Genomic DNA, 72,089 nt, shown 5'->3' on the forward strand with positions numbered 1-72,089 from the left:
AATTCCTCATCTTTATGAAAGAAAGTCTCTCTTGGTCACAGATTACAAGCCACTGACGTCATTGTTCACCACTTCCAAGCCACTTCCGCCACGCACAACACAAACTGCAACGCTGGTTTTAGATATTGTCAAATTTCCAGCATGAAATCTACACAGCCCGGATGCCAAACATGCCAATGCAGACATTATTTCTTGTTTATCAGTTGGTAATGATACGGAATTTGATGCATCTGAAGACTGTTGTTTCCATATTGATTTGCAGGACCATGAAACTCTCGAAGGAGTCCCCATCGATCATTGCAGGATTGCTCAGTTGGCCACATACTATCAGACCTGTTTGCAATCCAGTGTTTCAGCGATGCTTTACATTTCGGCGAGGTTTGGCTGTACAACAGGGTGTCACTGTACTTCACTCTGATAGTGGTCAGTCATGTGAGATAGTTCCACAGTCGCCACAGAAGGAAGTTCATCATCTTTTGCCTCAAGGCTCCTGGAGCATAGTGCATACAAAGGAACACGCCCGACGTAATTCTAGATGGGTCAGAAAGGACTGACGGATTGAACAGCTGGTTATCAGGCATGTGCAGAGCAGCCAGCCGCTGTGACGGAGCGGTTCTAGGCGCTTCAGTCCGGAACCGCGCGCCTGCTACGGTCGCAGGTTCGAATCTTGCCTCGGGCATGGATGTGTGTGATGTCCTTAGGTTAGTTAGGTTTAAGTAGTTCTAAATCTAGGGGACTGATGACCTCAGATGTTAAGTCCCATAGTGCTTAGAGCCATTTGAAACATGTGCGAAAACATCAAGCTGCTCCCTTCAAAGATTATTCCGCTGGACCAAGACCAGCGCCCACTGCTGCACCTGCACATTAATTTGCGGGTCCAGTTTGGAACACCCACTCGCTAATTGTTGTGCACACGTACAGCAAATTCCCACTTATGGTGCCGATGCAGTCGGCTACAATCACAAATATCGTCAAAACTGTCACATGTATTGAAGGTCTTCCAGAAAATGGCCCACCGTTCATGTCAGCGCACTTCAGGCAATTTTGTAATGCCAGAGACATTTCATCGTGTGACAAGTGTATCGTTCCACCCACAATCTAAGGGAGAAGCAGAATGCTTTGTGTGAATATTTAAGCAGCAAATGGACACATGGGAGTCAGCTTCGGTGATTTTTCTGTCCCCACATCATTGCCAGCCACGTAACAGCAAGTCGCCTGTGGAAATGTTTCATTGGCGCCAACACAGGACACAGTTCCATCTGCTGCATCCACATCAGCAGTCGGTCCTTCCTCTGTGTCACACTAGATTTAATGGACATCATCATGTCTTTTTCAGAGTCTTCGGCAGAAACATGTGCAGGGAATGGGCGTCGGCATTCCAGTCTTCGACCACTCTCTTTATTTTGTACAAGCTACGTTCAGGTTGCACACATGGCATCAGAATCAGATCTGCTCCTGTCGGCTGTGTTATCCTGCCGCAGATTTCTCGTTTTCAGACACAGAGCCCTATGGCATCTGGCAGCCCTACCTGCCTTCGCCTCCCTCGGATTATGCGGTGCCGATGATGGTCGGTGAGCGCACGGACGTCGATACGTCGCCGCAGACGCCATCACAGAGACAGCAGCCCTTGGTGCGGAGGTCTGGTTCTCTACGCCCTGCTGCTTTTCCGCGCGCCGCCGAGGACCCAGCAGTCGCCGTTGCAGCATCCCCAGTTAGCCTCCACCCCTGGGATCCCTGGGCACCGGTGTGCACTTTATGCCCAGTTTCTCAACCAGTATTCACGTACATTCGCACGGCTAAGCGCGCAAGAGCTGCTTTCGTAGCTCCAGCTTCTGTCTGCTCGGTAACACTTCCGTCTGCCCCCCACCCGCTGTTGTTAACAGCGAAGGTGGCGCACAATGACGATTTGGGGATCTACGAACATTACGAACATCCTTAAGGCTGGCATTACTCACTTCAGTACTGTGATATACGTCTGCGTGTACTCAGCCTCTCTCTCAATGATTACAAGTACGAGGGTAATCCCAAAAGTAAGGTCTCCTATTTTTTATAAGTAAATAGACCTGTTTATTTGCACAATGGTTTACAACAGTTTACAGCTTGAGCATTCAGCTATTTTTAGACATAGTCACCATTTCTGTCGATGCATTTTTGTAGACGCTGTGGCAGTTTTTGTATGCCTATGTCATACCAGCTCGCCGCCATGCTGTTCAGAAAGTTATGAACCTCTTCTTTCACCTCGTAGTCGGAGCTGAACGGCTTTCCGGCCAACTATTATTTTAACCTAGGGAACAGGTGATAGTTACTGGGCGCCATGTCTGGACTACAGGGTGCATGGGTGATTATGTTCCGCTGAAACTCTTGCAGGAGATCAATGGTTTGCCGAGCGATGTGTGGGCGAGAGTTGTCATAGAGAATGTGTACGCTCTTGCTCAACATTCCTCTTCTTCGGTTCTGAATTGCCCGTTTGAGTTTTTTCGGAATCTCACAGTACCTGTCAGCGTTAATTGTGGTTCCAGTGGGCATAAATTCGACCAACAATACCCCTTTCCGATCCCAAAAACTGTTGTCATGACTTTACCGGCACCCTGTGTTTGTTTCTATTTCCGCGGCTTTGGCGAAGAAGGATGCCGCCACTGGCGTGATTGTTGCTTGGTGTCAGGTGTAAAGTGGTATGCCCGGGTTTCGTCACGCGTGACAGTTGAGTCCAGAAAGTTGTCCTGTTCGGCTGCAAGGCGGTGAAATAATGCGCGGGAAGCATCAACTCGTTGCCACATGTGGTCCTCACTCAGCATGCGTGGCACCCATCTTGCGCACACCTTCCGGCAGTTCAATGTTTCCGTTGAAATTCTGTGAGCGGTGCTTCGGGAAACCTCAGGAACCAACGTGCAGAGATCATCCAGGGTGATCTGCCGATCTTCACGCATGCTTTGCTCAACCTTCAACACTGTCTCCTCAGAAATTGACGGTTTCCCGCTCCTTTGTTCGTCGTGAATTTCCGGCCTACCAGCTGCAAACTCTCTTCCTCACTTACGAACATTTTTGAAATCCATGCACGACTCACCTTTGCTTTCAAAAACAGAGTAACTGGACGCAATTCGCACTTGGCGGTAACATCCAACGGGAGCTCCATTCACAACAACTGCCAAGCGAAGACTGAGCGCCTCAGCGCGCCGTGAGCATGTTTACACACAGCGCGTGAAGCACTCTTCATAACAGTGTGATCAACTGCCACACAAACAGAGTTCTGTTCTTATAAAAAAATAGGAGACCTTACTTTTGGGATTACCCTCGTATTACGGGTATGGCTACGGATTAGGACTCTCTGTACGTTGTTTATATCTGACTGCAACTGTTCTTGTAACCCCTTGAGTTACATTAACGACATTTATCTAAGTGCCGTTAGTTCTCCCATTCTCTGCTTTCTGCCTTTAGAATCGACTCATCAGTACAAGATACGAAAGTTAGCGTGCGTCATGTTCAGTTTCTTCTATAAGCTTCGCGTTATTTTATTCGAGCTATAGAAGTACGGTCTTCTCCGGCTAAGCAGATTCTGTGTCATGCAGTGTTCGTTGTTCTCCATCGCACTTTTACAGCAAAATTATGATTTGAGTAACAAAGAGTGTTTTAAATTTTATTTACGTTTTCGTTTTGGCAATTGTCTTAGTTCTTACTTAATGATTTACTATAGTGTTAGGATAAAAGTTCATACATGCCCTCTGTCCATTAGCAAAAACTGCAACATGCGGCTTTAAACATGTGGAATATTTCGGTGTTTAGCAGATCCAGAACTTCTATAAAAGTATGTGCACGGAAATACTCAAAATCCTACTGCAATTTACAGTTCTCTGATTAGGAACCATGCCCAAAGACAGCGTTTGTTTCTACAAGTGCTGATGAGGTTGCAGCGCATGATGCTTGTTTTGTTTTTATTTATGCTAATCTTAGCAGACAACGACCCTACAAAGGCTAGGATTTGGTCTAGGAGCTTTCACACTGTGGATATTAAAGGAAATCGACAACAGGAGAACTGAAGCAGCTGACATTAATGTTACTCAATCTGAAAATCAGGTTAAACCTAAGAGAAGAAGCAAAGAAATGAGTGCTTGAGGATGAAGAGGAGAATTCATATCATTTACACTACACCCAGATACGGTAAGGCCCAATACAAACACTATCAAATCTTTGATTCAGGTTTCCCGTAATTTACATTTTGACAACTTACCACCTTTTCATCACAAATCACTGATATTATACTACTTAAATCTGGCGGGCAATTAGTCAACACTATAATGAAAAATACTGTGGAAGGAATTTTCATTTATTACAGTAGTAAGGCATCTATGTAAGAAAAAAGCCCTCAGATTTGGTATTTTTTTTTTCACTGACATTTGGAGAGCTGTACAAGATCTAGCAAAAGAAGATATCAATATTCTGTTCCACAGATATTTGTAATAACGGTACATCAAACTTCATACAAAAATACATTAATTTCATTCTGACAAATTTTTCAAATAAAGGACATTTGTATTCATCTTGCTGAAATGTTTTCAATTGTTTATAATTAAAAACATAACTTCAATAAATGAATATGTGTATCTATATCACATTCCTTAACAACTGTGCCAAATTCAGTTACCTTGTCGGGAAAACTTTAGCTTTTATAAGTTTTTTTTCCAAAGTATTGCAACGTCGCGTATGTCCCCCTTGAAGCGTTTACAGTACTCAAAGAAAAAATAATTCTTTTCATGATTTTGTAAACATTTAAAACTTTAGAACGAAGAAAATGTGGTTTTGTACATGTAATTTGGTGTTAAGTCCTTTACCCCCCCATTAAGGTCGTGCCACACTAGTTCCCTTAGCGTTCTTATATTTATGATAAAAATACTCGTAAAACAACTAAAAGGCGTACAACTGTTCCTATAAGTATGTGATATTCAAATTAAAAGGTTTCAGGCAAAGAATATTGGCATAGGAAGTACTGCCTTATTTTTGTCCTCTAAAATTTGTTCACATGCACTTAAATTAAATCTTCGTTTATCCGGGTTAGGTGGGACCGTGGGTGGTTCGATTATCGACAGCGGATAATTTAAAAACTCAGAAAAAGTTACGGTGACATTGGTTAAATACTATAAAGATGCACGTTGTATTTACTTTCTCGTAAACACACTAAGTAACCATTATTTTCACATAAATATTCAACACATACTGAAAAATATAGAGGATGAATTTTATACACTGAAATAATCGGTAAATATCTTTTGAGTCAGATTCGTACGTCATTTATGCACAAAACAATGAGGCAGCCCTTTCATCAGTGATAGTTTGGCCGAAGCTGCTTTCGTCTGGCGTCCCAAATAATTCAACATTTTGTACAGCCACGCTGTTGTCTCTGTATGTAGCACAAAGTCTTTACAATGAGCACCAGTTTTGTCAGCTAATCCATCATCACTATTATCATTATCTGCAGGCGAACAAACGGCGATAATTTGGTTCTTCAGAAATCATATTATAGCCAGCGTCTGTGTGACATCACAGGCAGTCAGTTACGTCATTAACACCTACGTCTGAGCATCCTGGAATGCTTATAAATGCTTGAACGATCTAATTTCTTTATTTAATGTGTAAACTGCGTCAGAGAACTCACAAGTGGCTGGTCATAGATTATTTTTAGCTCAAAAACTTAGCCCGAAAAAAGTTCGCGCCTGGCCAGTAAATATGTGCAGGCTGGAAACAATTTATAAGCGACGAGAGGCATTCCAAATCTGAGTTAAATGAGATTGCTACGGTTTCTGCCTACTGCTATTCTGTTGAGGGCCGAAAAACCAAGAACTTTTTGGACTTTTTTCACTTTTTTACTTATAACTTGAAAACGATACATCCTACAGAAAATTCTCAATACACTAAAATGAAAGAGCATTAAATTTCTCGAAGAATAACCTACTTAAAAGTTAAAATCGGTTCTGCCGTTTTGCCAAAATCAATCGTCAGAGACCGTAAATTTTCACCAACTTGAGGGAAAAGTGATTTATGCCCGTTTCCAACGCCAGTAACGCAAAAACGGCTGCTCTATATGAAAAATGTCGTTTATGAAAGTTGCAGAGAATCAAATTGTAGGTAAAAAGGACCCCTAAATTTTAAAACTCTTTTAAAACTCTACTTTGCAAAGGTACAAATATAAACCGGGAAATATTCGTAGGACCTAATTCCTGCTAAGAATTTTTTGAGAAGTTAAATTACTTTTGAACGCCAAATCATTCACATCCGCCCAAACATTCAAATTTAAGGGCAGTTTAGTTAGGTGCCTACATATCTAGGTAGTTAGCTCTATTAATTTAATTATTCACGTAGGTAATTCATTGTGTTTTGTGTTAATTACTAATGATTATGCTAATCTTACAGAAATTATCTAAAGCTTGGAAAATACTCAAGTGAAAAACTTTAAGGAAGTGTGGTTTCTGTGGGGAACCGAGCCGAGAAGTATACAGACAAGGTGGATGGAGATGCAGTTCTCAGTCGAATCCCTTACTGTATGAAGTCACCAGAATAGCTCGAGTCATTATTTCGCCTTTAAATTAGCCCCATATCTACTAACTCTTATGGATGACGACGGAATAATGAGCAAGAAAAGAAAATCAGACCTCTTTAAACTGTTCAGTACAATAAATGTTAAAATCACAAACAACAGCAACTTAATTTTTTTATACTTTTTGGTTGGAGAACACCGCAGCTGTTTTCGTAAATTACACTGCAGGAAGTATTGCAATCATCCACAAGCTTTTCTAACTATTTAATTGTACCATTACAACTTTCGGTCCTGAGCCCTTCGTCAGATGGCACCGTTGACTTCTTTGCAAGTTTTACATTTGTGTCTTCCTGAAAAGCCCTCAATTACGTATTATAAGACGGTTGTTTGATTTTCTTTTAGTTCAATTCGTCGAAACACTACAGATTGTAAAAGGAAGTCAGACCTCTGTCTTATAATACGTAAAGGAGAGCTTTTCAGGAAAACACAAATGTTAAACTTGCAATGAAGCCAATGCTACCATCTGACAATGGGCTCAGGTCCAAAACTAGTAATGGTACAATAAAATCATTAAAAAAAATTTAAAAAAACTTGTGGCTGGTTGCAGTACTTCCTACAGTGTAACACAGATTTCGGCCTTGACGATCGGTCCCTCTTACACCAAGTAGTGTGGAATATTGACGAAGTGTTCTCCTCCATCCTTCAAACGTGCGTGAACTATGTCAAAAACACTTTGACTCCAACTGCACCATAGTGATTGCTGGATACCCAGAGGAGAGCACTTAGTAAAGCATAAAATCTGTTGAACGCACCCGAAGAGTCGGGTTTATATCATCCACTTGTGTTTTATTTGATTAGACAATGTCACCAACTACGCCAAAAGAACGTTTCTTACTATACGAACTTAATAGGAAATCTCTTATCTCAATGCTGACAGAAACGGTATATGGTGAAGATTATCAGGTTAAGCTCACCTTTATTGTTGGCAAAACTATAGAAGAGTTGAGACAGGGAGGCAACGTCTTCATTGACAGTGAAGACCATGATTTGTCAATCCTGCTGACTAACCACATAGCTTCCTTATGAAATCTAGCTCCAGACACATCCATTTACACGCCCAACAGTTCTCTCTGAAGAAGTCAAAAACATGTGCATGCCTTCAGTGACTGCAACACCAACTCTACATATTTTCGAGAGAGCAAAATAAAATTTATAAACACATTTAAAAAGAACGTGACCTTCCAATACGTCGTCTCAAACTTCGTGGATCCCATCGCCACTGCTGATAAGGTCGCTGAAGCAGGACTGAAGTTCATTGTGTGTTCGTACACGGATGGCAGCTCCAAACTTTTGAATGACAATCAACTGGAACTGTTTGTGTTGCACAGATGCCGCCACTCGCCAGCACTCCCCCAGGGTCTGCTTGTAGGTTCAGGCCTGGAGGAACAGTCACCTGGATCTACTCAAATGGGGATGGAAGACCACAAAAAACAGTCTGATCCCCGTTCTAACCACCCAGGCACCTGCGGCTGCGGAATTTCTCAACACAATATCCTGGGCGTGCAAGAAGGGATGCCGCACAGGTTTTTCCTACAGTAAAACGTCCATAAAATGCTCGGATATCTGCAGCGAGTGCATTTTCATGTCTTAACTTTCTAACACAAGAGACCATCTTTCTTGATTCGACTATGAGATCGACATCGTCGGTAAGAAAACTGATTTAGATCCCATGCCAGAAGAAGACAAAGAAACGGACGATGACGTTTCCTTCCCGGGACCGTCTTCCACGAAACGCAGAAAAGCAGAAAAAAATAAACTGTAAATGAATGTAAATGCAGAACAATAATTGCTTAAATAAATTCAGTCTTATATTGTAACTGATTTTTCTATTAACAAAACCTTGCAGTTGATAGGGCTTTTTCATTTTTTAAGCAGTTTCTTATTATTTTGGACTGGCATAGTGATTAATTAATGCATAGAAATAACTAGCTAGGTAGGTAGTTAACTAACTAAACTGGTCTCAAATTTGAATATTTGGACGACTGTGGATGATTTGGAGTTCAAAAGTACAACTTCACAAAAAAGTCTTAGCAGGAATTTAGCGCTACGAGTACTCAAACGTTTTTATACAGGGTGCAGCGCTTAAATCCGGACAAATTTCAATTTAAATTTCCCTACATATCGCAGTTCCGCAGGAGGTCGCGACTGGCTTTCTTGAAAACCATACGCATCTAGTAAACAGTCAGAACATCAGAATGGTTGAGATGTTACGGACAAGTGCGGAGTACAACCGAAGAGCCACTATTATTGAAAGTTTTCACGCTGGGCGTTCGTCCACTGAAATAGTTCGATTCCTCGGGTACCTGAGACCAACTGTTTACGTTATTGTGGTCAAGTGTAATGCTTAGGAGAAGTCTGGGGAAGGTTCCGCTAACCTGGCGAGGAAACCTCATTCGAGGGAACGCGTGCCACGAACTGCGGCAGTCATCGAAAAGTCTCAGGCACTGATTTCGGAGGATCAGAAAAGTCGGTATGAAAATTGGCGTCAGTACTGAATTTCAGCGAGCGAAAAATGCGTCAAATGGCAGAGGAGAAACTCAATTCGAGCCATTTAGTCCAAAACTGGCTCTCGGATAACATTGACATGTTCTGGTCAAACGAGTTCTGGCCCGCGAATAGCCGGATTTGAACCTCTTCGACTGCTATGTTTGGAGCGCAGTCGAGAGAGTTACCAATAAGACGAGGCACCCTAATGTTGCATCTCTACGCACCGCTATCGAAGCAGCATTCGCGAATATGGAGAGCGCTCTTTTAACGAGTGTGTGCGATCGCTTTAGGACAAGGTTGGAGGCAGTCATTTCGGCTGAAGAGGGTTACATCGAGTAATGTTATTCTTGAGAGATACCACTACTTATATGTGAAAGGATTTTCATTTTCATTCGCATTTTGTTTTAATAAATATGTTTTTTTTTTAAGTTTCATTTGTCAGGCTTTAAGCGCTGCATCCTTTATATATATATATATATATATATCTTTGCAAAGTAGTGAGTGAATTCTAAAATTTAGGAGCTCTTTTCTCCCAGAATTTGATGCTCTACAGCTTTCATGCATGACACTTTTCATTTGGAGTATCCGTTTTTGTGTTACAAGCTTTGGAACATGGGCGTAACTCAGTTTTCCGCCAAGTTGTTGAAAGTTTCCGATCTTTGACTATCGAATACGGCTAAACGCCTTTTAAGTGGGTCATTCATTCTACACGTAACTTTAAGCGCTCTGATTATAGCATTATGGGTATTTTCCATAGGATGTATTGTTTTCGATTTGTAAGCAAAAAACTAATAAATGTCCAAAAATTTCGTGGTTTTTTCGGCCTTCAAAAATTTAGCACAAACCAGAAACCGGCGCAGACCAATTTAACTCTTCTTCTGGGTGCCTAACGTCGATTAAAATTATTTCCACCTTGTGGATATTTATTGTCCAGCAGAAGTCTAATTTGCCTACACTATAATCAAATGCGATACCGTTGAAGTTCCAAAACTAAATTCAGAGCAGTTCTTTTCAACAATTCTTCATTATCCATTTCACGCAGCACATGGTTATTCATGAGCTATTGCCTACCAGCTTTTGTATGTCTGAAGACATTTTGCACTCGCAACAAACGAGGCAATACTACACTGTGCAACTCAATGTTAACTTGCCAACTGACTCCACGCTAGGATCTGTGTTTGGCGGCTGGCTGAATTTAAATTTCATGATTGTTGACGTTGACTGTTGCCGTTATTGGTTCAAAAGTATCGAATAATGTGCAGGTAGTGTACTAAAAAAGAAAAAAGACCCATGTGGATGTAGTGTTCATCCTCCACCATTTCCCTGACTACCACTGAGGTGTGTGCCCTTTTCAGTGTGAGAACCTCTAGAATCGAGAGTCTACGTCGTTCCTTCGTAGTGTATTCCGTTCCGCCTCCGGCAGCGCCGTGCTCCTCCTCGTTGCACAACTTCAGTTCTCGACTCGTCGCCTGACAGCGCTGCAGTCGCTACGAACGCCCACATCGTTTCGTACGGAGCTCAGCCGTTAGTCACTCAACAGGCGTCGTCCTGTGAGACGGAGACTACAGCTGCCAGCTTTTGGTGTCTTCAAAGGGACTGAGACAGGCTTCCGAGGTAAGGAATTTAGCCTGCTTGTCAAGTAGTGCTTTTCTCAGTATTACGACTCTTCTTATTTCCGACAACTTTAAATATCTCGTGATATCCCTCGAAAACTGTGCACGCAGATGCTTCCAGAAAAAAAGTTCCCGCAGTGTACTGCATTTTGTCAAACTCGCCTTGTCAGTATGAAGGGCTTCCACGAATTCAATCCAGTTCCATCGTGACCAACAGGGGCGGCCATATCCAGGTGAAAGGAGAAGCGCTCACCCCCCCCCCCCTCTCCCAGAGGTCTTAGTGAAAGGGAGAAATATAGTGTGGTCAAGTGTTTGTCTTTCAAGAAAATGATGTAAGAATCGGAATTACGTAGGTTCTTAACAGGGTGGGACTGGAACATTTTTTTGGTTACTTACAAGTCGCCACTCGTTTTCCAAAATATTAAAAGTACTCCATTCATCAAGTATTAACCTCTTCCCCCCCCCCCCTCCACCCACCTCCCTCCACCCCTAACCCCCCCCCCCCCCCCCCCCGCAAACTATCGCATGGACACCGGTGAGCGTTACCTTTTATTTAGATCCTTAATTATGAAGCTATGTACGGTTATTCATTTTTTTCACTCTACCCCTGCCCGCCCACTTACGTCTCAACTAATGAACCACCGGATCATGGCTGGAGTAAGTGGTGACGCCTGTATATAAGAAGAGTAGAAGGACGGATCCTCAAAATTACAGACCAATATCCTTATCGGTTTGTTGCAGCATTCTCGAACATATTCTCAGTTCGAATATAATGAATTTCCTTGAGACAGAGAAGTTGCTGTCCATGCATCGGCACGGCTTTAGAAAGCATCGCTCCTGCGCAACGCAACTAGCCCTTTTTTCATATGATATCTTGCGAACCATGGATGAAGGGTATCAGACGGATGCCATATTCCTTGACTTAAGTAATAGAACCGAGTACGTTGTCCTTGATGGTGAGTGTTTATTGGAGGTGAGGGTATCATCTGGAGTGCCTCAGGGAAGTGTGGTAGGTCCGCTGTTGTTTTCTATCTACATAAATGATCTTTTGGATTGGGTGGATAGCAATGTGCGGCTGTTTGCTGATGATGCTGTGGTGTACGGGAAGGTGTCGTCGTTGTGACTGTAGGAGGATACAAGATGACTTGGACAGGATTTGTGATTGGTGTAAAGAATGGCAGCTAACTCTAAATATAGATAAATGTAAATTAATGCAGATGAATAGGAAAAAGAATCCCGTAATGTTTGAATACTCCATTAGTAGTGTAGCGCTTGAGACAATCACGTCGATTAAATATTTGGGCGTAACATTGCAGAGCGATATGAAGTCGGACAAGCATGTAATGGCACTTGTGGGGAAGGCCGATAGTCGTCTTCGGTTCATTGGTAGAATTTTGGGAAGATGTGGTTCATCTGTAAAGGAGACCGCTTATAAAACACTAATACAACCTGTTCTTCAGTACTGCTCGACGTTTGGGATCCCTATCAGGTCAGATTGAGGGACGACATAGAAGCAATTCAGAGGCGGGCTGCTAGATTTGTTACTGGTATGTTTGATCATCACTCGAGTGTTACGGAAATGCTTCAGGAACTCGGGTGGGAGTCTCTAGAGGAAAGGAAGCGTTCTTTTCATGGATCGCTACTGAGGAAATTTAGAGAACCGGCATTTGAGGCTGACTGGAGTACAATTTTACTGCCGCCAACTTATATTTCGCGGAAAGACCACATAGATAAGATAAGAGAGATTAGGGCTCGTACAGAGGCATATAGGCAGTAATTTTCCCCCCGTTCTGTTTTGGAGTGGAACAGGGAGAGAAGATGCTAGTTGTGCTACGAGGTACCCTCCGCCATCCACCGTATGGCGGATTGCGGAGTATGTATGTAGATGTAGATTTATATTACAATACATTGTGAAAGTTGCAAGGCATCATATGAATGAAAATATTTAAGATTGTTCTTTGGCAGCTGTTAATGCTCTACTAAATTTCTATTTCTTCTGGAATTTAGAAGAGAAGATGTGTCTTATTTCAGATATTCCTCTGTCGCTAACTACCCAATCTCTAACCTTCACAGCATTTTTTTTTCAGCCATCATTCATTTGAAGTACTTGAAACTGCTAAACGATTCTGTAAACAGACAAGTGACTGCATAAAAATAATTTTGCAGGGTGTTTGTAAATTCCCACTACAAATTTCTAGGACTTGTAGAGAGGAGTGAGTACATAATATTTTGAGTAAGAACCCATGTCCGGAAACGTACCATTTCCGTTCTACAACGGTTCCATTTCACATGTTTAACTCATCCACCTCTGCTTGAGGAATTGAATTAGGCGTGACGCAGTACAATTATTAGTTAACAATTCGAAAGGTAACATAATGAAACATCCATTTATCACTGACGTACATCTATTTGTATTAATATTTAACCATTAGAGTGTGTTTACATTATTCCAAAACAAAAAAGAACCCATCATACTGTAATTATAGAACGGAACTGATGTATTACAACAGAGGCTCAATATGGCGACCACCAACGTTGTTACAGACATTGTATCTACGAAGTATGTTCTAGTACAAACTCTCCATCCCACCTGGAGTGTCTTCAGTTTCTGGAGCAGCGACCAGAACTCGTGCCAGTCGATCTCCCTCAGTCCCTACAGGAGTCTCGTAAATTAAAATTTGCATACGACCCCACAAGAAGTTGTCCATACAGGTAACCGTCTGACGTACACGCCATCCTGTCTTCCTTATTGCATACCAGGATAGGCAACTTTTCTCTTTCCCTCAGCAAACATGGACGCGTTACATATCTGAACTGAAACCGTCGTAGAATGGAAAGGATATGTTTCTGGACAAAGGCTTCCGATTATCTACAAGGTCACTTATGTATATTGTGAATAGCAACGGTCCTACGACACTCCACTGTGGCACCCCTGAAATCACTCTTACTTCGGAAGACTTCTCTCCATTGAGAATGACATGCTGCGTTCTGTTACCTAGGAACTCTTCAATCCAATCACACAACTGGTCTGATAGTCCATATGCTCTTACTTTGTTCATTAAACGACTGTGGGGAACTGTATCAAACGCCTTGCGGAAGTCAAGAAACACGGCATCTACCTGGGAACCCGTGTCTACGGCCCTCTGAGTCTCGTGGACGAATAGCGCGATCTGGGTTTCACACGATCGTCTTTTTCGAAACCCATGCTGATTCCTACTGAGTAGTCTCCAGAAAAGTCATTATGCTCGAACATAATACGTGTTCCAAAATTCTACAACTGATCGACGTTAGAGATATAGGTCTATAGTTCTGCACATCTGTTCGACGTCCCTTCTTAAAAACGGGGATGACCTGTGCCCTTTTCCAATCCTTTGGAACGCTACGCTCTTGTAGAGACCTATGGTACACCGCTGCAAGAAGGGGGGGGGGGGGGGCAAGTTACTTCGCGTACTCTGTGTAAAATCGAACTGGTATCCCATCAGGCGGTCGTATCATCGTTACAATGTTTTGGAGAGAGACTGCAGTGTCACTGCCGGTGTCATGGTGTGTGAAGCCACCGAGTATGATCAAATGAAACTGTATGGCTCCAGACACCTTTTCAGGTCTTAAACAGCTACGATATGTATATGCAGGCTGAAGTGACGATTAAAAATTTGTACTAAGACAACATTTTCCGTTACTGCATATGTTAGTATACTTTATTACTATCTTGATTTTATTACACTAAGTACTACCAGTAAAATGTATGCTAAAAGTGATATATGTTTACTATGATTATTTTTGATAATGTTTACGTTGCTGAACCGCAGATTAGAGTTAAGTTGCATGTTGTTTTGTATTATTACACTCGATTTCTCTTTACTATAGACTGACAAGGAAGCATCATCAGTTTGACCCTTTTTTAAGGGAAACCTGCACATTTTCAAGATATCAGTCGCAGTAACAGATCTCGCCCGAAAATTTGGGCCATAATTTTGACTATACGGTGATATGACCTTCTCAAAGTTCAGCTTATAAACATGCGGACACAGGCTTGTAACTCGCTCCACCTCAGTGCAGTCGCTTAATGTCCGAGCACGAAGTACTTTACAATGGAGTGAGTAAGACGTTTTTCTAAATACTGTTTGACATTGATAGAATGCTATGTTCTTTGTGGCAAAGTAAGCCGTTTTTAACCTGTATCTGGTGCCAGAGATAGCCTTACTTCGAACATTTTTATGCTGCGATTGACAAATGCCGTAAAAATTAATAAAATGAATGAGTGTGTCATTAAGAAATAGTGTCGCGCTATTTAATTATTAACATCGCTATGTGAGTTATTTTCCTTGGATTCTTAAGCCGGCACTGTTAGAATGAAATATATTTGCAGGATAACGCTCTTTAAAGTGATTGCCATTATTAAATTGTAAATCGAAAATCATTAGCTTCATTTCGTAGTAATTATTCAGTTGCTTACGTTTATTGGTATCGATTTTGCGGCTTATATGTAGCTGGAGGATATCAATACGATAGTGTTAAAATAATACTGAACGTACATACGTGTGGGGTTGACATAACACGTACTCAAATTATGTTTTATTTTTCCTGTAGAATAACATGTGTTCTCGAGCACGACTTCAAAACACGATGCGCAGATGTATCCACCTCCAGCGTCCTCCCAATCGTCTTAAACATCCCGCAAATTGGGGGGCTATGGTTGTCGCTCCGCTGCACAGTACTTGGCGATGGGGCAGTAGGCAGCGGCAGTGGGGCGGAGCGAGTGGCAAAGAGCCGATGCTTGCGAAGTTCAAAAGCTGTGGTTTCAGAAGATCATACCGGCGTTCTTATGAGAATCGCGGGCCAAATTTACGCTCGGAATATGTCTCTGGGACTGATACCTTGCAAGTATGATTTTTTCTCCTTAAAATATAAGGTCGATTTGGTGATATTTCCTCATGAGATGCGCATGACACTTAACGTTATTGGATTGTATTTAGTATCTCTGGTTTTTCTGTACGTTCTGTGCCATGCTATGTGATACAAAAATATCTGGCTTGCCCCAGAAGGGATGGTAATGGGCCAGGGCACATCACTTACCTCTGTCACTGAGAACCACAGATTCTCCGCTTTGTTCTCGGGTACTCCTGTGGCCACTTCGCATCGCTGTTCCTTTACTGGGCCAAATGACTCGTCAACAGCCTGAGTCTTGTTTCATACAGTGTCTGTTGACTACAGCTACGCTTTGTTTTATTTTCTGAGACGGCAGATGCTAGAAGATTTAGAATACCAAAGTCTATCTTTAAGTCGAAAACTATTTTTCTCCTTACTACGTGATTAGTGATTCTTGCTGAATCTCAACTGGAATATATTCCCATACGACATGACAGTTACTGCTGGTAGTTGCCTTCCTACGAGTTCCGTTCATATACGTACGTTACTAGTTTCTTGCCCGCGGTTCGCCCGCGTATGTATACGTTACATATATTTCACACATTTGTATAATTTACAGGTATTTAACAGATTTCCTTGTAAGCGAGGGTCACGTTCTCCAGTCTGGTTTATGATGACAGGTCAATAGCGTTGTTAATAATCTTTTCTGTTTCTTAGTAATGGTTCCGCTTTCTTATTTTTACCTTTGAATGTGGGCGGTAGACTTCAGTTTCGTTTTAGGCATATAAACAACAGTGGTTGTCGTTTCTAAAAAAAGGACTGTCACTGGGTACTATCTGATTCTTCACTTTTCTACACCGGGCGAATTTAAAGAGCACATTAAATGTATTTGTGGCATGATATTTAGATCCGAAACACGGTGCAAAAATTGTTGACTCGCTGCAGTAGTCAGTCTCGTGACCTGGTTGGTGCAATGAACAACGCAAATAAGAGAAATACTTTTGAAGATTTCCAGTCAACTAAATATAGGACAGAAATACGAACAGGTCGTGTCACACCTTTTCACACCCACCCTCAGCCACAATGGTGCTAGGGTTGTCTTGCTGTCATAGCAATTTTTTTTGCAGATAGTATTTGGTGGTACGTGTGGCAAGGTTGGTAGAAATAGCTTCAGGCGTTACATATATATGCTGACAAGTCACACACCGCGCTCGCCTGCTACTATCACCCCTAAGGTTGCAACATTATCAGAACTGTCTCCATTGAGTGTAACGATCCCGAAATCTATTAATTCGATACCAATGTCAGTCGTTATCGAATATTGTACCATATCGAAGCTTCTCTAGTGCTGGTAGGGATATGTTACACCCCACAGTACTTTTAGACAAATAGTGAGTCACGTATTTACAAAATTTGATTGAAATCCTTCAGGCATTCTTGATCTATGCTTCTGTGTCAGTCCCTTACCAATCTACACCTTGCCCTACGGGGCCTAGGTGGTTCTTAACCCAGATTTTTACCAGATGGTAAGTGATATGTGTATCAAGTCGAGCTTAAATCGAGCCAGGGACTTAGGAGAATGTGTGGAACGTACATACATACAATTATTTTTATACACTGAGGTGATAAAAGTTATGGGATGCTTCCTAATATCGTGTCGGATCTTCTTTTGCTCGGCACAGTGCAGCAGTTCGACGTGGTACAGACTCAACAAGTCATTGGAAGTCCCCTGTACGAATATTGAGCAGTGCTTTCTATATAGCCGTCCGGAATTGCAAAAGTGTTCCCCGTGTAGGATTTCATTCACGAACTGACATCTCGATTACGTCGCATAACTGTTAGACAGGTTTTATATATAGCGGTATGAGTGACCAAATCATTCACTCGAATTGCCCAGAACGTTATTCAAGCCAGTCGAGAACAATTGTGGCCTGGTGACATGGCGCATTGTCATCCGTAAAAATTCCGTCGTTGTCTGGGTACATGAAGTCCATGAAGGGCTAAAAATAGTCTCCAGGTAGCGGAACGTAACCATTTCCAGTCAATGATCGTTTCAGTTGCACCAGAGGACCTAGTCCATTCCATGTAAACACAGCCCACACCATTAAGGAGCCACCACCTGCTAGCAGCCTGCTTTGTTGACAATTTTGGTCCACGGCTTCGTGTGGTGTGCACCCTGCGACCAGCTCTTACCAACTGAAATCGGTACTCATATGACCAGGCCACAATTTTCCAGTATCTAGGGTCCAACGTATATGGTCACGAGTCCAGGAGAGGCGCTGCAGACGATGTCGTGCTGTTACCAAAAGCACTCGCGTCGGTCGTCTGCTGCCATAGCCCATTAACGCCGAATTTCGCCTCATTGTCATAATGGATTTGTTCGTCGTACATCCCACATTGATTTCTGCGGTTGTTTCACGCAGTGCTGCTTGTCTGTTAGCACTGAAACTCCACGCAAACGCCGACCGGTGTGGCCGTGCGGTTCTAGGCGCTTCAGTTTGGAACCGCGTGACCGCTGCGGTCGCAGGTTCGAATCCTGCCTCGGGCATGGATGTGTATGATGTCCTTAGGTTAGTTAGGTTTAAGTAGTTCTACGTTCTAGGGGACTGATGCCCTCAGCTGTTAAGTCTCTAGTGCTCAGAGTCATTTGAACCATTTTTTTTCTACGCAAAACACCGCTGCTCTCGGTCGTTACGTGAACAGGTTATGCCTGAAATGTGGCATTCTCGGCACAGTCTTGGATCTCCCTAACGATTTCCGAAATGGAATGTTCCATGCTTCTAGCTCCAACTACCATTCCGCTTCCAAAGTCTGTTAACACCCGTCGTATGCCCATAATCACTTCGGAAACCTCTCTACATGAATCACCTGAGTACAAACGGTAGCTCTGTAAATGCACTGCCCTTAAATTTTGCGTAGACGATGCTACCGCTCTCCAAATATGTGTGATAAACTTTTGTGTTTGAGCAGGCAGATGAGAGCTCATTGTGTTGCTTACTTTTCCGCAGATTCGCCGTTGCCAGCTCGACCAGTGTCGCAGCTTCCTGTCGCCGTGCTCAACTTGGGGAGGGAACGACGTTTCGCAAAACAGATCTTCCCCACTCTTCAGCGGCTGCTTAGTTCTCCGAAAATGCACCACATTGTGCGGGATACGTCCCGCGCCAGGCGGCGATGGAGTCCGTATCGCTTACCGGCCCAGAGAAGCGCGCTCTTGAATTGCAACAGGTCTCAGCTACGGTGCGGATCGGCTAGGGCTGTGGGGACGGTCCCCGTACCATTCGACCACACTTACGCCTTCCAACTCGCGGGCGTCCCCTTCGATGGTGAAAAACCACTACTCCTCAGTTGCGAACCTGATTTATTTCCGCGAATGTCATTTGGTGACTTGGCACCGCCTCCAAACCCCGGGGCAGTGTTGCAACGTCCGGACACACCGCTGCCACCCGAGTCGTCACCCACTCCCTGCGTCAACCGGATTCACTCTGGAATTACGCCGGAACGAAAATACCGAGACCTGCAGCCTTACAGAATACCACGTCAACGAGATCGCATTGTTTCCAGAAAGCCACTGGCCTATCAGACGTGGAGGAAATACGCGACGCAGTGTCTGAGCGACATTCTGAAAACGTGCCAGAACAGACATCTTCGCCGCAAGCATGGAGCTCCAGGTGACGAGGGTACTAAACCTGTAGCGAAACTGCTTGGTCCGGACGGAAGTAACGCAGCATCCCTCAGTAGGGTGAAGACAGTAAAGAAAGCCTTCAGTCATTCCCGTGCCGACCGCAACATCACGGAACCACGCCACGGACATACTCTCATGCGTCCACTGTGTTGGTTCGACATGAAGGGTGAATCGTATATTCCAGAGACCTTCTGGGAGTTGCCTTCACGTCGCAAGGAGAACACAGACGCTCATAGGTCTCAGCCACGGTCCAACGTTTGCGCTTCCCTGCAGCAAAACGTTGCGGTTCGACCTCCTCCGCAAGTGCCAAGTGTGGCTTATTCTGGGGCACAGTGTGGGCAAGGGGCGCCCGCTTCTGTGGAGCATCCAGTCGCACCTCAGCCCGCCCCATCTCCCATCCCACGAAGCGTCCTAATTTCCTCAATCACTGAGAACGACCCTGATGAGATTTTCGAGAGTTGCATGTATGAGGCAATACTCATCCGTCTATTCAGCGAGTTAATGAGCAATTCCCTTGCCAGACCGCCTTCTCGTTTAGCTGCCCTGCCGGCTGGAACATCAGAGACGAGATGGGAAGCGCTCCCCGATTCCACTGAGCAGAAACGCGACAAGTCGCCTCCGGAGCGGACGCCAAAGCCGGTCGGTTTGATGAAAGATGAGCTGCCGTGCGAACAACCGTTCGGGCGCTCTGTGACCTCTGGGCCAACTCAGGCTACTGGGTGTAGCCATCCGCTGGCATCTACACGAGGAGGCGAAGCCACCAACCGTGTGCAGAAGTTCTCCGCTGCTCCAAACGGCAGCGCTGGAACGGCCACTGGAGGGGACACGCAGTCGTTTGGAGGAGGTCTCGTATCCACATCGACCCTGGAACGCACCGCTACTGGAGACATGCACATCCCGCTGACCACGGTGGATAGACCACTAGCTCAGCAGTCTTCCCTACCGGAGACGGAGGTAAGCAAGAACAAACTTCACTATCTTTGCCGGGGAAATCGCGTTCACAGGTCGGCGTTGCGTCACTCTCGGCGAAGTTTAGTGGCCGGTACTTGATATATCGTGACTAATCACCTTGTTTATAAAATACTACATGACTGTTTCTATCTTTTAACCGTCTAGCCAGTTTCATAATGAATTTCCAATCTGAATTTATCTTAAACTTCCTGCCAGATTAAGACTGCGTACCTGGGACCTTCTCCTTTCGCGGGTAAGAGCTCTACCCAATTACCGATCCGAGCAAGACTCACGCCCCCTACTCACAGCTTCACTCCTACCCCCCCCCCCCCCCATTTCTGCTTTATTCATGTGATTTGAGCGGTGGAAGGGGATCAAGGGTACACTAGTTCTCAATCTTTCAAAATCAGCTTTAGTTCTTCAAGGCAAGCAGCTGCGATTAATCAAAACAACAAACACTTTTAATACAGTAGCAAAGGGCAAGCTGGGAAGACAATGAAATTTAAATAACAACTCTCCACAAATATGGCTTAACATGGCATAGACCAAATTACAGATTCGGCAGTCTATGCAGAGAATTCGGCAAGAAACGGTAAACAAGTCAGGAAACGATCACCGTCGCCCACATACACACTCGCGCAAGGAGGCACAGAGGAGCCAACCTTAAGCCAGAGAGGTAGGACAGGCAGGGTGCAAAAAAGGAAAAAAAAGAAAAAAAAACAATTCGTCACGGGGCCCGCCGAACCACTGGACGGGAACTACCAAAATTCACTCACCTTAAACTTTACGTAGGACGCCCGGGCGAGGAAACGGGAAATCGTACGGCGTACGGGCACAGGCCAGCAGGAACCCCAGACAAACACACAGAATCCCATAAATTCCAAAACATTTAACAAAGTTCTGCAACGGCACAATAGAACGCCAAGAAAAACACACTAAGTAAGGTACATCACCCCACAGAATGCCGAGAAACACGAACGCTGGGGTTTGCCCACGTTTCCGACACAATCATAACAACGAAGATAATCTTCTTAGCCACAGCACGCTGAAACATACAAACAGCACCAAACTTCCGAGGACGGAAAAGTACTCCCCGGTAAACTATATCCGGGAGCAGCACAGCCTCAAGCTTCTGCCAAGGCGCTGTCCAGGGAAATCGCCGTGAGAAAGATGATCCAGCACGAGTATCGTCACCCAGACCTCAGCAAGGCGCAGTCAGACAGGGCAGGAAAGCTGGTAATCAGGCGACTACTCCAACCACCGACCCGGGGAGCAGCAAGTAACACCAGCCCCGGCCAGCGACAGCTCGGAGGGGCCCACCGTCCGACGCAAAAGGCAATACTCGCGCCGCTCGCGCCCAAACTTGACTGCCCGCGCACACGCCACCGGGCAGAGACGGCGCCACCCGCCGCCAGGAGGAGAAAGAAACACCACTCGGAGGCCCAACGGCCGAGAATCGATCGGGAGTACCGCCGCCGCGGCACATGATTCAGTGATGTTACAAAGTTTCAGGAATGTTGGAGAAGGGCAAATGTATCACTCTGAGGCAAGGGACCGTGGTCCGTAAATGACAGAACCGAAATTTACAGGCGAAATTATACTGATACTTCTGACAGTGGAATACATGTACCATTCCGTTGTTGCTAAGATTGTGGAATAGGCAGCTTGCAGAGGTGGCAGCATAGACCAGAACAAGAAACAGTGTTCGGTAAGCATTGTCTCCAAAATACATACCTTAACTACTATGAACAGTTGTTCGTTTTCGATACTGTGAAGCACAGTTCTTCTACTGCAAGCTCTTTCGTGTATATATTTTTGAGAAGATATTATCGACCAAACCAAGAAAAAACCTAGAGTAATATGACCTCTGAAAGGCACATGTTAAGGGCTATAGGCGCTTGTGTAGTAGAAGAGATGCGTTTCACAGCGGCCAAGATGAACAAGAGCATAGATCTTAAGGTATGCATCTTAGAACCAATATTTAATGCACTTTTCCTTCTTGTTTTGCCACGCGGTCTTAGCCGAGCGGTGTAAGGCGCTGCAGTCATGGACTGTGCGGCTGGTTCCGGCGGAGGTTCGAGTCCTCCCTCGGGCATGGGTGTGTGTGTTTGTCCTTAGGATAATTTAGGTTAAGTAGTGTGTAAGCTTAGGGACTGATGACCTTAGCAGTTAAGTCCCGTAAGATTTCACACACATTTTTCTTCTTGTTTTGGTCCATACTACCTCCTCCGAAAATATGGAAAAGACAGAGCTTGCAGTAGAAGCGGGGTGCTTCATAGTATCAAAGATAAGCGAGTGCTCATAGCTCTTAAGGTAAATAAAATGTAAATGCAGTGTGGCTAGGGCCTCCCGACGGGTAGACCGTTCGCCAGGTGCAAGTCTTTCGAGTTGACGCCACTTCGGCGACCTGCGTGTCGATGTTAATGAAATTATGATGATTAGGACAAAACGACACCCAGTCCCTGAGCGGAGAAAATCTCCAACCCAGGTGGGAATCGAAACCGGGCCGTTAGATATGACATTCCGTCGCACTGACCACTTTTTTTTCATTTTGTTCGGTATTGTTCGTTGCGTTTGGTCTGGGCGGACGTCACAAAACACCCGTTTAAGTTGATCGTTGATTCCCTTTCCTCAGTTTTTTTTTATTACAGAGGGCGAGCAGCTCTCTGACCGAACACGTTGAGCTACCGTGCCGGCAACCACTCAGCTACGAGGGGCGGACAGAAGGTATACACTTTCGAGCCAATGCTTACTAGACTCGATATTTGACAATCATGCCGCTTCCAGCTGTACATGAAACTTTGTTTAGAGGAAGAGGGCCGGTTTCGTATTGTCAGATCACGTCCTCTGGTGTACAAATGTCAGTAAAACATTAAGTTCGTAATACGGGAAGGAGGGGAGCTCAACCTTCTCAAAATAAAATGCTGTTACCTATAACACGCACTGACGTATGTACACCTGAGAACACATTTGATATCACGAAACTGGTAGTGTTCTTATGAATAAAGGTTCATATACGATTGGAAGAGGTTTATTTGTTCTCAGGTGCACATATGTCACTAAAACATTAAATCCGTTATATCGGAAGGAGGGGAACTCAATCCTCTCAAAATAAAATGATGTTACCCACAAGAATCATTAACAATGTACTCCTGAGGACGGATTTGACATCACCAAACTGGTCGTGTTCCTGTAAATAAAGTATCATATGCAATTTTATTTGTAAAGTGTGGATTAGGACTAGTTCGGCTATGGTTACCCATTACTAGATCTTTTTTTCTCGTTTTGGTCCATACTACCATCTCTGAAAGTTGCCTACCCTACAATTTGAACAACAGTATCTGTACATGTATTCCACTGTCAGAGGTATCTGAACGATTTTCGCTTATAAAATTCGACTCGGTCATTTCACCACTTGAGCCCCCTACGTCAAATTGACACATTTACCCTACTCTATCAGCCCTGGAAGTCTGTAACTTCTTCATGGAATTACCTTGTCTCTTTTCTTCCAGGAGTGCCAATCCCGCAACATATGCGGCTGAAATTCTCCGAAGTTTAGAAGAAATGAGAGGTATGCTGGCGGAAGCGAAACTATGTGTGCGAGTCGTGAATCATGATTGGACAGCTCAGTCGATGGAGCTCTTGCTCGCTATAGGCAAAGGTCCCAGGTAGAAGCCCCATTCGGCACACAGTGTTAATTCGCCAGAAGGTTTCAGATCCATTCTTTTTACTGCAGCTGCGCAGCGTGTTTCGTTTACATGCTTTCGCTGTTTATGTTACATTGTTATCTCTACGTTCCTGTTTAGTTTTTTTAATAATTTGGCGTTGCTATTTAATTTTATTGTTTTGAAGAAATTAGAGTGCCATATTAACCAGTGACGTAAACAAGATTTCTGGTAAGTATAAGGAATGTGTTTAGAGTTTAAAATGCGAAATTACCAACATGCTCACACGAAAAAGTGCTATGAAATAAGCAAACATTTAGAATGCCTGTATTTGTTATACATTGTAAAATAAACTGTGGTAGAGCGGGGAAACTTTAACGTTGCAGTCGGTCGCGATTGTAAACAAATGACATTGTAGATGACCGAAGAGGAAAGGAGAACAAATACCGCCTTCCTGGCAGCTTACACCTGCGCTTTGAACAAAAGAAGAACCGTCACATTGACATAAGGATCGGCGATCGTACTCAGACCCTCATTTAAAAAAAGGAAAACGATTGCAAAAAGCACCTTTCATTTCCGTTTTCAAAACGGATCGTCGAACAGACGTACGAAAGTCGAAAAGACGCACAAAACTATAGGCCTGTATCTCTGACGTCGGTCTGTTATAGAATTTTCGAATATTTTTTTGTTTGAGTGTTATGACATTTATGGAGACCGAAAACCTCGTATGTATGAATCAACATGTGATCCGAAAACAACGATCGCGATAAAATCGTTCATCCGCGAGTTCCAAAAAGCAGTAAATAGCAGCGTTCCTGTTGATATCGTGTTCCTTGTTTTCCGGAAGGCGTTCGATACAGTTTTACGCTGCCAACTAAAGAAAAAAATACGAGCGCACGGAATATCAGACCAGCTATGGGACAGGGCTGAAGAGTTTATCTCAAACGGAATACAGCATAGCATTTTGAACAGCTGAAAGTCTTCAGACGTAAAAGTAGGTACACCCTAAGACATAAAATAAAAAAATAAATAAAAAATAAAAAAAATAAAAATAAACGAAGCCCCACGGCGGAATTATCCGAATGTACATGCGCAGACACACAAATGATTACAATTTCAGGCCGGCAGCCGTGGCCGAGCGGTTCTAGGAGCTTCAGTCCGGACCCGCGCTGCTGCTACGGTCGCAAGTTCGAATCCTGCCTCGGGCATGGGTGTGTGTGATGTCATTAGGTTAGTTAGGTTTACGTAGTTCTAAGTCTAGGGGATTAATTACCTCAGATGTTAAGTCCCATAGTGCTTAGAGCCATTTGAACCATTTGATTACAATTTCGGAAAAATTGGATGATTTATTGAAGAAGAGCTTCTCAAACTGAGCAAATCAGTAACGCGTCGGTCCACTTCTGGCACTTATGCAAACAGTTATTCGGCTAGGCATTAGTTTACAGAGTCGTTGGATGTTCTCCTGAGATACATCGTGTCAAAGTCTGTCGCGCTTCAGAGCGTCAAAATTTCTAGATAGTAAGAGGACCGTGCCCGTAATGCCCCTAACGCTCACAATTGCGGAGAGATCCGGCGACCTTGCAGGTCAACCCAGGGTTTTTTTAGGCACGAAAATAAGCAATAGAAACTCTCGTCTTGTGAGGGCGAGCATTATCTCGCTCAAAGTAAGCCCAGAATGGCTAGCCATGAGGGGGAACAAAACAGAGTGTGGAATATCGTCTACATACAGCGTGCCGCAGATGACAACTAGACGGGTCCTGCTATGAAAAGAAATGGCGCCCCCGACCACCACACTTCCTTGGTCATGGGTATTCAGTACTGAAGACAATTCTACTCTAGTCAATGATATTGAAGATGTGTCTTGAGACGCCCCATGCAGCAGTGGGATACCAGGCTGACTGTCACCTTCGATACAGCCCGATAATCAGGAGTGACGGTCTGGGGTGCCATTTATTTTCATAGCAGGACCCCTTAGGTTGGCATCTGTGGCACCCATACTGCACAGTGGTACGACGCGGGTATTCTACGCTCTGTTTTGTTGCCCTTCACGGCAAGCCATACTGGCTTGTATTTCAGCAAGATAATGCCCACCCACACACGGCGACAGTTTCTAGTGCTTGTTAAAATGCTTCCCAAACCCTACCTTGGCCTGCAACGACACTGAAGAGATTTTGACAATCTAACGCGCCAGTTGGACCGAAATTGGCACAATATCCCCCCCCCCCCCCCCCCCCAGTAGACCATCCAACAACTCTCTCAATCAGTGCTAAGCAGAATAACTGCTTGTGTAAGGCCAGAGGTGGGCCAACGTGTTATTCACTTCCTCTAAATGGTTCAAATGGCTCTGAGCGCTATGGGACTTAACATTGGAGGTCATCAGTCCCCTAGAACTTAGAACTACTTAAACCTAACCTAAGGACATCACACACATCCATGCCCGAGGCAGGATTCGAACCTGCGACCGTAGCAGCAGCGCGGTTCCAGATTGTAGCGCCTAGAACCGCTCGGCCACAGCGGCCGGCTAGTTACGTAACACGTGATGTGTTCCCTGCTTCATGTTCCCCTGGATCGTAATATTTTTTTACTAAACTTCCCGTTTTCTGATAGGTTCTGATACTTTTTTAGTTACTTTAATTCTATAATATTCGATGTTATATAAAAATGTACCTATAGCAACAAACGCAGCCAATAGTAAGCGAAAAAATGATGAAATTTCACATGTAAAAAAATTTATTTTGTTACGTTTTTGAACTTCCACTGCTATGAGTGTGAATCCCGAATCCTTCGTGGTCATGCTGACAAAGTTTTATGAATTTATTTGTAAAATTATAGACAGTGGAAATTAAAATGTCCTGTGGTGCCTCTCCTGCACCAAGTCGGCCCGTTTGACGTCCTATCCCCCTTAAAGAGATATTGATGCGTAATTAAGATCCTGAACCTGAAGATATTGAGTATGACATCTACTATTAAAACCTAAATTTTATGCTTAAGTGTAACCGAAAAAAATTGAAGCGTTTGTGGAACCTGGTAGAAAAATTCATTAAGAATAATAAATATTTTTTTTTCAAAATTTTAAAATATAAAGTAACTGACTAGACTACAATATTTTCAAAAGGTGGGCATAAAGGACCCTCCTCCATCTCGGTGTTGCGAGGGTTAATAGCGAAAAGCTGACAGTGGTGAAAGTATACGACAACGAAGCAAAAACGTTCCCGTATACGTGCGTCGCAAACGAGTCGTTAACAAAGGAACTACTAACGTGTGATTACGTGCTACCACTGACTTGAAATGACGTAGTTCCCTAGTTAGTACTAATGTATTTGAAAAGGAAATAAATATTCGACTAAGTCCGCATCTAAGTGCGCTCAACTATCGCCCATGGCTTGGCTTGCCCTTGCGCAACGCTAGGGAATGTGGCACATGCATGATGGAGCATAGGCACATTTTGCTGCTCTTGGTCCAAGATGGATAGGTCAAACACAGCCTCTAAATTGGTCTCCAAGGTCACCTGACCTCAAACTTTTCATTTTTCTCTCTACAGTCATTTCATAACTATAGTGCAGAACAGTTCCACTGATACGGTTTAAGAACTGGAGCAGCCAACGGTATAGTATTGACAAGGTATACTACATGATACGGGGTGTTTGAAAGAATCTCTAACTCAGTACAGAGACGGATGTAGTACTGCCTTGACGTGTGAGGACTACACATAGAATGTTTGCTGTTAAGGGTACGAGTATACAGTAATATGTAACACGTAGTATGCTGAAGATATATTATCTTTCTTGATACGGTGGCCTGGGTAAAATTTGAGGCCAGTTAGAGGGAAAATGTGGCATAGGCTTTTAGCTGCAGTTGGGTTCGGCCTGAGGCTTTTATAGACGTGGGGATCAATTTTACAGTTAATTTACTAAACGTCAAAACACATCTGATAACAGAATAGTGACACAGTCTCAATGAAACGAAAATATTCTTCTGTAATCCGTAAAGAACCTTAGCCAGGGCTCAAAACTATTAATACAACAAAATATCTTCCTTAAAATAAACACAATTGAGATATATACAGCATTAATAGTTAACAATACAGGGCCATTGGCCAACAACAGTCGTAATAATGGAGACACATTCTGCAATTGAACATAAGATGACAAAAATAACTCTCAGACTTAGATAGGATCAGATACATAATACGTAACTACATATTGGTCCGCTACTATTACCGTCACCAGACAGCTACCACAACATACACATAACGCTCTACCAAACTACAAATGGAAATGTCTTAATAAATTCTTATACAATACCGGAAACATATACTTAGAATAATTAACAAATTGAATTCATGATACAATTTGTGTCAGCGACTGAGTTACACTCACGACATAAGTTAAAATAATTATTTCCGGTTCAACACACTTACTCGCCGCTAGCAGCATATACACTATGTGATCAAAAGTTTCCGGACACCTGGCTGAAAATTACTTACAAGTTCGTGGGGCCCTCCATCGGTAATGCTGGAGTTCAGTATGGTGACAGCTTCCACTCTCGCAGGCATGCGTTCAATCAAGTGCTGGAAGGTTTCTTGGGGAACGGTAGTCCATTCTTTACGGAGTGCGGCACTGAGGAGAGGTATCGATATCGGTCGGTGAAGCCTGGCACGAAGTCGGCGTTCCAAAACATCTCAAAAGTGTTCTATAGGATTCAGGTCAAGACTCTGTGCAGGAGAGTCCATTATAGGGATGTTGTCGTGTAACCACTTCGACACAGGCCGTGCATTATGAACAGATGCTAGATCGTGTTGAAAGATGCAATCGCCATCCTCGAATTTATTTTCAAAAGTGGGAAGCAGGAACTTGCTTAAAACATCAATGTCGGCCTGTGCTGTGGTAGTACCACGCAAAACAACAGGGGGGGGGGGGGGGCAAGCCCCCTCTATGAAACACAACCACACCATAACACCACCTCCTCCGAATTTCACTGTTGGCAATACACACGCTGGCAGATGATATTCAGCGGGCATTCGCCATATCCTCACCCTGCCATCGGATCGCAACATTGTGTACCGTGATTCGTCACTCCTCACAACGCTTTTACACTCCTCAGTCGTCCAATGTTTACGCTGCTTACACCAAGCGAAGCATCGTTTGGCATTTACTGGCGTGATGTGTGGCTTATGAGCAGCCGCTCGACCATGAAATCTAAGTTTTCTCACCTCCCACCTAACTGTCGTAGTACTTGCAGTGGATTCTGATTCAGTTAGGAATTCCTGTGTTATGGTCTGGATAGATATCTGCGTATTACACATTGTGACCCTCTTCAACTTTCGGTGGTCTCTGTCAGTCAACAGACGAGGTCGGCCTATACGCTTTTGTGCTGTACGTGTCCCTTCACGTTTCCACTTAACTATCACATCGGAAACAGTAGACCTAGGAATTTTTCGGAGTGTGGAAATCTCGCTTACAGACGTATGACACCAGTGATACCCAATCACCTGACCACGTTCTAAGCCTGTGAGTTCCGCGGAGCGCCCCATTCTGCTCTCTCGCGGTGTCTAATGACTACTGAGGTCAGTGATAGGGAGTACCTGGCAGAAGGTGGCAGTACAATGCACCTAATAGGAAAAACGAATGTTTTCGGAGTTTCCCGGATACTTTTATTCACATAGTGTAGTTTAGCAGACTAAGCAGCTCTCACTCATAGCGCACACGCCCGCACACCATTAAGTAACAACTACAACTTGTTACACAACGACCATGGACTTTCGTGCAACCGTTGTTTCCTAGCAAATGCGAGAAGCGTTCAGTTAGTAATTTCGGTTTAAAAAAAAGCGGAATTTCCTGTGGTAAATCGTGGAATATACCCTCTGCAGCCCCTATAGTTTCATGAAGTTGCGATAGGTGGCAGCGCTATGCGTAGCCTTCAGCATGACCTCTGTAACGGAGGTGCGGTCATTGAACTTTCTTTGGTGGAAGCCCAGAGCATCGCAAATATTCATTGGCGCATAGGGTCTATTGAGACCTGGCGCTGAACAAAAGCACAGTGAGTCGTTGGCAAGTTGTCTGTCATCATTGCAACTATGTCTCGCAAACCCGTTGTATTAGCCGAGCTGTCTTAGGCACTGCAGTCATGGACTGTGCGGCTGGTCCCTGCGGAGGTTCGAGTCCTCCTTCGGGCATGGGTGTGTGTGTTTGTTCTTAGGATAATTTAGGTTAAGTAGTGTGTAAGCTTAGGGACTGATGACCTTAGCAGTTAAGTCCCATAAGATTTCACACACATTTGTACGTTTTTGATCTCCCGCACGCCGGTCGACTGCACACAGTTATGACTCCTGGAATGCTGGAACGTTCAGACACAAGCATTTTAGGGGATCGACGGATCACAATCGAGCACCTCGCTGCACACTCAGAGGTGTGTGCCCGATGATTTCTCGCCGCTTAAGACCATAAACAGCAACGAACGACCCTCTGTGCGGAATTGCTTACACGTTATACGGCTGACCGTGACAATTTTCTGTCGTACATAGTCACAGGCTGTGAAACATGGGTTCATCACTTCTAACCGGAAACAAAACAGCAGTCCATGAAGTGGCGTCACACCACCTCTCCTCCGAAAAAAGTTCAAAGTCGCACCCGTGGGACTCTGAAGGGTTTACTCTGATTTCCTCCCTCATGGTGCAACGATCAGCTCGGAAGCATATTGCGCTACACTAAGGAAACTGAAGAAACGACTTCAACGTATTCGTCTCCACAGTAATGCAATCGAACTTCTCCTTCTCCTTGGCAACGCAAGGCCTCGCACAAGTCTCCAGACCTGGAGGAGCTCACACAACTTCATTGGACTATTGTTTCTCATCCTCCCCGCAGCCCGTTATCTCGCACCTTCCAACTTGAATCTGTCTGGCCCCATGAAGGAAACTCTCCACCGTATGCAGTACGTGGATGATGGAGGGGTTATCGATGCATCAAGACGTTGGCTCTGACGTCGACCAGTAGAGTGATACCATGCGAGCACAAAGGCCCTCCCAGTAAGATTTCGTAAGACCGTCACAGTGATCGGAATTTATGTTGAAATTTAGAGATTTGTAGCTAAAAACGGGGGAAAATATGGTGTAATTTAATCCTGAATAAAACCAACCTGCTTTCAGAAAATAATATGTCGCATTACTCATTCAACGCCCCTCATACACCTAATGCACCGCTCGAACACAATACAGTGCACTGTATCAATCACAAAACCGCTAGGGTTCAACCATCAGCTGCCAAAGCACATAGTCAATGTTCCTCTCGACATGTAGACTCCCTTTCTCTTCCTCCAATAGGATCGGTATCTGTCCAACTAGGAAAAGACGCCAACCGCTCTACCTGGCCATTGTGTCCACACAATGACCATGCTTTCCACCGAACGTAGTGATGTCCAGTTGACTGTAACAAAGGACACCAGCTGCTTGAGGCCCTAGGTTTTCACTCTGTCTAGGACGTATTCGCTTGTGCCCTTGCAGCAACTCACTACACTTCAACACAGCCAGATACAGCCCATCGTTACACACACCTCGGTCACTGTGCCAGTCTGACCTCAGGCGATGCACTGCAGGCTTATCAAAATGTTCAAATGTGTGTGAAATCTCATGGGACTTAACTACCAAGGTCATCAGTCCCTAAGCTTACACACTACTTAACCTAAATTATCCTAAGGACAAACACACACACACACACACACACACTCACATGCCCGAGGGAGGACTCGAACCTCCGCCGGGACCAACCGCAGGCTTATCCACTGCTTCCTTTGCTGCTGCCGGGTTGGCCTCCAGACTTTCAGAGGATGTTGCTGATTCCATTTGCTGCAGCTGATTGCCCACCGTTGTCTATTCTTCTAACCAGCTCGGCCACAGCAACACTGCCAATAGTCGGGTGCCTGTGCTGTCTCCCCTCTCACGGCCCTGGCGCCATACACCACTCAAAATGAATTTCTACACGTGGAGGAAACATCGAAAAGTTTCTTTATGAATTACTACCAACTAGAACAATATTTCATACCGAAGTCAGTGGCGGCTTATTACCACACTTTCACAATTATATCGCAGACGGCTCATTTGCGGTCCATGTGTATTGAAATATTTTTGCTTCTGCGAGTATTATTGTATACTTTCATACTTGTCAATTTTCCCTGCTAATTATGCTCTTGGGTGCCTCTGGCGCTCCAGTCGGCCACTTTGGTCGCTTCGGCCTGAAACCGGCCATTGATTATGAACGATGTTGGCACGTATGCTGAAATTGTTGTCTGGTGTACGACGTGTGCTTTGCAGCCGCGCAGTGGCGGAGGAGATCTTCAGCAGGACGGAGCCGGTGCTGAAGACCCTCTGGTGGGTGCAGCCAGCGCCAGAGGCGGCTGCAATGCGGAGGAAGCGGCCCAGGAGCTGCGGCAGTGAGCCTCGTCAGCGCCTTCTAATCCAGACATCTAGAAGGCTGTGGCCCCGTGAGCAGTTAGCGTCTGCCAGCTTGACATGCCAGCGTGTGCAGGTGGTGCTAGCACGCTGCCGAAACAAGTTTAAGCAGCGAGTTGTGAAGCAGTTGGTGGAGGCAGACGCCACCTCAGTCAGACTAAGTGTGCATGTGTATGTGTATTTTTTACAACCAACATAACAGCACTCGCCACTGCTTTTCAGTGGTAGATATGTGGCTGGGAGCAGAGCTGTGACGAAGAGAATAAGAACGTGTGCTTGCATTCTGTAGTGGGCCTTATTTCGACGCTGCTAGATGGTTGTTGCTTGCAGTTTGGACTAATTTGTTAGGAACGAATGATCCAAGTCAGATTTCTTGTAATGGCTTGAAATTTGCTAGTGGAGCTTGTAAAATCTAACATTTAATGAGAAATGAGCGTGTCGAATAAAATATTTCTCAGTAATTACAAAAACTGGGGAGAATGAAGTAGTGAGGAATAGGTATGTTCGTCTGCCAATATTCTGCTGGAACAGTTGTTTGCATGTTTATTGTAATCAGAGGCTGCTGTTGCCACTCATGTCGAAGTCTGCTCCCACAACTGGTTTTAATACTATTACAAATCATTTTCAAGCGCGTTAAGTGATTATCTTGTGGACAACATGGTCACAGAATAAAGTGTACGAAATGTATGACATGGACTGCTGTCCACTGCAGTAAAGGTAAATAAATTGTAGCCATAGTGGCTAATCTTACCAAACTAAAACAGAGAAATAAATTAAAACTTTAATAATAAAAAACGTCTCGTGTCTGTAGCATTTTTACTAAGCCGATTACTTGTAGCAGTCAGCTTCATCATAGGGGTTTTCTCTTGTTATATATGGACGTTCATTGCGATGTCAGCATGCCATATACGCATATCTGTGAGAGTTATTGTGCAATTTTGACTGCAGTTTAAGAAATTATGGTGGAATGTATTCAGAATTACAGAAGAATATATATCCTTTATAATGGAAAGCGTCTGTTTGTTCCTGTTACAAACAAAACGATTTTTAAATCAGAATTATTACATGCCTATTCGATATTCGATAGAGCAGTCGCAAATCAGCATAACATGGTGTTCGTTTTAACGATATGCATTAAGTGAAAAAGTAAAACACGACGAATAGCCTATACTACAGTATCGACTGAGCAGCGCTACTGTATGGCGTTAGCAGTAAGTGTGGGCCAGGGCCAAACTGTCACTGCTGGATTACTGGTTAGTCTTCGTGTTCTACTGTTGCTGTTAATACATACCGCTAAAACGAACATCATACTAGATTAATTTGGGACCATTTATCGAATGGCCATGTCAAATTCCGCTATGAAACTAAAGAAAGCCCTGATGATGCAGCTGCTACTTCGGAATGCACAGTGGCACAGAAAATGTGTTACACAGATAGTAGAAGAATTTGCTATTAAGTTTTCCAAAATATTTTTTTTCTCCAGCTGACAACGAAGCATATTGTCTGATTTTATACATTGTACTGTCTGACCTCCCTGTCCTCAACAAAATCACTTAACACACTTTGGAATGGTTTCTGATTGAATCGAAAGTGTTTCTATGAACAGAACTACAACATAAACGGCAACTGGAATATTTAAGATCACGTTTGTAATGAGCCTTAAGCGGTGAATTTTAGAAAGATGGGATGTGAGTCCAACAGCCAGAAAGTGCACTTTACGACAGCCACAATAAACTGGCTAAGTAATTCGTAATGGGGACGACACCGATGGGGAATAGTAGAGGAGAGGAAATCTAAGCAAAGAACGAAATCCATGAGCGTTCTTCCAGGGGTAAAATGGTGTCGGCGGTTTTGAATATGTAAAGCAAAGAAATGGTATACAGATAGCGGCATCCAGGCAATGTGTTCGTAGCTGCAACTAAATTTTCATTGCAGGAGGTATTACGGTGTGGCTTAAACAGCTCGATCTTTTTCAAAAGACTGAAGCGCAATGTAGAAAAGAAGGAAACGACGAGATTCGCGTCACTCGAATGAGCTAAGAGAGGAATTAAGGCTGTGGTAGTCGTAGCACAGTGTAATGATTAGGCAATAATAGTTGCGAAATGTAATGTGCGATATTATTATCTTTTGTAGAGACTTCATAGTTTCCATGCTTGATTAGTTTCCAGAAACAATTTCTGTGTCTTACCTGAATGACATCTACACTAAGACAGTGGAGGAAGCAACGGACATACATCTACACACGTGAACTAACACTTAGCACTAGACTGATTCAGAGGCTCATACTACACGCCTTTCGTTTGGTGTTTTTAGAGTAGAAAATTAATTTCATTTACATGTTTTAGTTTTAAGAACGTTCATTTCCATTATCTTGTTTTAGTAATAAATGTAGACGTAATTAATTACTTAGAATAACTTCAATTACAGAAAGTACATTTTAATGAAAATGTAGTAGGCAGATATGTAGATTACAAAATTAATGAAAAAATAAATCTGCTGTTTCCTTGTTTGATTGTTTAAACTATTAATCCTGTACATCTTGTCAGTACTCAAAATAAAGGTATTATTTCAACATGTTTATTCTCTTCATTCAACGTTTAGTGTAATTTTAATGTTGATTAGAGTACACAAGGGAAAAGGGAATAACAATCTGTTATGGTTTCTACTCGATTGAGGTAAAACAACAAAAAATAAGCAGAACCTGTTAGCCACAGAAGTGGCTGAAAAGGAGATTGGCTCTCAAACATTCGTTCAGGTTAATTTCAGATTGTTAACAATTCCATTACAATACCATCTTTGTTAGCGATAATTTAAATTAGTGCTCGATATTGCATAAATATCGTGGTATTATCAGCTCTAAATTTCTTTCCCTTTCAATTCCGTAGTCTAGGATCGGCAGAAATTGGACTCCGGCTATACTTAAAAGCAGACTCTATACTCTGAAGCGCCAAAGAAACTGATAGAGGCATGCGTATTCAGATACTGAAATACGTAAACAGGCAAAATACGGCGCTGCGGTCGGCAACGCCTCTATAAGACAACAAGTGTCTGGCGCAGTTCATAGATCGGTCAATGTTGCTCCAATGACGAGTTATTAAGATTTAAGTGAGTTTGAACGTGGTGTTCTAGTCGGCGCACGAGCGATGAGACACAGGACTTCCGAGGTAGCGATGAAGTGGGGATTTTGCCGTATGAACATACCACGAGTGTGTCATGAATATCAGGAATCCGGCAAAACCTAAAATCTCCCACATCCCTGCGGCCGGAAAAAGATCCTGCCAGAACGGGACTAACGACGACTGAAGAGAATTGTTCAACGTGACAGAAGTGCCACTCTTCCGCAAATTGCTGCAGGTTTCAATGCTGGGCCATCAACATGTGTCAGCGTGTGAACCATTCGACGAAACATCATCGATATGGGCTTCGGAGCTGAAGGCCCACTCATGTACCCTTGATGACTGTACGACACAAAGCTTTACGCCTCGCCTGGGCCCATCAACACCAACATTGGGCTGTTGATGACTGGAAACATGTTGCCTGGTCGGACGAGTCTCGTTTCAAATTGTATCGAGCAGATGGACGTGTACGGGTATGGAGACAACCTCATGAATCCATGGACTCTGCATTTCAGCAGGGGACTGTTCCAGGTGGTGGTGGCTCTACAATGGTGTGGGGCGTGTGCAGTTGGAGTGATATGAGACCTCGATATGTATAGATACGACTCTGACCGGTGACACGTACGAAAGCATCCTGTTCATGTCCTTTGTGCATTCCGATGGACTTGGGAAATTCCAGCAGGACATTGCGATATCCCACACGTCTAGAATTGCTACAGAATGGCTCCAGGAACACACTTCTAGGTTTAAACACTTCTCTGGTCACCAAACCCGAGACATGAACATTATTGAACATATCAGGGGTGCCTTATATGCTGAACCAGAATTCACGCTCAGTCGCCACTGCACGATTTATTGCAAATTAACAGTACAAAAATTGCAGAACAGAATGGACGTCAAAGAAAACCCATTTTCCAACACTGACATCACGTGTATGACTAAATTCTTCTTTCAATATCTAGATCCTCGCTGCCCAGCCTCCAAGCAGCGGAAGGTGTGCAAAAAATGAATCACCAGCTCCAGCTTGTGAGGACATATTTCGTGGAAATAAATTACCTCAGCAGCGAGATAGCTAGTTTGCAGCAGATAACGACCAGAAGCATTGTATTTTACACTAAGGAACATGAAAGGAGAAACGGAATAGAAAGGAAATAATCAAATATCTAATGGGTTGCCGTATAGGATGATATCAACATCTGATGTAGTAACAGTGTGGTATACAATTGCAATTAAAATAATCAGCACAAACGCAAGGGTGAACGCAGTAACGATTAGCAAAACACAAACCTTAGACTGAGATGTAATGTCATCGATACAGCGATTCAGACAGTTACATGTGCTGGAAAAATACAAAACTGAATGTGGCTCAGACATCAGCTAGATTTTCTTACAAGGTCTTCGATGGCCCACTTTTTGCACCAGCAACACTCTACAGGGCGCAGACTCCATACTATCCGATAGCAAAAAGAAACGCTATTCGTTGGTTATTGGGAAAGTACATAAGGTATGATATTAATCATATGGGATCTAATAACACAGTTATATTCCACACACATACAGTATATATGGCGAATATTAAATACAATTATTGAGTACCCACAAGGAAGCCCTTGAGTGCGAGGTAGCAAAAGGCCAAAGATGCTTACGGCATCCGACACACCACATATTACACAACCACAATATTGGATGCTAACGGCAACAGGGGGCGCGACTGTAGGTATCCACTGGTGAGCATAGCATGAGGTTACGGACCGTAGCTGAACTACTTAGTCAACGAGTAACTCACAACAGTGCTAGTGGTGTTGATACAAAGCAGAGCGATGGCAACAATAAACAATGTAAATATAATATTATATTTGCAACAGCAGCTGCCGAAGTTGACATTTCGTCAAAAAAAAAAAATAAATAAATAAAAAAAACCAGGGAAATTCTCAGATTGAGAAAGAAGTGGCAGATGAAATATTATGCTTTCTGCAAGATGAATCAGTGGAATGTGTGGTGACGTATACTTTCGACTGTAGGGACAATGTTTGTAAAGAGTACAATGACTGTGATACGTGGCTAACAAATGAAACTGATACTGAAACAGCTGTCGAGCCATATAGTTCATCATCCTTGTCGGAGTCGCGCGAGGTAGCCGTGCGGTCTGAGGCGCCTTGCCACGGCTCGCGCGGCTCCCGCCGTCGGAGGTTCGAGTGCTCCCTCGGGCGTGGGTGTGTGTGGTGTCGTTAGCGTAAGTTAATTTAAGTTATATTAAGTACTGTGTAAGCCTGGGGACCGATTATCTTAGCAGTTTGGTCGCATAGTTACTTACCACCATTCTTGTCGGACAATGAGCCACAAACCCCGTGTCTAGTGAAATGTAGGAAAGGACAATCGTTGTCTAAAGAGCGGGTACTAAACATAAATGCGTATATGGAAGATCATTCTCAAAATAGCAAAAAAAAAAAAAATTATGAACAAATTTCGAATGAGTACACAGCATCTGGTGAGCAAGATGTATGAAACAGGCGAAATACCCTCAGACTTCAAGAAGAAAATAATAATTCCAATCCCAAAGAAAGCACGTGTTGACAGATGTGAAAATTAATAAGCCACAGCTGCAAAATACTAACACGAATTCTTTACAGACGAATGGAAAAACTAGTAGATGCCGACCTCGGGGAAGATCAGTTTGGATTCCGTAGAAACACTAGAACACGTGATGCAATACTGACCTTACGACTTATCTTAGAAGAAAGAGTAAGGAAAGGCGAACCTACGTTTCTAGCATTTGTAGACTTAGAGAAAGCTTTTGACAATGTTGACTGGAATACTCTCTTTCAAATTCTAAAGCTGGCAGGGGTAAAATACAGGGAGCGAAAGGCTATTTACAATTTGTACAGAAACCAGATGGCAGTTATAAGAGTCGAGGGACATGAAAGGGAAGCAGTGGTTGGGAAGGGAGTAAGACAGGGTTGTAGCCTCTCCCCGATGTTATTCAATCTGTATATTGAGCAAGCAGTAAAGGAAACAGAAGAAAAATTCGGAGTAGGTATTAAAATCCATGGAGAAGAAATAAAAACTTTGAGGTTCGCCGATGACATTGTAATTCTGTCAGAGACAGCAAAGGACTTGGAAGAGCAGTTGAATGGAATGGACAGTGTCTCGAAAGGAGGATATAAGATGAACATCAACAAAAGCAAAACGAGGATAATGGAATGTAGTCGAATTAAATCGGGTGATGCTGAGGGAATTATATTATGAAATGAGACACTTAAAGTAGTAAAGGAGTTTTGCTATTTGGGGAGCTAAATAACTGATGATGGTCGAAGTAGAGAGGATATAAAATGTAGACTGGCAATGGCAAGGAAAGCGTTTCTGAAGAAGAGAAATTTGTTAACATCGAGCATAGATTTAAGTGCCAGGAAGTCATTTCTGAAAGTATTTGTATGGAGTGTAGCCATGTATGGAAGTGAAACATGGACAATAAATAGTTTGGACAAGAAGAGAATAGAAGCTTTCGAAATGTGGTGCTACAGAAGAATGCTGAAGATTAGATGGGTAGATCACATAACTAATGAGGAAGTATTGAATAGGATTGGGGAGAAGAGAAGTTTGTGGCACAACTTGACCAGAAGAAGGGATCGGTTGGTAGGACATGTTCTGAGGCATCAAGGGATCACCAATTTAGTATTGGAGGGCAGCGTGGAGGGTAAAAATCGTAGAGGGAGACCAAGAGATGAATACACTAAGCAGATTCAGAAGGATGTAGGTTGCAGTAGGTACTGGGAGATGAAGAAGCTTGCACAGGATAGAGTAGCATGGAGAGCTGCATCAAACCAGTCTCAGGACTGAAGACCACAACAACAGCAACAACACAGCAATTTATCCGTGTAGTTCACAAGAAAAAGTACTGTTATTCAAGGGAGAACAATTGACACTGGTTACAAAACCAGATGTTAGTCTGTTTCAAGGATGTTCGATACAATTTGCAGGACGTACATGGTAGTGGCCCACTACGTTGTGCACATCTGATTGCACGTGGCACAGATTACAGTGATTTCAAGGGAAGCAGTGGGTGGTTGTATAATTACAAATAGTCTATAGAATTGGAAGACGTAAAATGACTAACTTTCAAACAACTTGACGATGCACAGCAAACTGCGGAATCAGCCCGAAAATTTGTAGGTGAGGTAAAGAAACGTATCCCATCGTTTGTTTTCAACCCGGACCAATTGTTATTTGAAGAGGACATGCATATGAAAGGAACCCTGGAAATTAGTGGTATCAAGAGAGTAATAGCAAGATCAACTAACATCAACGCATTAACGCATTCAAATAAAATTATGCCGACTGTTAATCTGGGTAGTAAATTGACTGGAAAGTTATTTATTGTGCTGGGAGAAGTTGAAGTTGCTCTGCCCCCTACGATTCTTGCTCGTGTGCGTGGTCTTGCAGTAGGGATATTTCCGTTACAGCAAGCAACAGAGCGATTTATGGTGTGCGTATAAAAACTACACTGTTTTAGAGCAAACTATCCCTCCTGAAAAGTGTGTACAATTGCAATTCATACCACTTGTAAGCACTGGACAAATTCAGCCGCTGGATGATCGTTTTTTCGTACCTATGTAACAAATTATCGCACTATCTGTAGATACGCATTAAAGGATAGCTAGTTTCACGGCAAGTTACGATAGTCTGTTTTGCACTCGGTTGCATGCCGTCACATTCCATCATTTCTCATCACCCTGTTACACCTATATGATTCTATATGCATTCTTTAAGTGTGGATATCTAGCTGAACGTCCTGCTCATTTTGTAACTCCCAATGAGTTCGACTTCGATCTTGATTGTGTGAACCTTTGGGATCCCTGTGGCTCGCCGTTTAAAAAAAAAAAAATGGTTCAAATGGCTCTGAGCACTATGGGACTTAAGATCTATGGTCATCAATCCCCTAGAACTTAGAACAACTTAAACCTAACTAACCTAAGGACATCACACAACACCCAGTCATCACGAGGCAGAGAAAATCGCCGTTTTTAATGCGGTGTTCATGGTGCATGTTAATAGTTTGTTTTGAACATTACTTGAATGTCAACGATGTCCATTTTGTAAAGTGTAGTATATACCTCCGATAGAAGGTTGATCTCTACACCTCCCAGACACTCATTTTCCCGTCACCCTCCTCATGCACACGGCTAGGGGTTACTCGCAGATAAAAAAAAAAAGAAAAAAAAAAGTGTGTGAATTCCTAAGGGACAAAGTACTGAGGTCATCGTCCCTAGACTTACACACTACTTAAACTAACTTATGCTAAGAACAATACACACACCCATGGCCAAGGGAGGACTCGAACCTGCGGCGGGAGGGGCCGCGCAATCCGTGACATGGCGCCTCAAACCGCGCGGCCACAAAAAGAAATATGGAAAGACAGTGAAGATTGTTTTTTGTTTTTGAAATTAATTGGAATAGTATCACAATAGAAAAAAAAGAAAAATGACAAATATTCTGTGGTAATTGTTGTATCAGAAGGCACGTCAGAAATATTCATGAAGAGTAACAATCATTTAAAAAAAACTAACTCTCATAATACAGAAATGATTACAAAACTTACAGGCGTGGAGACGTTAAACATACGTTCTATATCCGGTAAGAATGACCGGTTGTTATGTTTTAAGTACATTGTCAGTGACAGCGTTCCTTCCACAAAACATAGTCTTCAGCGCAGTTACTCAAAAGTACCCCGTATATCGCGAAACATTTAGCGCCCCGCTGGATCGTATTTTGTATGGGCTCTTCCCTTTAAACAAGAGTAATAAAAACGATTGTACTCTTTTCTGCCTTAGTAGTATATAAATACAAGTCTTTAGCATAAGACCTGCTACAACTGCTGAACTATGCATGAGAAACCAGATAGCATCTCAAGAAATCTAAAACTAGGAAATTTAAAAAAAAAAATACATTTTAACCCGGAATAATACTCGAGTATTCTAAAACAAAATGATACTCACTTTTTTTGATACAGTGACTCTCTTTTTGTTTTAAGGAATTTATATTTTGTTCTTTTTTTGCCATTTATGTAACTCTAACTAAAAATTAATTATAAAGGACCCTTACAAGGGATCATTTGCTTCGTTTCTTCCTTCCCGTTGTACCAAATATGTACGTAAAAATAATTATAATGAAACTGATGCTTGTTTCTGCAAACTAAGTTTAATCATGCCACATCAATGGGAGGAGCAACCGGCTTCATCCCATTAGGAGTGGGTAATGAACTTGCTTGTGTTACATAAGGAATATGATATCCATAAAAATTAACACTGAAAACAGTCATGGTTCACTTCCTGAAACGCCCGCTAAACCCTCTGGCAGAACAAGTGATTAGCATTGTGGAAAGGGCCAAATATGGTTGGGGTCAGCTTCACCTTAAAATTCTAATTTATTGTAATTTAATAACACATTTACAACAAAAGCGGCACATAGGCCGAACTTTTACAACTACGAGTTTCAAGCTCCAAATCTTTCACGGCTGATGGCCTCCAAACAAGAAATCTTAAAAATCAACAAGGAAAATTTCAAGGGACTGAATGTAGGAAGTTACAATTACAGATTATATACATATAATGCAACACAAACGGGTGAAGGCCCACAATAAAATTTTCAAGTTTTTAAAATAAGTTACCATAACCTTTCAAATGCAAAAGGCCGCAATGTTTAAGCTTGAAAGATAATTTTAAGAATAAGGTTCCAAGGCTGAAGGCCCCCAATTAATTTCCCAAATTTTTTAAAAAAATATAACCATAAAACTTAAGTTTTTAGTAGATGAAACTGGACTAAAAGAAAAGACAACACAACGGCAATAACCTTTCAGCAAATATCCACTTCCGGGAATTCAAACTTACTTTCATAAAACACAGTAAAACCAAGAATTTTTGTTTTATTATTGGCTCTGATAGATTATAAAGCCGGCCGCGGTGGTCTCGCGGTTCTAGGCGCGCAGTCCGGAACCGTGAGACTGCTACGGTCGCAGGTTCGAATCCTGCCTCGGGCATGGATGTTTGTGATGTCCTTAGGTTAGTTAGGTTTAAGTAGTTCTAAGTTCTAGGGGACTGATGACCACAGCAGTTGAGTCCCATAGTGCTCAGAGCCATTTGAACCATTTTTTGAATAGATTATAAAAGACAATTAAATGCCGGTGAGAAAGACAGTAGAGACAACAGCACTGAGAAGCCGCCAGGGGGTTGGTCTGCCCTCGTTCACTTAGGTGACACAGATGGTGAGCCCAGCTACACTTGATCCATTGGAACCCAACCAAGGGACTGCCACGGACCGAGTGACAATCGACTTGCTTGCCACCAATTGGTACATGAGAATTCAAACACAAAATGTTACAGGCGTGATTATCCACAATCAAATATGTATATGTATTAAGCTGTCAAAATTACACACGTGTTGGACAGCGACAAAAGGTGAGAAAAGGACACTGCCTGAAATCACGTTCGTGGCCAGGGCAGGTGACCGGAACGCTAACGGCCACTAGGAAGAAAATTACGCTGGTGCACTTGAATTGTAGGCTATCAATATAGTTAATTCCACCGCATGGCGCCTAAATTTCAGCAATACAAACACTCGGTGTTGCTCACAGGAAAAACCTCCCCAACAGCGAACCACCGAAAGGAACCACACAGCATGTATGGATGTGGCTTGGGTACTTAAAACCACTACTCAACTTTGACGTCCTGGGTCGGTGAACCACGAAGCTCGTAGCGATCAGACAGCTTCACACACGCTCCGACACTGTGCAGGAACCGCCAGCGGACCCAACCGACTGCACCGCACGGAGACAACTTCCCTGGTCCGCAGCAACGGACCGACTGCCTCCCCAGACCCCCTAGCTGGAAACTATATGCACAAAACCAAAGACAGGTACACGGTGCAAATATCGATACACATTGCAGCTGCCACACGTAGAAGGAAGAAGAACCACGGCGTAACCGCAACAAGGGTGGTAAACCAAACACAGATAGACAGTCAAGTTCACGAAAACGCATAGTTGGGAGTGAGCATGGCTCACTTCCTCTGTGACGTCTTCCATGTTTCTGCTTCAGAGGACACAATACGAGGTGCATTCAAGTTCTACGGCCTCCGATTTTTTTTCTCCGGACTGGAAAGAGATAGAAACATGCGCATTGTTTTAAAATGAGGTCGCGTTCATTGTCAATACGTCCCAGAGATGGCAGCACCGTACGGCAGATGGAATTTTACCGCCAGCGGCGAGAATGAGAACTGTTTTAAATATTTAAAATGGCGACGTTTTCCTTACTTGAACAGCGTGCAATCATTCGTTTTCTGAATTTGCGTGGTGTGAAACCAATTGAAATTCATCGACAGTTGAATGAGACATGTGGTGATGGAGTTATGGATGTGTCGAAAGTGCGTTCGTGGGTGCGACAGTTTAATGAAGGCAGAACATCGTGTGACAACAAACCGAACAACCTCGGGCTCGCACAAGCCGGTTTGACGACATGATCGAGAAAGTGGAGAGAATTGTTTTGGGGGATCGCCGAATGACTGTTGAAGAGATCGCCTCCAGAATTGGCATTTCTGTGGGTTCTGTGCACACAATCCTGCATGACGACCTGAAAATGCGAAAAGTGTCATCCAGGTGGGTGCCACGAATGCTGACGGACGACCACTTGGCTGCCCGTGTGGCATGTTGCCAAGCAATGTTGACGTGCAACGACAGCATGAATGGGACTTTCTTTTCGCCGGTTGTGACAATGGATGAGACGTGGATGCCATTTTTCAATCCAGAAACAAGCGCCAGTCAGCTCAATGGAAGCACACAGATTCACCACTACCAAAAAAATTTTGGGTAACCGCCAGTGCTGAAAAAATGATGGTGTCCATGTTCTAGGACAGCGAGGGCGTAATCCTTACCCATTGCGTTCCAAAGGGTACTACGGTAACAGGTGCATCCTACGAAAATGTTTTGAAGAACAAATTCCTTCCTGCACTGCAACAAAAACGTCCGGGAAGGGCTGCGCGTGTGCTGTTTCACCAAGACAACGCACCCGCACATCGAGCTAACGTTGTGCCACAGTTTCTTCGTGATAACAACTTTGAAGTGATTCGTCATGCTCCCTACTCACCTGACCTGGCTCCTAGTGACTTTTGGCTTTTTCCAACAATGAAAGACACTCTCTGTGGCCGCACATTCACCTTTCGTGCTGCTATTGCCTCAGCGATTTTCCAGTGGTCAAAGCAGACTCCTAAAGAAGCCTTCGCCGCTGCCATGGAATCATGGCGTCAGCGTTGTGAAAAATGTGTACGTCTGCAGGGCGATTACGTCGAGAAGTAACGCCAGTTTCATCGATTTTGGCTGAGTAGTTAATTAGAAAAAAAATCGGAGGCCTTAGAACTTGAATGCACCTCGTAGTTGGATATATCATCGTACCTGATATGATGCGAGTCGGCAGCCGCTATTTCAGAAGATTTAAATGTTATGTTCTCGTTACTGATGACAAATGTGGGGTGGGTGGCCAAAGGATCAGTCACCGTAGGAATCTGTAAGGGCAAGCAAAATATTAGCTGACAGAAATGCAGATTAAATAAGTTTATTTTACTCAGCTTGTGGCTGAAGAAATGTAATGCTACGACTTAGCGCAGATGCAGCAGAGGCCCGACACGGATGTGCGTCTAAGTACACTCAATCCTGCCGGTAGGGCTAACTGTCAACGACTCGGTGTAATGTTCGGCACCAACTAGCGACACGGAAGTTCTAGCGACTGGAAACAATCTTGAAGACTGGTGCTAAGGTGCCCGCTGCTTAAGGCACCATCGTCGGCGGCCACGAGGTTCTTCATTGGTGGCGATGTCCAAAGAGCCTCTAACGGCGCCCGCAGGAATCTTCGAGGCACCGGCTCTGGCAGTATCGATAAGCTATAATACCACAAAACTGATGTTAAAATATAAAATGAATGTCGGTACAGGTTACAAAACTACAAGAATGTAGTCAAACCGCTCAGAGAGGGCTGCACACTATAACACACATGAGCATCGCATTTAAACGGTATTTAAATTGTCGTGCATGTGATGACGGCATTGCCAAGTTGCATCTCTTTGACGTTCATTTTGTACCGAAAATGTACTCGAGCGAAATTTTGTAAGACACTTTTTTGTACTGTTAGCATGCGATGGATGGCCGCAAATTCATTAATAACCGAGACACAGAGATCAAATTTTTTGACGGAAAACATGTTGTTTTTGTCACCAGAATAGCAGATCTCGATGAGAAAAAAAATCAGTGTTCTCTTTTGTATATCTAACAAGAAATCACAGATTAAAAATACATTGAACACAGGAATTTTTGTGCTGTTACTGCGGTCACTGAATGGCCCATCAGCGGGACGTCGACCCCCAAGAAAACTTGGATTTCCATGTTGAAACGCAATGTGATACTCTTTCGATAAACATTACAAAGGTTTAGACATTTTCGTACCAAATAAAATGTTATATCTCTGGAAAGCCATCCAATAAATAACTTTTTTTTACCTCCCACAATGTTCAACAAATGGTCGGATATCCATCACAACATTTGATGCACAAAAAGCAGTTTTTTGTGACAAAATTATTAGTTTTTACAGGATAAATTTATCATTGTAAATGAAAATAAAGGTATTTATACCATTTGTTTTACGTATGCTGTGCCTTTCACTTATAAGTAAAAGTCGTGCATTAAAATAATGCAGGAAATAAATGAAATTCAAGACTGTGTACAAAACACTATGAAGACATTATTAAGTGCGTGATATTTATGTTGGTGAATTTTTAGAGTATGTTCAAAGTGAAAAACATTTTTATCGTGACACTTTCATAAACGCACTGATGTCAACTTATCTGGCATAGCTGCTTCATACGCAGCAAAATTCTCTCTCGCATTTCTTTCACATTCCTGAGAACCTCCTCATAGTCTACGTGCTTTACATGAGTACAGAGAAAGAAGTCTAACAGTTTCATGGCAGGTGATCCCGCTGCGTACCTCTGACTATTATCAAGCAGCAGTTTGGAAACAAGCAGTTTAATGCATCTCTTCATACTAAAGAATTATGGGTAGGACATCTATAATGTTGGGACCACGTCATGTGAGGAGTTGTCAAGAGCACGTTTCCTAACCTAAAAGGGTAAAGTACTTACCGAATGAAGTGAGTGGACTCTACCCTTTTGAACATATCATCAACGAAGTAAGGGACGATCATGTGTTATCACGTTATGCCACACCACACAGTCACACTCCAGTATCGTTGGCTGATCACCTGACGCAGTAAATGGCGTTTTCCGTTGAATAGTTATGCATGTTTCTTAAATTTACATTTCCGAGGTTTGTGAAAGTAGCCTCATCAGTAAACAACACTTTCTCTTCACAAGACTTTTGCCTTGCTGGAAAATCCACTGAAACTATTCGAAACGATGTTGTAAACCACTGTCATGTAACTCTTGACGCAGAGAAAAATGGAAATGGCGATATTTATGTCTGGAAAGAACATGCAGAAGGCTTCTTTGAGTGATGCCAACCTCTTTTCGCATATGACGAGACTCGTTTGCGAATTTCTGTTCCACCTGCAAGAAGCGCTACCTCTGCACCTTCTTTGGTAGCCTTCTTCCGTCGTATAAGTTTTTGGAGGAAAACTGCCAGTGTCTCGAAGTCTTTTGATGATATTGACGAAGCGTCAACGAATTGGAGAGCGCCTATCTGGGAATCATTCTGTATACAGTTCTGCCGCTCTTTATGCATTTTGGTGAAATGAATTGAGAGCATGTCGACTAGTTCTTGTACTCCTGGAAATGGTTTATAAATTACTAGCGATACGGGTATATGGATGTTATACAAGCAACACACAGTAAGTGAATAGCTGCGTTTCTCGTAACAAATCTGGTGTACTTAGATAGCAGTATCACTGCACTTCAGCTAACTCCTCCCAAGTTCAACACACTGCTAATGACGTATCTTTCCTCTCGACGCGGCAGCCTAAGCATCACGTAGCTATTACTAGGGCGGTGCAAGTTTCGTTGGAGAGAGCCGTAAGATTCAGTGCGTCGGATCATTCAGCTACCGCATAACACCAGAAAAATCCCTAAATTCAATGCATTTTTATTTCATAATTTCTTGTCATATGCAGAAAATCTGTAGCACGAGATCTGATATTCTGGCGCCAAAAATAGCATAGTTCCCTTAAAACAATAAACAAAATAAAATAAAAGTTGATGCCAATATCTCGATTATTGACGAAGTTGCGACAACGCATCGCTGTTTGTTTCGTGAGTCCTGGTCACTTTTTGTCTTGGTGAAAATAAATTACAGATGTCTTTAACGGTTCTAAAATGATTTTAGATGAAAAATTTAGGTGCCTCACCCTATAAACAAGCTTATTCATAGGTACCTCCAGGGTTTCAGACGACTGCGCAACATATTCAAGTCATACCGAAAACGGACGCATATTAGTGGGTAGAGCATTTCTCCAAATTTTTAACTCACATTACATGTGCTCAATACGGGCACTGCTTGTGACGTGGCAAACGTCGATACGGTATCGAACATCTCATCATAGTCAATATTAGTGGCCACATTGATTACCTTTCTTCGCAGTTTTCTGACATTAAATGACAATCGAGGCAAGAACACACGATCTTTGACATCACCCTATCCGAACGAATTACATGAATTAACAGTCAGGTAACTGTGGGGGGGCCTAATGATGCAGGGGGCGAGTCACGGTGGGAAGTAGTCCAGTCCAACGATGAGGCAGTTCGGCACTGAGGAAAACACGAGCGTCTGAAAGAAACTGTGGTGGAGCAGTTATGACGAATCACCCTTCGGAACACATGAAACGTAGCTTTATCACTTAAAACCAAATTTTGTGTAGCCACTGCAAGTCATTGCAAAGCCAGAACGAAGCTCTTTGTGCCAAGCAGCCAGCGCACGTAAAAAGTGCAGCCAGTGTGGTTTATTTATTGATTTGTTTATTTATTTAACCTGGTACTGTTAGGTCCCTCAGAGCCTCTCTTACATTAGACTCAACTAAGAAATAACAGTTTTAATACGACAAATAATATTGAACTGTATTAAATGTCTGAAGTGACAATGTGAGTGGATGATACGGGCTATGAAGTAATAAAGTTCATGCTGGCAGAAGTTGTACTACTGCAGCTTGTAATGGTTCTTTATTTACGTGACCATTACGGCACTCCAACCCCAGTTCTCGATACCAGTAATATCGTACTACTTTTCTGCGAAGTAACAGACATATTTTTGAGACAATATTCACATTTGGTTTTATTAATGTATAGGTACTCCGATGTATCGATATATCACAGTGATACGGTTCTTGTGTCTATTCATTTCTGTGAGACTGTCATAATCTTTGACTTACTTGTAACCATTTAGGCGCGAATGCGAACAGGGCAGTCTTTGTTTCACTTTACAGAAGTTAAGTTGTTATTTCGCTTTGTATAAGAACAGTTAAGTCTTGTGTTTGGTTAAAGTGGAAACTAAATATATGAGGATTGATACAAAACTGTCTTCTTGATTATGTGACATTTAAGAAGAAGTATATGTGAATTTATAAGAAGTTTAATAAAAATGTGGATCGTGAACACCAAGTCAAAAATTATTTCTACGATACCATTGTTCTGATCTAGGATTGTTTGATCATTAAGAATTTCCTGAAAAACTCATTTGTTAGGTCTTCAAATATTGCTAAAATGCAGATCTGGACCTTCTAGCAGCCAAAGTGGAATCACCCTAGAATCAACAAGATGAGCCATAACAACTTCGACGAAATCTACATGGGAATCCATTCAAGATAAGTGCCAAAATTAATGAATCTCTTACAGTGACTTCATTATTTCCATTCTGACGATACCATCCACAGTCAATAACTTTGCTGCTGCCCGATAAAGCGAACATATGCTGCGTGAGCAACATTATTAATCTGATTTCTAACCTACTTTCAAGTCGTGGTATTGTTAGAAGCTGCTGCCACTAATAGTTATAATAGCAATAACAATAATAACAATAATAGTAGTAGTAGTAAGAATAATAATGAAAGTAATAACGAAAAGCCAGAGTACAAGTGAAAGGAAAAAGCATTGAAATCATCCAAGCATATGCCCCACAGGTGGGGTGTACAAAAAAGGAGGGAGGAATTTGAAGATGACATGCAAAAGCAGCTAAATGGAGGTAATTAGATTATAATAGGGGACCTCAATGCACATGTTGGCACAGACAGGAAAGGATTCGAGGAGATAATGGGACCAGAGGGCTGGGGGAACCGAAATAGACAAGGAAAATTGTTGCTGGAATTCTGCAAGAGGAATGGGCTGGCGATCGCAAATTCCTGGTACAAGAAAAGAAGTAGCCACAAAATAACTTGGTACAGTGGAGACTGGTCCCAAACTTCAGTAGTAGACTATGTACTAGTGGATAGGCAGATGATGAGCAGCCTCACAGATGTTAAGGTCATTCCATCTGAGGCCTTAGACAGTGACCATCGGCTGTTGGTAGCCACCCTGAGAGAGAAAAAAGATAGGAGGGCAACAGACATACAGGAGAAAAGGTTGAAGACATAGATGCTGAAAGAGGATGAACGGAGGACCCAGTACCAGACACTGATCAGGAAGAAGCTGCCAAAGGAAGATCAGAGAACAGTGGAAGAAGAATGGGGAGATTTTAAGAGGGCTCTAGTTGAGGCAGCTGAGACTGTGTGCGGAAGAACTAGCACAAAGAGGAGAAGTAAGGAAACCCCATGGTGGAACAACATATGTAAAGAGGCAGTACTTCGAAAGAACAAAGCCTTCAGAGAATGGTTCCAGACCCGAACAGAGGAAGCTAGGGTAAAATATAAGGGAAGCAAGAAAGCGGTAAGGGCGGAGAAGAAGAAGTGGATGGAAAAATGGACAAGAATGTTAGAAGAGGACAGTGAAGGGAACAAAAAAGTACTTTACACCATGGTAAGAAATAAGAGGAACGACAGAAGCGAGTGCCTGAAGATCATGGATAATAATGGAAGAGTTGTGGAGGAAATGCATGAGCTCAAAACGATTTGGAAGGAGTACTTTGAAGATCTGTTGAATGCCGTCAAGCGGGTAACTAACAGCGATGGAGAGCCTAAGGCAGCAGACGATTATAATAGTGGGGAAATTGATGATCTAACTTGGAATGAAGTGGAAGAAGCCATAAAGAGGATGAAAGGGGGCTAGGCACCAGGTTGGGACGAAGTAACAGTGGGTATGATACGAGCAGCAGGAGAAGTAGGAACCCAGTGGCTATACAGAGTGCTGAGGGTGGTGTGGAAGGAGAACAGAATTCCTCAGGATTGGTAGAAAGGAATTGTAGTCCTGATCTTCAAGAAAGGGGATAAAAGTAGATGTGAGAACTACAGAGGAATCACCCTGCTATGCCACTGTGGAAAAATCTATGAAAAGATCCTGGAGAAGAGAATAAGAAGCAGTATTGAAAGAAGACTGCAAGAGGAGCAATATGGTTTCAGACCGGGAAGATCAACAACGGACCTCATATTTGCGGTAAGGCAACTGCAGGAAAGGCACTATGAGTACGGGAAGGACTTAATCATGGCCTTTTTAGGTATTGAGAAGGCTTATGACAGTATCTATAGGGACAAGCTCTGGGATGTGCTGAACGCAAAAGGGATAGATGAAGAGATAACACGAAAAGTCAGAAAAATGTATGAGGGAAGTGAGAGTTGTGTGAAAGTGGGGAGGGAACGTACTGCATGGTTCAAGCTGGAAAATGGGCTGCGACAGGGAAGTGCACTTTCGCCTTTATTGTTTATTATTGTTATGGATGAAATCCTACAGCAAGTATCAGATGCAGTTGGAGATCATAAAATGAAAGCAGTGCTTTGTGCCGATGACCTGATGTTATGGGGAAATTGCGAGAAGGAGGTGCAAGAGCATTTAGATGTATGGGAGGCAACGGCAGCACAATATGGAATGCATTTCTCTGCAAAGAAAAGTGAAATAATTGTCACAACAAGGAAGAAGAATAGACCAAATGTGGATATAACTTGTGTAGGGGAAAAACTACAAGTGGTAGAGAACTTCAAGTACCTGGGAAGCATGATTGAAAGTAAGGAGGGAAACGCAATGGAAATAAATGAAAGGTGCAGAAAAGCAGGGCAGTTCTTCAAATGCATTAGGGGGCTTATTTGGAGCAAGGAGGTGCCACAGAAATCCAAGGTAATTATATACCGAACCTACTTTGTCCCCATATTGGCATATGGAAGTGAGACATGGGTAATGCACAAAAGCGACAAAAGTAGAATACAAGCTAGTGAAATAAAGTTCCAGAGAAGCAGGTTGAGTGTAACAAGACGAGACAGATTGCGAAATGTGTATGTGAGGGAAAGACTAAAGGAGGAACCAGTACAGGAAAGGATAGAAAAATCAAGACTGCAGTGGTATGGACACATGAAGAGAATGGATGAGGGAAGAATTCCAAAGAGGATGTTTGATCTGCAACTGGAGGGGAAGAGGCCCAGGGGAAGACCAAGAGATAGATGGGTGAAGGGAGTGAAGGAATGTGTGACGAGAAGAGGAGAGAACTGGACGAAGGTGGAAGAGGGGGAATGGTGGAAAGACAGAACACGATGGAGAGGCTTGTGTTCCCGACAGACCCAGCCAGTGGCTGGAAACTGTCCAAGATGATGATGATGGTGATAGCGGCAGATATTGAAAAAATTCTAAGCGTTCGAGACAAATGTTTTGTGATATAGCAAGGTCTAGGGAAAGGAAATTTAAGGAGACAGCACCAGAATACTGGGAAAAGATGTAGATATGGTTGGCGAGAAGGATGTGCAAGGGTAGGTGCATACGTACAGGGCCAATCGTAATGCGTATTGTTGCTTTAGTGGATATATCATTAACTGTCTTCTGAAACTGGAGATATTATTCAGTTCTCTAATATAGTGTGGGAGATTGTTCCAGAATGTAGACGCACACGTTGGCGCATGCTCCTCCAAACAGTTGTCTCAGGTATCTGCAGTTCTCTGCTCGCACGTCGGTGGTTTCTTGGGGTTCCTGATGAACATTCCTGCTCACGCTCCACCTTCTCTGCCAACGGTCCTGGCAGGCCTGTTTTCTAAACACTACATTGGAAGCCTATCTAATGGAACGTGTTGCACCACCATTGCATTGATTGTTTTGTATGGTCGAGCTTTTACCTGATATGTGGCACGAAACCGTCGTTGAACCGTCACAGCTGACTAACATTTAGCGAATTCAAGAAGAAAAAACGCACGCATAGCTCTGTTATATGCCATGCGCTGACACACCTGCCTCCTAGTGGTGATCTCGGCAACTACGCCCCGGGTGTGTGTTACGAATGGAAACTTGGGTATTTACTCTGTCCACTGACATGTGTCGTTTTCCTCTATGTCTCGTTCTTCTCGAACAGTCGCCTACTGAAACCTCAGAGATACTTATGAGTAATCCTGCATGTAGGGTCACTACTGTCATCGGTTCAACTTCGGGGAAACGACAGTGGACAACGACACAAACGAAACCTCCCCTTCCTTCCTGCCCCCCCCCCCAACCTGTCACCGCCGCGGAGATGTCGAAGTGTAAGATTCACTAAGAGGCAGAGTGTCCTCAGTTTCAGCCGAAGGAGGACCCACTCTCAAGATCGATTTCTGTAAGAATACTGTTTTGCTCCTCGTGAAATAGGATATCTTAAAAGGCGATGAGCGTGCTTCAAAACAAACCACGAGGGCAAAGAAGTGCTGCTTCCAAATAGTATTTCTGCTGTCTATGAATAAATTGTAGGCATTACTGCGGGTCCTACACGCAGCTGGCATTGCTACATAGGACGTCGTGTAATCTAACATTAACACTCCAGGCTCGAGCAAATCCTGTTGCATATCGGTACGTAAGCGACAGCATGCGCTACCAATACGTTCCAAAACGCCGAGCATAGAAACGGGATTTTTATGAGGCTCATACCCCAGGGTTTTTTGGTAATAGAAAGGTAGGACCAAATGTTTTGATAGCCCTTAAGGTAGGAAGCATTTTTATACCTAACAGAAGGATCGTCTAACAGTAACTATCCCACAGTAAGTTTGAATATTACACACTTCCTCCAGCTTAGGCAAATGGAGCAAACTGGATGGCTATTTCTGCATTAGATGTGGTCTATGGACTAGCTTAAGGGGCTTATGGAGATGAGCCATGTTGTGAATCGTTCTGTCGCTCCAGGCTTTTGTGCGCGTTTATCTTTGCCTAGAAGGTGTCCACGGGAGGTTTCTAAAAGGTCTCGGGCGAGCTCGCTCTCTCGCAGACAGTTCGCCGAGGAGGCAAATTGGGCGCGGCAGGAAAGGTCTTGGGGCGTGCACAGCACCTGGGAGTCGTGGATTGGCGGCAGTGCTTTTAACGATGGGCGCGTGCGCCGATTTCCACCGTACGTGGTGGGATAGCGGGAAGAGGGGCCTTCTCCACGGCAATCTAATGGATGAGTGGTTGAGTGTGTGCTTGAGAACTTAGATTCATCATTTATTGGGAAGTGAAGATATCAGACTGCCCAGATATTAGTTAAGGGAAGACATTTCTTCATTTCCAACTCATTCCGATAGAATAGTAGCCGATGAAGAGATAGACGTTCGAGTTTTGGTCAAGAGCTGTAACTGTCTTCACATCCTTCGTATATACGAGTACATAGTGAAAGAACAATATTCTGGTGTGTGCTGGCATAAGCTGTCACGGTCAGACCAGTCGGCAAAGATGAAGTGCGAAGATGGATTAGTAGGTGCTGGATCAACATGCCTATCACGAGAGGCCAGAGGCACACCTACAAGCAACATGCCGCAACGCCTCTCGACGTCAAGTGTTTAGCAGCAGCCGCTGACCGGAGGGCTTAACCGACTCACTCATCCCAGTTTGGCATCTGTTAGTACACACACAAAGCGGGTTTAGTTCATCACAGGCTATGACAGTACATAGCGACCAGATTACTGCCTGCAGCGGGAATGTCAGTGTGACTGAAGTCCGTAATTGCAAGATTACCGATATTGTCTGCAAGAGGACTATTACTGATGAGCTTGTACCACAACACATGGACTCTATTCAGGTTAAGTGTAAGTTCATGTAAATAAAGAACCTTATTAATCCACGTGTGCGTTTGTGTTGCAGAAAAAGGACGCTGGCCACCCATAACATCATCCTCTCTCTTGCTTTCTTGCGGTACAAGACTCCACATGTGTTAGTTGGTCGGGCATCATACACAACAGAATAAAGTGCGCGTTTTGGAACAATCAATTTAACAGGTCTCGGGTGCAGAATACTAACCAAATTGTCTACAGAAGAATGAATCAACTGGCTGAAGTCGACTTGCTCGAACATCAGTTTGCATTCCAGCGAAATCTGTGAAAAGCGAAGCAATATTGATCCCACGACTTCTCTTAGATATCTGATTGAAAACTGACAAACTCACATCCATAGCATATGAAAATATAGAATAGCCTTTTCATCACTTTGACTGAAATATACTCTTCGAAACTGTGAAATTACGAGGGATAAAATTCAGCGAGTGAAAGATTTTGTACAACTTGTCCAGAAATAAGACTACATTTGAAAGAGTCGAATGTTGTGAAAGGGAGACAATATTTGTGAAGAGAGAGAGGATAGGTTTGTAACGTATCCTCCTCGTTATTCAACGTGCAGGCCTGCATTTGATATGACACGCACTAATTCTAGGGCTGGTTTGATGCAGCAGCCACGCTTCTCTGTCCTATGAAAGTCTTGTAATATATTAACCATTGCTAGAAGTCACGTCTTCCATACACAATGGCCACCTTATAAAAGAGCTTAGCTGTACTCGTTAATTGGGCGGTCCTTCGAGAGAATCCGATACCCGCTAATTATTATCTCGCTATTTAAATCACTTGTCTTGTTCGACAAGGTTCAATCTCTCGTGGTAAAGCTTCCTTCTACACTGCTGGCCACCGTAAATGCAACACCCTGAAGGAAGCATCCGAATCAAGTGAAATTTACACCATGGGTTTGCAGCGGTGAGATATGCAACTGATTAGAATTTCAGCGCAGACGCACATCACGCGCGCCTGTGGCGCCACCTCATAGCGCCATTTAAGGCTTGGCGATTTCGACGAGTGTACGTTCGGCACGTGTGTTTACCTTGTGGTTGTTTCACAAGACGATCAGTTATGCCTCGTAGACAACAGCGAACATCGTTTGATCAAGTATCCGAGTTCGACAGAGGAAGGATAGTGGCTTACCGAGATTGTGAATTATCATACAGAGAAATCGCTAGTCGTGTTGGACGAAACCAAACAACTGTAATGCGGATATGTGATCGTTGGATGCAGGAGGGTACGACGGATCGACGTGGTCGATCGCATTCACCTCGGTGCACCACTGCACGTGCGGATAGGCAAATTGTGCGAATGGCAGTGACGGATCGCTCAGTGACATCCCGAACCATAGCACAGCACATTGCGTCTGTAACGCATCATCCAGTGTCTGCGCGTACCATTCGACGCCGTTTACAGCAGAATGGTCTGTCCGCAAGACGTCCATTGCTTGGTCTACCATTGACGCAGAACCACAGACGTCTCCGTCGCCAATGGTGTGATGACAGACGGATGTGGACGGCAGAATGGAATGACGTTGTCTTTACTGACGAGGCACGCTTCTGTCTGCAGCACCACGATGGTCGGATTCGAGTGTGGAGACACCGTGGAGAGAGGATGCTGGACAGCTGCATTATGCACCGCCACACTGGTCTTGCACCGGGTATTATGGTATGGGGCGGTATTGGATATTACTCTCGCACGCCTCTAGTAGGCATTGCCGGTACTTAAAATAGCTGGCGTTACATATCCGAGGTGCTGGAGCCAGTTGTCCTTCCTTACCTTCAGGGCTCGGCCACAGCCATATTTCAACAGGATAATGCGCGACCACACGTGGCACGCATTGTCCAAAGGTTCTTCGTCAATAACCAGATTGAAGTGCTTCCCTGACCGGCTCACTCTCCGGATCTTTCGCCGATAGAAAACATGTGGTCCATGGTTGCTCAACGAGTGACCCAGATTACATCCCCAGCTGCCACACCAGATGATCTTTGGCAACGTGTGGAAGCTGCTTGGGCTGCTGTACCCCAGGAACACATCCAACGTCTCTTTGACTCAATGCCGAGACGTGTGGCAGCGGTGATCTCCAACAATGGCGGCTACTCTGGCTACTGATTCTGGCAGGAACCACATGTCACAGAAGTCTGTAAACGTAATCATTTGATACTTGGTCAACATGTTATCTACAAAATAAATCTTGTTGTGCTCCCTCTTGTCTTTCTTGGTGTTGCATTTACGGTGGCCAGCAGTGTAATTACATTCTTGCTGTTTATCCTTGCGTGAGAGAAGTGAATGAGGGCATACACGGATTCAATAAATCTTTCCCTTGTAAATAGCGTAAAGTTTTGGAGTCACTTTTAAGGCTCCACCAGTACTCCTTCTGGAGTTAGTCCAGGCTGGGCTCCCTTATCCTTAATGGGATTGTTTTATTAAACCCCTTAGCGCTAGTTTAGCAAAAATTTTCTAGTTCTTGCAAATGCAGCAAAATTGTTAACTTACTGTAGTTCTCTGTTGTACCACTTGGCACAAGGAATTTTTACTTGTCCTTTCTTATGTTGTAAAACGAAATGGCACCAAAGGAAGGCGAGCAGGTAATCCCCAAATCCAATCCCCAGAGTGTGAGATTTAGCTATTTCTCAAAAAATGGTTCAAATGGCTCTGAGCACTATGGGACTTAACATCTATGGTCATCAGTCCCCTAGAACTTAGAACTACTTAAACCTAACTAAACTAAGGACATCACACAACACCCAGTCATCACGAGGCAGAGAAAATCCCTGACCAGCTATTTCTCCCCACGCTATATTACGTATGTTAGTTTTCTTGTGTTTGTAATAATAGCCTTGTGTATGTTTTAGAACCAATTAATTTGGGCTACTTGTCCGTGTTCTTGTGGAGTATCAAGGGTTCTACCGTCCGGTGCGAACCGCTTGCAAACGAATAGACTGCGCACGGTATTTTGTAAAAAGTTTCACATTCACATTTCTTATTACAGTAACTATATATATCGCTTCTTAAAGTATTCTTTAAATTGATTTAAATGTTACTGGATGTGCTCAGTTAAGGTTCAATTGTGTGTTAATATGAGTTTATGTAAATTGTTTCGCGCAGTGCTAAATGGTTATAAGTGTTGTTTGATTTTATTTAAAGGCCTACACAGTTACGATTATGTAATTTTGCTGTCAAATGCTCACACGTGTAAAGTAATTTGGTAAATTTCATCATATCTAAGTCTTTGCTTTGCAGTGCTCTGAATTTGCTTTTGGGGGTCATCCTTTTAAGTCTTCTAATTTCAATATATATTAGTTCAAATGTACATTAACGAATGATGTTAAACCCCATTTCCCTAGGCCATCCTTGTCGTTCCTACTAAAGCTGTACTGAGGTGTCTCAGGATTTCGAGGTTAGGCCTATTACTTTTTCCTTAGTTTCTGCTCCAATGTAGCAACAACAATAATAATTATAATTTTAAAATTAAATAAACCTATAATGCCTCTTGTTGCATATGTATAACATCTGGAATTTATCAGAATTTATCACATTATTTCCACAATAAATTAATATTTACTGTGAATGCCTGTCACACAAATCTGAAGGCCGTAAATTCAACTAAATACTTAGGTATTACAATTACAAATAACCTAAATTGGAACGATCACATAGATAATATTGTGGGTAAAGTAAACCAAAGACTGCGATTTATTGGCAGAACACTTAGAAGGTGCAACAGGTCTACTAAAGAGACTGCTTACACCACACTTGTCCGTCCTATTCTGGAGTATTGCTGTACGGTATGGGATCCGCATCAGGTGGGACTGACGGATGACATCGAAAAAGTACAAAGAAGGGCAGCTCGTTTTGTATTATCGCTAAATAGGGGAGATAGTGTCACAGACATGATACGTGAATTGGAGTGGCAATCACTAAAACAAAGGCGTTTTTCGTTGCGACGGGACCTTCTCATGAAATTTCAATCACCAGTTTTCTTCTCCGATTGCGAAAACATTTTCTTGGCACCCACCTACATAGGGAGAAATGACCATCATGATAAAATAAGAGAAATCAGGGATCGCAAAGAAAAATTTAAGTGCTCGTTTTTCCCGCGTGCCGTTCGATAGTGGAACTGTAGAGAGACAGCTTGAAGATGGTTCATTGAACCCTCTGCCAGGCACTTTATTGTGAATAGCAGAGTAATCACGTAGATGTAATGTAGATGTAGATTTATAGTTATGTAACAACGTTAGGAATGCGTTTGATTCCGCTACAAGGAAATTCAGTCTTCCAGCTTTCTTGTAGTCTAAAAATATTAACAACAGTACCACGACCCCACTAAGGAACGGTTACACGGTGATAGGGCTTTTGACTTTCAGCAACAGGCTGTTTATTCTTTCCTTGTGGAAACTTGGGCAACTGTAGTAAGTTTGCAGTTGTGTATGAAAATCATTTCCGTTCACATTGAAATGGGTAACTGGTTGAAAAATGGAAGTTTGAGAGGCAAACAGGGTTTTAAAAAGTCACAAGTTAGTGTTGTGTCAGCAAGTCATTCAGCTTCAAGTAATGTGTGTGTCAATCCGACAAAACTGATCCGTGTGTAAAGAAAAGAAAGTACGATGATAATTACATTAGGTTTGGATTTTCATATATAGATGGCAAGAACTGTTCAAGATCACTGTGTACTGTTTGTGGCGACATTCTTGTCAGTCTGAAACCTTCTCTACTGAAACACCATTTCGAAACTGAACACTCCACCCACGAAAACAAATCTGCTGACTTTTTACAAGAAAAGCTAACGAGTGGAGAAATGATTTAACTACCTTTGTAAACAGTGACAATGAGAATGCTCTTGAAGCATCTTGTAGCGTTAGCTACAGAATTACTCAACGTCTGAACGTTTAGTGAAGCCATGTATAAATAACGTAGGACACTGCATGCTTGGAGAATCTTTCCCAGAAAGTCTATATGGTACCACTGTCTGACAATAAGATCAACCGCCGGACTAAAGACATGTCAAATTATGTCGAAAATGAAGTTTTGGGAAGAGTTCATGCAAGTCTTTTTGCTATTCAACTTGGCGAATCGAATGATGTTGCCAATTCAGCCATTTTGTTGATTTTCGTCCATTACATTCATGGGGAGTCTGTAGAAGAGGAGCTACTATTTTGCAGGCCTTTAAAAGAGAGATACTATCGCTGTGTAGGCTTTTGTTCAGATGGTGCGAAATCTGTGACAGGGTGTTACGTTGCGTTTGTTGCTAAAGTGCAATCGGTAACACCGAACGCTTCTTGGACTCATTGTTGCTTTAATAGACAGGTTCCTGTTTCTAAACGCGTGCCCACTGGATTTAAATCTGTGCTGGACGACGCAGTAAATATAATTAATTTTCCATGGGTCGCCGCACGATCTCCCGCATCTTTGCAGTGCTTTGTGATGAAATGGGAAGCATTTATGAGTGTTTATTGTCTCACACTGAAGTTAGATGACTATCTTGAGGTAGGAATATTTCCTGACTGTATGAGCTTAAAGACGAAGTTTACCGTTTTTCTCACCACCCATGCCTTTCACAATGCAAAGTGCTTGGAAGATGAAATCTGGCTTCAGACTTCAGCTCATATGGCAGACATTTTCCTAAAAATTAACAGTTTCAACTAATATCTCCATTGACCCAATATAAATGTTTATCTTGTACAAGACTGTATCGAATCATCCATTAAAAACTTAATTTTTGGGAAACACGGTTGAATAGGAATCAAATCGAATGCTTTAATATCCTCCACGACTTCCTGGTAGAAAATTATCTTTATTTTGACGAAAATGTCAAGAAAATGGTTAAAGAACATTTGAAGGGACTTGGAAAAACCTTCAGAGAATATTTATCTCCTATGTCCAATAATAACAGTTTGATTCGCAATCCCTTCTAAGAGTCAACAATTTTAGAATCCACATTAAGCGTAAATGAAAAAAAAGCAGCTTCTTGAAATTTCCACTGATTTTCGGTTACAGAAAAGTTATAAATCTTCGTCATTAATTGGTTTTAGGTAAGTTTGAAGGCGTTCCCAACGCTAGCGAATAAAGCCATAAAGGCTTTATTAACCTTTTCATCTACATATTTGTGCGGAAAGTCGTTTTTCTTCACATGTCCATTTAAAAACTAAATACAGAAACAGATTTTGTACTGAAATTGATTTGAAACTTTATTTAACATGTGCGTTTCCTGACTTCAACGCTCTGTGCCATGGAAAGCAGGCGCAAACTTCTCACTGATTTCCAAGGAAGAAGTAACTAATTACAACCAAAATTTGTATTTATTATTGCAGCTAGTCCTACACGCTGTGTAACTTTCAATCTGTAAGAGTAACTTTAGGATTTAGTCGTTAAAGGTAAAGTTAATTTAAGGTTACTAAACCTTTTGCTTGGAATTAAATTTCATGCATGTCTACTGTATGTACTTCTAAAATTCAGTGGTTCACCCAACTCAGAAGGGGTTCGCTGTTCTAGAAGTACCATCTTCCCGTTTTCAAACATCTTAATCCGTTACCGCGAAACACCTCGAAAATGGTTTTTGGGTACAAAAAGCAGAGCCGCTGATTGCAAGACGGCTCTGCACAACAAATGGCTGTAATTTATGCGATATATTACTAAGGTCGCTACCTCGATTGACCTTCAGAATTTTTCGAGAGCTATATAAGTTTCTGAGATACAGAGGTTCAAAGCGACCCTAACTGTACACCTAAAATACGTAGCTTATAAAGTGACGTAGCACGGAGAAGTACGTGTCTTCGTTATCATCAGAACTGTTCTGGGAACCACATATCGTACTGAGGCATGTGCAGCATTTATGTGCACGTAAAATCCGGTCTGAGGTGTAAAATTACTTTTGTGTTATCTCAGTTTCACGTAAGTACACTATCAAAATTTTACGGAACCATAAAGTGCTTTTCACTGTGACATGCCCTGCTGTAACAAGAAAAAGAATGGAAGCAGCGGAAAAATGCTGCTGTCGGAGCACAAAAAGGGGAATCTGCTCCAGTTTATTTATAAGACTGACTGAATAGCGGGGCATTCTGCCTTACATGGAAACTTTTTCCGTGGAAAATTTTTCCAAACTTATTCGCGCGTTTTATGCTGAGAGAGAAGGAGACAGTGTCAGCGGAAAGAAAATTAAAAGTAGTAAACGCTAAAAGATAGTAGACAGTGATTGTGGTATAGAAAGAGCGAAGAAGACAATGGCAGTCTGAGAATAGAGGGACAAAGTGACAGTGGGACTTAATTGACAGTGACAGAACAGTACTAGGAAAAGAGTATAGGAGACAGTGCTAGTGGGAGAGGAATGACGAGAAGGAGAAAGTGGAATTGGGTGAGAGCCAGTGATAATGAGAGACAGAGTCTGTGAAGATGACAACGAGAAGGAAAGACTGACAGCGAAAAGAGGCAGCAAACGGTGAGAAGGTTTGGATGATACAGGGTAGAAGTACGAGAGAACAAGAGGGAGACAGTGACAATGAGAGCAGACAGTAGTAGTAGGAATGGACGAGGGAGACTGTCGCTGTGAGACAGGAGACAGTGACATTTAGAGAGACACAAAGAGATAATGACAATGAGTTGGGTTGAATGCGTAAGTGAGGATGGACAAGTGGGAGTAGATGGGCATGAGCGACTTCCAGCGAAGGACTAGTGGGAGAGAGAGAATTTCAATTGGAGCTTTTGGGAATGAGAAGTGCGTTGCTTGTTAAATAGAGTAAGAATATGTTCGCAAGCCAAAGTTTTTTGAGAAAATTTTAGTGGTGCTGAGGAAGGTAGGATGACGCAGCTGGAATCTCACTTTCCGGTAGAACTTTTAAAGAGGAGCATAATCGCTCTTTTTGTGCTCCGATTGGAGCATTTTCCCGCTAGTAGACTTATGAGCCGAAACATTGTGAGCGCTGCCCATTGCGAGGCTGAATGTCGTCTGCTGGCGATGGGGGTAACTGGTACAGGGAACAAAATACATAAATGCGGCAGCTATGAATGGCAGTCTATTCTAGCGACGATACAGGCTGCAACGCCACTTTGGCAAAGGACAGGCTATTATGGCACAACGGGCCGAGCGAAGCTCGTCGACTGGATGCTACAATGGTGAAGGATGATGAATTCGCTAGTAGGCGACAAGGTGTTCCAAGTCCACGCCTCATCACAGAACGTTCGCTTGCTCCGTTTGTAAAGCAGTATAGACCGCGATCTGTGGCAGATCTAATGATGTTGGTGCAGGCACAATTGTTTAGGAGCACATTGTCCAGCGCACGTTATTGAACATACGAGTTTGTAGCACTCTACGTGTCCCTGTGTTAACCCTACGACGTCTTTAGTTGCGATGACTGTGGGAACTGGATCATAGCGCTTGGTCCTAGGATCAATGGAAACGTGTCCCCTGGTCGGATGATTCACGTGTCGTGATACACCAGGTCAGTGGCCGCGTACCCATATGCTGTCATACAGGCGAACAGCAACTCTAAACATGCACCACGCCACAAACGCAACCATGACATTTGTAGACTATGCGCATGTTACTGCGGACCATCTGTAACCTTTCATGCTTGGTACGATCTCCCGACGGCTATGGCACCTTCCTGAAGCACACCAGTAACTTTCACAAGGACACAATCGCGCTACAGCGAACATAAATGTGGTGTCACCGCCAGACACCACACTTGCTAGGTGGTAGCCTTTAAATCGGCCGCGGTCCGCTAGTATACGTCGGACCCGCGTGTCGCCACTATCAGTGATTGCAGACCGAGCGCCGCCACACGGCAGGTCTAGAGAGATCTCCTAGCACTCGCCCCAGTTGTACAGCCGACTTTGCTAGCGATGGTTCACTGACAAATTACGCTCTCATTTGCCGAGACGATAGTTAGCATAGCCTTCAGCTACGTCATTTGCTACGACCTAGCAAGGCGCCATTATCATTTGCTATTTATCTTGTGATGCATGTACCGTCAGACCGATGTTCACCAATTATGAATTAAAGTTAAGTATTCCAGTAGTTACTTACGTTCTTTGCTACTATAAATTCCCTTAACTGTTCCAGACCTCACGCCAGCCTGCGTGAGCTTAAACGCGTGCCTTTCGGCTATCTCCTAGTTGCTTGGCTGTCTTGCCAAGTCACAACAATAATACTGAACTCACGTTGATACGTTGGGCACCAAATTTTCCTGATTTGAACCTCATGGGAAAAAAAACCAACAACGCACTACGAAGGAATTAGCGAATGGGTTGGACATCGGTAAATGCGATGATGTACATGAACATGAAAACAAATGATTACATTTTTAGAAAATTGGGTGACAAAGAGCTTCACAAATTGAGCAAGCCAATAACGCGTTGGCCCACCTCTGGCCCTTAGGCAAGCAGTTATTCGGCTTGGCACTGATTGATAGACTTGTTCGATGCCATCCTGAGGGATAGCGTACCAAATTCCGTCCAACTGGCCCGTTAGATTGTCAAAATTCCGAGATGGTTGGAGGGCCCTGCCGGTATCGCTGCAAAAGTTGGGGAGAGACTCGGTGACCTTTTTAGCCAAGGTATGGTTTGAAGACAAGGAGTATAAACCTCGCCGTGTGCGGGTGGGCATTATCTTGCTGAAAGGTAAGCCCAGGATGGCTTGCCATGAAGGGCAGCAAAATGGGGCGTAGGATATCGTCGACGTACCGCTGTCCTGAAGAAGTGCCGCAGATGATAACCAAAGGGGTCCTGCAATGAAAAGAAATGGCAACCCAGACTATCGTTTTCAATCTGTACGGCAGGCAACAGTCAGGTTGGTACCCCACTGCTGTGTGGGGCGTCTTCAGATACGTCTTCAGACTGGACTCCAAATGACTAGAGTCTTCAGTGACGAGTCCCGCTTCAAACTGACCCCAGGTGACAAGCGAAGACGTGTCTGTAGACGACTCAATCAGCTCCAACACTAGCATGTTTTACAGAGCCCAAACTGTAGCGCCAACTTTGCTTATACCAGTTACGGTGCAGGTCATGTACGTAGCTGCCATTACCTGTGGACTGCCTCAAATATGTGCTATTTTCGAAGTTATATCTCGTATGTACAAATATGATTTGGAATTGCAAAAGGTTTTTTAGGATTATTGGACTTCCTTCCTTAACATACATATTTTGGCATTGCTAGTGTTAAATCTGAAACCAGAGATGAAACATCGGTATAATAGTAATTAAACGAAACTATTCGGAGTTGTGAATACGATCAAACATCAGCTATTAAAGGGAATGATGACAGTAAAAATTTCTCCCGGGCCGAACCCTGATTTCCCGCTTTACGCGAACGGTCGCGTTAACCGCTTTGGTTACCGTGAACGACTCACGGACAGACCAAATTTCCATAAGTCGTCTCTCCTGCTTCAGAATCTGTACTCGACAACACATTACGTAATTCACGTAGAGGGGAGCACATTTTAATTGAAAGTCGTTGCCTGGTGTTAGCGGATAATACGATATTGCAGTGCCTGTGGTGTTAAAAAGAACGACACGCATGCATAACGCGAAGGAACAGTGCATCGCTCTTCTTAACACCACAGGCACTGCAGTACAGTATTAATAGCAATTAAATTAAAATATGGCATTTCAGTCTTGGATCACTATTTTTTATTTTCAACGACCGGTTTCAGGCTAGCTGTCCATCTTCAGATCATATATTGCAGTTACAGTGTAACCTGTCAGTACAAAACTATAGTTCTGTACTGACACAGCGGCTGGTCAGTTGTGTGAGACTATGAATCACAATGACTGTTCACGGCACATAGTGGCAATAGTTGGAACTGGACAGTGGCGCTGTGACGCATGGAAATCATTCACCCCATACTCTGGACCTTAATGCTACCAAGTTTGATACTCGTACGGTAATTAGTTTCCGTGTTATGACGCGATAATAGGGAAAATTTAATTATAACCACCCGGTATGTCTAACATCGCGGAGAATCGTCATAACCGGAGCGATGTAATATTACATCCACCGCACATACCCATTTTCTGCAAGCGCCTTAATACTACGTCAGCCGCATGCTAAGTGCTAATAGTTTCCACAACGAAACCTGACAGAAAAGCTAAAGCACGCCAACGGCAAGACACAATCAATACCTTCAATGCCTAATACCTATGCCCTATTGAAGTAAGTCTAGTTCAGAAGGTGGTTGAGCAGGTAATACAACACAAACAAAAATTATTACTGATTTATTAAAAGTTGAACATGATCAATACCTAGCATCGGAAACAAGTAGTGTCACAAAGATGACATGAAACTAATGTTGTCGCTGACGCATTTAGCATTTAATTACAGAATGATTGTGTCACACCGGGGTCTTTAATTGATAATGAGTTCGCACGCAGCCACAAGCGATGATTAGAATTAATCACTGATTACACAGAGAATTGGCTAAGCTGCGCTACATTCGGACATACAGGGTGACAATTGTTGAACTATATGAAATAAAATCGTCATAACTTCTGAACGGTTTGCGTTAGGACATTTAAACTCCACAGTTGGCCTCGGGGCATGATGGGAATTAGTAAGCTCATGTATGGTTTGTTTTAGCAAAGAAACCCACTTTCATTTGGATGGGTATGTCAATAACCAAAATTGACGCACTTGGGGGACTGAGAATCCGCATTTTGCGACCGAGAAATCTTTTCACATTCAACGGGTGACTGTGTGGTGTGCAGTGTGCAGTCACAGAATAATCGGTGAGACATTCCTTGACGGCGCAGTATCTTCCGAACGGTACGTGAAGATGGTCTTGGAAGATGATTTTATCCCCATTATCCAAAGTGGCTCTGATTTCGACAGGATGTGGTTCTTATAAGACAGAGCTTGATCCCATCGGAGCAGGAGAGCGTTTGGTGTCCTGGAGTAGCCCTTTGGGGACCGCATTCTGGCTCTGGGGTACCCAGAGATCATTGAATAGGCCTCAATTGGCCGCCATATTCTCCGGATCTGAACAGATGTGACTCCTTTTCGTGCGGCTATATGAAAGACAAGATGTACAGCAATAACCCCAAAACCATTTCTGAGCTGTAAACAGCCGTTCAGGAGGTCATCGAAAGCATCGATATTCTCGTATATTGACGTTTACGTGTTGAATAAAGTGTGTACACGCCGCAGTTTGTAACTAATTTATGTTTCTTTTCGTATAATTCAATAATTGTCACCCTGCAAATAACTGTACGGCTGCAGCGGCCTAAAGAAACACTTAGGGGCCGTGTCTACGCCGGAGTCTCCGATACGTTGCTGAGTCTTGAAGCGACTGTCTTTGCTTGGCGCCGTCTTGAGGTACCAACTTTTGCATGAGACGTCGTTCAGCACACGACACCACAATACCAATGATGATGATCCTCATGATGACGCCACTAATGGGAAGTTACTAAACGCAGTTATCCGAAATTCTTTTGCCAAAGATGAGAAAGTAAATATTCCAGACTTCGATCAAGAACAGCTGCCAATTTAACTTAGAAGTGTAAGGAGCAGTCAAATGAAATATGCTGGGAAAAAATGGTCACCACAACGGTTAATACTGTCTCACAATACGGTCAATGCCCTCATGAAAAAATGTTTGCGGCTGCCTGTGGAACCGTGACTGTACGAAGACGTGCACCTCTTCGTCCGAAGCTAACCGACCGGCACGAATGTCTTTCTTCAGGGCTCGAAAAATAAGGAAATCGTATGGTGAGAGATTGGCACTGTGTGGAGAATGTGTGTTTCTCAGCGAAGCTTCTGCAGTGTACTTATTCTTGCGGAACACAACTAGAGCCTTGTTCAGGCGAAGTAATGGGTGCAGTCTATAGGGAATCTCAAGTTGATTGCATATTTCTAAATTTTCAGGAAACTTTCGACACCGTCCCTGACAAACATCTTCTAATCAACTTACTTGCCTGTGGAGTATCGTCGTGAGTTGTGCGACTGGATTCATGATACAGGGTTCGCAGAAACTGATGGGAAGTCATCGAGTGAAACGGAAGTAACATCTGATATTCTCCAGGGAAGTTTTAGGCCCTCTTCTGTCTCTGATCCATATCAACGATTTGAAAGGCAATGTGAACAGTCTTCTTTGTAGATGAGGCTGTCTTTTACTGCCAAGTTAATTCATCAGAATATCAATAAGAATTACATAATAATTTAGGAAAGACATCTGCATTGTGCGAAAAATGGAAATTGAACAACAACATGTGTGACGCTCTCCACATGAGCACTCAAAAGAATTCGTTAAATGTAGCTTACACGATAAATAATGTAAATTTAAAGTTTGTCGATTTAAGTAAATACCTAGGGATTACAATTTCTATCAACTTAAACTATAACCGTCACATAGAAAATATTGTGGGAAGGTGAATCAAAGACTGGGTTTTATTACCAGAACACGATGCAACAGATCTACTGAGAGACCGCCCACACTATGCTTGCTCGCGCTCTACTGCAATATTGCTGCGCGGTGTGGGATCCTTGCCAGACACGATTGACGGAGGCCATCGGAAAAAGTTCAAAGAAGGACAGGGTAGCTAGTTTTGTATTATCGCGAAATAGGGGAGATGATGTACGCAATTTGGGGTGACAATCTCTAAAACGAAAGTGTTTTTCGTTGTGACGAGATCTTTCCACAAACTTTCAATCACAAACTTTCTCCTCCGAATTCGAAATATTTTGTTGACTCCTACCCACGCAGGGAGAAACGACGATCGTAATAAAGCAAGAGAAATCGGAGAACGCACAGAAAGATTTAGGAGTTTATTCTTACCAAGCACTGTTTGAGAGTCGACCGGTACGGAAATACTCTGAAAATGGTTCGAGAACCGCTGCCAAACACTTGGGCGTGAATTTTAGAGCGTGATGTAGATCTAGAAACAAAAGCTACAACGGTCCCGCTGCCTTAAGCCATTATAGTTCTTATTTCATTTAATACTCTTTTGTTCTTCCAGAAACCAAATAGCAAAAAAATAAAAAAAATATACATTGCAACTTTTATCAGGACTATATAATTCCTAGTAGCAGTACGGAAATTATAGACTTCGACATCAGTTTAGTCCCTCCAATGTCTCATGTCTACAGAGTGAATCAACTAGAATCGGCGCCGAAAGTATTTCGGTAACGGAAGACGCTATTGATAGGAGGATTTCCCAGATCAGGGTGGTAGGCTGGGGGCCTGTATTTGTAACCCATGCACTGAGTGTTGTGAGTTTCAAATGCGTTTTTATTTACAAGAGCTACAAATATTTCATGTAACAATGCCTATTGACAGTACTACAATCGAAGCAGACTAAATTAGAACGACAGTAGTGTTTGTTGTTAGAGTGTAGTGCAAGTAGTTAACGAGATGCCATTGATTTTAACATTGTAACGCCCACAGTTGTTTGTTCGATGTCATAGCACAAACGTATGCAAACTTCACATGGCTGCGTATGTGCAGCCCTGCGCAGATGCTAATACGCCTCCGAAGGCCTTGTGTTATTAAACGGAACGGTGCCTAATAGAAAGAAAGACAAACAAAGGTTAATACTGTACGTCTGTGGGGTCTGATAGGTAAAGAACCGGTCTACTCTCAAAGTCTGTGCTCGAAATGACCACCAACAGCGTCAGTACAAGTTTTCAGTATGCCATGCAATGATTGGTGCATACGTTCTATCATTTGAGCTGAGCTGGCCGCTGTGGCCGAGCGGTTCTAGGCGCTTCAGTCCGGAACGGCGCTGCTGCTACGGTCGCAGGTTCGAATCCTGCCTCGGGCATGGATGTGTGTGATGTCCTTAGGTTAGTTAGGTCTAAGTAGTTCTAAGTCTAGGGGATTGATGACCTCAGATGTTAAGTCCCATAGTGCTCAGAGCCATTTGAACCATTTAAGCTGAAATCGCACGGTAGGCAACTGTAATATCATCTGCAATTGTTTGAAGAAGTTTATCTTCCAGCGAACAGCGTACTTCCTACATTCGGCATAAACCATAGACATGTCCACTTTTTTTGCATTGGGAAATACCATCTTCCAAGCGCGTCCTACTAAGAGATCGCAAGTTCAGTCCTTAGTAAGACTCATTGGAAAATGTAGTGTCAAAAATTATGACAGGATAAATATTAGCCGCTAATGACACAGCATGTGCTTCAGGAGGGCGACAGGAAATGAGTATCCGGGAGGTCTCATGCATCTATGCGACATCCGTTTCCATCTATGAGATGCATGTGTTACACTTCACAAAATGGACATCGTCGACATTCAAGAAATGTTCGAAGCAAACTATCATTTTGCACCATGAACACCGACTGAAAAATGGCGCGCCACAATAACCACGAACGTTCGCACCATCAAGTTCGAAGGCAAACTCCTCGGGAGTTACAAACCTTGCAGGATGTTCAGTTAGGTATCCACCTTTAAAGAATGCATAAGGAATCATAATGTTGTAACGGGCTGATAGAACTGATGGAATGTGATGGAATGCAACTGAATACGAAACAGTGTGTCATGGATCTTATCGTGAAATTGGCTATCCTTCAACGTGTAGCTACAGATACTGCGAAAATATGTTTTATAGGCACGGACAAAAGGAACATCCAGATGTCGAATTTGTTCAGTGGTTCCAGATGGTATGAACTGCGACGTCAAGAGCGATAGTTCATTCTGAAGGAGTGGGATTTTTATATGCAGACCAAGAATATAGCAAAAACAAGTTATTTTGACCAGCTGTTGGCCAAAAGCAGTGCTCATACCTTGTGTTGTAGTTCTATTGCGCCCATTTTCCCACTCTTGCTTGCTCTGATGGAAATATTCTCCACTGGCCTAGCAAGAGCTTGCACACGAGTATGAATAGCTTTCTAGGCAATTTTCCATCCAGATTAACAGTCGGCTAAATTGTTTAGGAATTCGTTAAGCCATTGATGTTAGTTAATATTGACAGACCTCTCTTGGGTATTCAAATTTTCATGGTTCCTTTCATATTCATTTCCTCTTCAAATCCCAACTGGTCGGAGCTGAAAACAAATTCCTCACAGAACGATGAGATAAGTTTGTTTATCTCACAAGGAGAGGCCGGCAATTGTGAAATTCAGATTCGATTCATACTGCGCATAATAAAAGCTCATGGCCAGAGGTGTAATGTGGCAAAGCACCAAGATGCACTTCTCAGCCGTTGTCGAGAAAATCGAGTTAAAAGAAACCGTTGCGGTGAAATACTCTCTACGATTAACAGTTCTCTACAGCGTCGTGGCGCAGCGGTAAGCGCTCGGTTTCGTAATCCGAAGGTCCCCGGTTCGAATCTCTCGCGCTATGCAACTTTTTTTTTTTTAGTATTTGTTTTTTATAATTCAAATATATATATATATATATATATATATATATATATATATATAATTCCCGGCAATCTGTTGCAACAATTATGCATATAATAAGTTGTTGAAAGTCGTTTGTCGTGGAGAAACTGGCGACTTCGAACATCATTATGTTTTCCGCAAACAAAGTTGTATTTCACAAATGTTATTAATTGTCTTCATAATGTTAACCACATACAGTTAACGGAAGACGTAGAAACGATATTCCGAAACGAATACGTATAGCGTAAGTCAAACGTTCGAATTAGAATAGAGACCCCACGAACACAAATTTGCTGTGGCAGGTATGAAATATAAACTCCGTTACTCCCTCGTTACACTTGAATGACAGATGTTGAATGGGCCGAACGAGCCGCCGCATAACAGCGTATTTGCCTGCTAACTTCGAAAGAAGATAGATGCGGTCCCTAGCGCAACTTATAACATTGTCGAAAATCAGTGCGGACGGGAGAGCTTTGGTACACCCTGTTGAAAAAAACGGAAAAATGGAGGCGGTACAATTGGAGAGCGATCCGCCTTCACCAACATGCATAAGCAATTCATTAATAGTTTATGTATACATATATTTGAATTACAATAAACTAATAATAAAAAAGTTGCACGGCGCGAGATTCGATCCGGCAACCTTCGGATTACGAACCCGAGCGCTTACCGCTGCGCCACGACGCTGTACAAAATTATTAATCGTCGAGAGTATTTCACCGCAACGGTTTATTTTAATTCTCGACAACGGCTGAGAAGTGCATCTTGGTGCTTTGCCACATTACACCTCTGGGCATGAGCTTTTATTATGCGCAGTATGAATCGAATCTGAATTTCACAATTGGCGGCCTCCCCTTGTCAGCTGAAAATTTTCGGGCTGATTAAGCAGTTTTCTGTGGATCGGCAAGATGAGGCTTTGTTTAAAATTTCGTTATCTTACGTCTTCCGATTCTGTGGCACTGTAACCTACGTCGTGCGCAATTCGATGTGCTTAACGAAGTAGGTCACTATCATGCACATCCTGCAAATTGTATCAGACATTCTTGGAGCGCGCAAACACCTGTTTTTGTAACCAGTGCGATTTGTCTTCCCTTTAATATTCGTAGTTTTTCTTATGGACTACTCGTGGTCGTATGCTGCAGGACTTATTCGAAGTCTGTTCACGATTTTTTTATTATGCTGCGGATGAACTCCCACGTACATAATCGTGTTTGGTA

Source organism: Schistocerca americana, chromosome 2 (genome assembly GCF_021461395.2).
Source record: "Schistocerca americana isolate TAMUIC-IGC-003095 chromosome 2, iqSchAmer2.1, whole genome shotgun sequence".
NCBI lineage: Eukaryota > Metazoa > Arthropoda > Insecta > Orthoptera > Acrididae > Schistocerca > Schistocerca americana.